Source organism: Mixophyes fleayi, chromosome 5, assembly GCF_038048845.1.
Source record: "Mixophyes fleayi isolate aMixFle1 chromosome 5, aMixFle1.hap1, whole genome shotgun sequence".
Lineage (NCBI taxonomy): Eukaryota > Metazoa > Chordata > Amphibia > Anura > Limnodynastidae > Mixophyes > Mixophyes fleayi.
This window is the reverse complement of record NC_134406.1, coordinates 173,115,745-173,187,833: the sequence shown is the minus strand read 5'-3', so window position 1 is coordinate 173,187,833 and position 72,089 is coordinate 173,115,745. Positions and strand designations below refer to the sequence as shown.

The window sequence follows — 72,089 nt, the reverse complement described above, 5'->3', positions numbered from 1 at the left end:
GAGGTGGTATTGGAAGCCAAATGAGCAAATTAGTACCCCAAGATAAGAGATGTACAATATTAAAGTACAACTTATAGAAATTGAGAGTGGAAGGGAGAATGTGCCAGAGGAGGGTACACTACAGGAGCGGTTTGAGTAATCTGTGGCGCTATATAAATAAATGAGGATGATGATGATGATGATGATAGGAAGTGACCCAGGAGAGAACTGTGTCTAGATAGACAATGGAGTAAAGGATGTGTAGGAGAAGAGGGTGTTCAACAGTGTCCAAAGCAGCAGAGAGTTCCAGGAGAATGAGTATTGCAAAATTAAAATATTAATATTTATAAACACATTTTCAATGATCAAGTGAAGCACAAATTAAAAACAAACTAAGTACAAACTCCTTTTTAAAAAAACAAAGACAAAGATCAAATACAAACACATGTATGTTGGTTTTATCCCATGGTTAGAGGTGTTGCAAGGAGGTCATGCTGGAACCCATAATGGCTGTCTTCTTTATCTGTTTAAAATATTAGAGAAAAAGAGATCAACCTTAGACCATTTTGAAATAAAATATTACTTGACTGTGTGTACTTTGTACACACCTGTACTTTCAAGCTGTAAAATCTACAATTTCTGTTGCCTTAACTGTACCGCAGGTTCCCCAATAACCTAAAAGGAATAACATTGTTAACTATAGATACTAACATGCTTACAAAGGCAACTCCTTCAAGTCCTGTTCCTCCTCCTCCATGAAATGATCCTTGCCGCACCTCCAGCTGTCAGTTGGGCCATAAGATCTGTTTTAATAAATTACACACGTTTAGCTATTTACTAAAATGGTTTCTCACTTATCCTCAAAATGAAAGAGATTATTTTTCATAAGAACACATTGACAAATAAGTGCGTTAAAATAAATAAACAGACACAACACTTACTTTATTTACCTGGGCAGAAAAGAACAGTCACATAGTGAGTCAGATATATGATTAACACAGACTATGGTTGATTACTGTTTATTTTTCATATTGAGGGAGACATGTCCCAGCAGACATATCCCAGGCCTGGTAGTATATCAATGAAAACCTTTAGTTTGGTCTTTGTTTGGTTAAGCTCTAACAGTCAAGCTTCAAAATTATTTTTATAAGTGCAATGGCTAAAAAACTCACATCTGATACTCTCAGTAGTGCCAGAGGCAGCCCTAATAACCTGATTACAAAATAATTGCATATTTCAAAAGTAAACACTTTTTTCAGTCAAAACTGTCTCGTGCATGCATTTGTAAATGTTGAGAAAAATGAAACATGCCTTTACTTGCATCATCAAACAACAATTGTATTTTTTGGATGTTAGAGAATTTAAAAAGTGTGATATAAACCATATTAGAAAAAGATTTTGTCTTGCAAATCAGTCTGGATCCTGAAGTGGCCTGCCTCCACAGTTTCAGGAGGGTTGGGGATCTTTTGGATAAACATGGAACATGGGGAAGGGCCAAAACACATAATAATCATCTTAATACACCCCCCCCAAAAAAAAAACAAAAGAAAAACACGTTAAAATGCACATTACATATGAAAATCAAGATGCACTGTTATTGTGGAACATAAAATATTCTACAAATACAAATTTTTAAAGTATTAATCAGGTATTAATCAGGTAAAGTATTCAAAGTATTTCAAATTATGCTCATTAACACTTTAGGTTGCCACTTGTGCCTGTGTTGTATGTTTTTTCCATCTGAAGTATGCCTTAGTGGTTAGACAAACCAGCTGCCAGCAGTAGGGTCGTGAGTTCGAATCCAGAGTCATGTCCGTATCTGTGTGGACTTTGTATATCCCCATTTGGGTTTACTCCAATGTGTTGGCTCTGTCTATAGAGTATTATGTTGTTCATGCATATTTATGATTGCAAATTATTAGCCGTTGAATTCGCATCCACATTAATTTACAGTTCATGTCGGAGAACAAGAGAATGTGTGTGTAATTCTTTATTGTTTATCCTTAACCCTTCATGGTGGCAGTAGTGCCTGTGTTGTGCTGTATGTTTTTTAGGAGCACTATTAACTTGGTTTATGGTTTATGTACTCACATTTTATTTTACCTAATAAACTAGGACTTTCAAACATGGTGCTTGTCATTCAAGTCTATATAATGTATGTACTTGTACTGCTCAATCTGCACGTTGCCTTAGTGGTTAGACAATCCACTTTTCATCAGTAGGGTCATGAGTTTGATTCCTGACCTATTTTGTGGAATATGCCTATATTGCATGTTGAAATTTGTGTGGCGCTACAACAGAGACAAGCAGCTGTTCAAAATAAAGTGAATCCAAATAAAGAGAAAATATCCTCAGATAAAAGCAAAAAACACCCAAAAAATGCAGAAGGCAAAAAATGACAAACAATTTAAAGTCCAACTATTATTATATTATACATCAATGAATTTACATTTTTTTATCATGGGTTTTTAAAGCAAACATTGTTTTTACAACAGTTTAGTGCTGTAGCTTATTTGGCAAGGCTGGTGTGAGCAATTGTTAATTTTCCCAGTAACATTTTAGCTTGCCAGTAGCATTTGACTTGCATGCAATGGTGCATTGTTGAGTTTTTCGTTCTAGTCTATATCATGCACATATTGTTTCCATTTGCATGTTGACTTAGTGGTTAGACAATTCACCTTCCAACAGTGGGGTCATGAGTTTGATTCCTCAGTCACGTCAGAGTAAGGGAATTAATAAAGGGTGCTTCCATCATCACTTTTGTCAGATATTTTTGTCTGCATTCTTTTTTCTTATGTGCATAATAATACCACTTTCATACTGCCGCCCCGGCAATATCCCGGGTTTTTGAAGGCGGGTTTTTGCAGGGGCACGGAGCGTCCCAGCTCAGAAACACCATTCATACTGCACCTCGGACCCGGGAATTTCCCGGGTTGACCCCATTCATACTGCACAAGTCTGTGCCCTGGCAATTTGTGGGAGTCATCACCAGAGCACTTTTCATTGGCTGAAAGCTGGAAGATGAAAAAAATCTCTCTCTCTCGCCAAAACCCGGGTTGCACCATTCATAGTGCAGGCGACCTGGGTCCGACCCGGGAATTACCCCTCGATAAATCCCGGGTTGAAGACCCAGGTTTTTAGACCCGGGATTTTTCACTTGTACCATTCATACCGGTGAAAATATAGTTCATTATTTTTTGTATAATCATCAACATTTATTTGTATAGTACCAGCAGATTCCATAGTGAACAAACAGTAATAAAACAATACTGAGTAATACATACAGAGAAGTAAGAAGGCCCTGCTTGCAGGCTTACAATCTATGCAACGAAAATACTAGCAGCTTTTGCATAAAGCATGCAAATACTGGGCAGCTTTATTTTTACACTGCAATTTAGAATTGATCTATACAGTATATATATAGTTAGAACTATAATCTGTCCACACATTTTACATTTGCCCCCTGCAGTGCAACATTATTGCCAGGGTGTAAATTTGCTCCATTTTAGGGTGTCAGGTCCATAGTGGGAAACGCCAACAAACAACAATCTTTTTGCATGTTTTTTGTTTGTATTTCAGGTACCAAAACTTCACCCGTCTCCGAGAAAGAAAGTGCCAATACCTCAAATGGTCTCTAAGTGACTTTAATCTGTGAGACCACACCCCCTAGCTTTAAATCTTTACTGCTGGATATATAGATCAAAGAAGTACAATATAGTTTAGTGTAATATTTTTATCTATTACATGTGTTACTTGAGATTTAAAAGATTGAATGATGCTAAATAATGGTCTCATCTAATTTAAAAGGATTATTATTGGGTATGATGGAAAATTTGGTCAGAAGATGACAACTAGCAGACTTTATGTGCTTTCATCTTCTGTGGTCAGCGTTGTGGCCTGTTAGTGCACATCAGAAGTTGACTGCATTTACAGGCCACAATGAATCCAAAATGGATACATCCAATCGACCTGAGAGACAAATGGACAGATATTGTACAGTTTGGTCTCATGTGTGGTCAAATGATGATCCCAATTTCAATAATGTACATCAATTTTGTTTCATATGATAAAAAAAATATCATAATTTTCTCTCAGTATTTTTTCTTCTAATCTGACTGAATCTTTATTTCAGGCATCAGGCAGCACATGAAGGAATAATTAAGGGAGCAGTTTTTTCTTTCCCTAATTAAGTGAAAATGATCTTAGTCCATTATGAAGAATACAGACATCTGTGGGGATTTTTAATGCCGGTGGCATATATTTTCTTAAATGCAATGTTCCATGCTGTTATAAACTTAAATATTGAAAAACACACATTACTACAATGTAAATATAACTGGAGTGTGGACATTTTTTTGTCTAATAGCAAGTTGTAAATAAAAATAATTAATTTTCTTATAAGCTTGTGACTAACCACCATATCTAGTTTACTGAAGGGCTCCAATTATTTTGAAATAACAAATACTCCAAACTAACATTTAACACATAAATGGGCCGGCTGTGCACATTGCCGGCCAATATGGTAGGGGACCTCTGCTCATTTTCTCCTAGTATGTAAATGGTATATGAGGAAAAATGAGATTTGAGAGAAAACATTGAGGTGATGGGCCTGAGTCATTAAGGACAGCAAAGCAAAGAAGATGAGTAATTTTGCACCTTGGCAAAACTATGTTGCATTGGAGGGGGAGGTAAATTTAAAATGTGGAGACAGATTTATAGTTGGGGTAGGGCATGTTCTAGATCAACTTTATATTTCAGTGTAAATATAAAGGTATCAAGTATTTGTGTGGTACATAAAAAAGCAGCCAATATTTTTCTTACATGTAAAAATAATAAACAAATTTGCACCCCTTGCATTGTAACATGGTTTGCCTAGGATCAAATTTACTCCTTTTTGTTCCTTTCTCTCCTGAATGATTTAGGCCCCATGTGTCTCGGGGGACTTTCCTGAGACACATAGCGGCACCTTACACCGAATTGCATCTGCCCCAAAGAATCTTTTTCAGACTAATTTTAAAATGTCAGACCAATGGTTTGTAAGCTGTTACATCCGTAACTATCGTCAACAATAAAGATTCTCTGATGCGATCACTGTGGTTCCAAAGAACAAAGGTTTGATTAGCAAACAATTGCAAGGCAAAATTTGGCATACAAACACGTGCGCTCACTGGCACCAACTCAAGCTTCATTCAAAATGCTCTGGTTTCCAAAGTCATAGGTGAACAATTTATACACAGTACAGTTGTAAAAAGCTGTGACATCACAAAAACACTCAGTTATAGTATTAAGGTCTTCATTCATAGGTTGACGGGTCTTGTTCCTTGAGATTGCCAGTTGTCCTTCTCCAATTTCCTGCCTCTTGACCAATATAAACTATTTTTTATGAACCCTGTGAGCTGACTATTTAGTGTATGAAAAAGTGATATTATTTATAACTAGCGTTCGCAAGGTTCAAATGCTACATAAATTACACCGAAAACGTTTTCATTCAATTGCGAACAAAATGATACCAAACTCAATGTAATTCAGATGTTGTAAACATTAATTAGCTTTTTCACCACTCACCACATTTTTTTATATTAAAATAATAGAAAATACATTAAACATACTGAAATGTTATGATAAAAATTATGTTATGTATGAATCGCATCGCAACTGTTTGTAATGTACAGAAATTATTAAGTTACCACCTTTGTCCAATTATTTAACTTGAGCAGTTCAATAAAAAAAAACTACAGTACCTGACTTAGGAACATCATGTTGTGGTCAGTAGGAGACCATGGTTTATATTCTGTATGGTGGATGTAATCATCCACTAACCTAATGAATTGCTCTGCTTACTCCAACAGGTAATTTCTCTGTACTCATTCTCCTGGACCTCTCTGCTGCTTTTGATACTGTTGATCACCATCTTCTCACCCTTCACTCCATTGGCCTTCGTGACACAGTTCTTTCCTGGTTCACTTCCTACCTATCGGACCGATCCTATAGTGTTTCTACCTCTGGCACATCCTCCCCTCCACTCCCACTATTTGTTGGGGTCCCACAAGGCTCTGTTCTTGGCTCTTTACTTTTTTCATTGTACACCTCTTCTCTTGGGGCACTAATTTATTCATTCATCCTCCAATACCACCTCTACACTGATGACACCCAAGTCTATATCTCTTCCTCTGACCTCTCTCCTTCTGTACTATCTTGTGTAACCAACTGTCTTTCTGCTATCTCCACATGAATGTCCCAACGCTACCTAAAGCTCAACATGTCCAAAACAGAGCTTATTATCTTTCCTCCTGCCAGAGTCACCACCTGCCCTCATATCTCCCTCACTGTCAATAACACCACAATTTCCTCAATATCCCAGGCCCGCTGCCTTGGTGTCACACTTTACTCCGCCCTCTGCTTTATTCCTCACATCCAGACTCTTTCCCAATCCTGTCGACTCCCCCTTAAAACATTGCCAGAATACGCCCTTTTCTTACTCAACATGCTACCAAAACTCTTATCCATTCTCTCATCATCTCCTGTATTGACTGTTGCAACCTCCTGCTATCTGGCATTTCTGACACCCATATATCCACACTTTAATCCATCCTAAATGCTGCTGCAAGACTGTTCTTCCTCTCTCACCACTCCAGGGGGTAAATGTATCAAGTTGAGAGTTTTCTGGTGGGTTTGAAAAACCAATCAGATTCTAGCTATTATTTATTTAGTACATTCTACAAAATTATAGCTAGAATCTGATTGGTTGCTATAGGCAACATCTCCACTTTTCAAACCCGCCAGAAAACTCTCAGCTTGATACATATACCCCCAGATCTGCTGCATCACTTTGCAAATCCCTACATTTGCTCCTTGTGTTCTCCAGAATCCAATTCAAATGACGCACTCTTACCTACTAAGCCCTCAACAACAACACCCTTTCATACATCTCAAATCAAAATACTCTCCCGCCCTCTTAGATCGACCTCTGACCTGTGCTTCTTCTCACCTCTGGTAACCACCTCTCGCGCCTACAAGACTTCTCACGTGCTGATCCCCACTTATGGAATTCCCTACCACACCCAATCAGACTTTTCCACAGCCTTCAAATCTTTAGATGTTCTTTAAAAACCCATCTCTGTTTTAAAGCTCCCTGATGATACTACTCACATTGATATATCTTTGTTTCCACTCAGAATGTAAGCTCTCTAATGAGCAGGGTCCTCCATACCCTTTGTTTTCATGTCTGCATTCATTTTGTCTGTCTTTTATGTCCCTTTTTTATTTATGTCCTGTTTTTCCTACTGTACAGTGTTGTGATAATAATATGTAATGGAAAGAAATTATTAGACATGGTAAAATATGTATTATTCTTCTCGATGAAACCTAATCATGATGTGATTAGAATTTGCATCCTATAAAATAGAACTGATTAAATAGTATAAATTAATTTTACTGGAGATTGCAATGTGACCTTTTCCCAGATGTATTTTTCATAATTTTCTTCCTCTACAAATTTAATACTATGATTATCACTACTTCAGTCTTAATTCCATTATCTATTGTAGCTCCTAGTACTATCAATTATCTTTCAAGAGAATCACACTTACATATTTATATTAATAATAATGTCTTTATTTAAATGAATTGGAACCATTTTAAAGAAGAAAACAGCCAAAATATCTCCATGTAGTGCTGGAATGAAAATAATAACTGAAGTGTCCAGTGTGTCAAAATCCAATGCTTTCCTCCTGGCATGACCCCTTCATATGATCGTAGCTCTGTTGTATTCTAAACATGTCAACCTGAGGTGGACTAGTGTTGTTTCCCTGGAACCCAAGGAACACTGGTCTTAAAGCCCATAGGCTTGTTTGTTGTGGAGAATTTAAAAACTTCTTATCTGCTATTATAATTCTATAGACGTTTGTTACCTTAATCATCCAGCAATAAAACATTTATAATGGTTTGCTTTGATGGTTCTCTGCAGATGTCCATCTGTGGGACTGCTATGATCTGCTTGCTGGTACACAAGATGCATAAGATAGTGTGGCAATGTTTATTTCTTGGTATTCTGGGTGTGTCAGAGCTGGACCAGGAAGCAGCCTGATACAACTTGCTGATATTCCATTTGCTGGTGATGATAGCCAATGCAGAGATGATGTTACTCATTGAGTTAAGCACTGACATAAGAGTCATGGAAACTACCAGGCTTATCTTGCAGAGTAGATAGATGCTGACCTCTATTTGCTGAGTCTCAGAGTGAAGAAGAGTTCCTTCAGCCATCAGTAAGAAAAAATGTAGCTGTTTAGTTTCATGATAGGGTCAGGGCTGTATCAACAAGGGGCTGCCAGATCTCCAGCTCGAGGCCACCTCTCACAAATAGGCCCATGAGGCAGGTGCGCACTCAGATGGTGTTTCCAGATGCCTGCACTGTCCCCACAACCCAAAACTATGTTCTTCATTTTAGCCATTTAAGATACTGTACTGCAGCCCCAGTACTGTCCCTACATTAGAGAAGCTGTGTAGCTTCAGTACAAACCAAAATGGCCGAAACAAAGCTCCTGTACATGCCCACCCGCTGCAGCTCCTCCTTTGAGGAGCTCAAGATGGTAGACTCATTGTGCAGACCCCAGAGTCACACTTTTTGAGATTGAAACAAGATTTACAATTTTTACCTTGTCACATGTCTTACACCTGTATACCTTAACCTAGTTGCACTGCAATACATTTGTGTACAATACACCCTGTCTGCAGCCTTTAGCTGCAGACTGTCGGTTGAATAGCTAATTTGACTTTATGATAAAAGTGTCACATTCATTTTTACAGCAATGATCAAGTATTACTACAAGTGACTATAAGTAGCACTAATTCAGATGTCCTAGCAGCAGGACCATTGTAATATAGGAAATTTAATTTTTAAGTTTGTAACATTTTTTTCAATATATTTTATTTATATACTAGCAGGGTCACCCAACTTTGCGCAGTCCAATTTGTAATATGTAGCAGTTTCTATATATTAGCAAATAATTTGGTAAATAGACCACTTACCATTTGTGGTCATTTAACACAAATGTGGTACTATCTCTTATTCTGTAATGTACTAGATATATGTGGGATCCCTATAACAGGGACATACTGGGAGAGGCAATCTGACCACTTTCAGTTTTTGATGACTGTGATATGATGTCACTGTGAATTTCCCCAACAGTGGAAGCATGAGTCCAATTGCTTTAGCACAAAATGCTATTGAGCAATTTTCTGGAGTTATCTCTATCTGCCAACTATATAAAACAGTTCCCACTAATTGATTTTTAGAGCTATACCTGTGTGTAAGTCCCATACGGCAAGCACACACATCTATTCTACAAAAGCTTTCTTGTAAACGTCACCTCATATTCATAAAAATATATTTAAAATACCTAATATCGTTGCAGCACATTTAAAGGGCATCTATATTTCTGAACTACTGATTTATGTGTGTTGACTAGCCTGTACTTACCTGAAAAACTGATATAAACAATGTGTTGAAAACCACAGTAGTTGCATTCATTACTTTGTACACTTTCTTTAGATCATACATTTGCAAGAGTTCACAGAAATATTTGTTTGATCTCATCCTGTTTTGTTTTTGTATAGCCTTCCATTTGAAAATTCTGCCTGAAGGGGATGGGACTGGGGGGGGGAGCAGCGTTATACACATGAATGTTTTCTTGTGGTGAGATTACAATGCTCTGCCCTAGTGCATGACTAAAAAGGTTTGCATTGGCAAACACTATTGTTTTCAAATGTATCATTGCAACAGAAAAACAGTAATATATATGTACACGAGTATACATATCTGCTCCCTCTTCAACCTGTGTATCTATTTACTCCTAAAGGACTCTAATTTGGCTTTGGGTGTCTGGTTAGTTTTTATAAGCTCTCTCTCTCTCTCTCTCTGTCTCTCTATATATATATCTACTATATAAATGCCTAGTGGCGTGTGTGAAAAAAAAACACCAAGCTGCAGCGCCACCTGCTGGGCAGAGTTATACACTGACCTATATATTTCTTGAAGGAGAAGTGACAGTTGGGAGTGGTTGGTAGTTGCCGGGGGTGACAGTGGGGAGTTTTTAACACCTTAAGTAGCTTGATGAAGGATGTGGCGATGAAGATGAAGGATGAGGTGATGGAGAAAAATGATGAGGTGGTGACATGTGGACAAAACCACGTTAAAAAAGGGTGCTTGCGTCGGGAAGTAACGCTCTTCCCCTGAGGAGGCCTGAGCTAGGCCCAAATGCATGACAAGAACCTTTTAAACACCTTAAGTAGCTTGATTTGACTAGAATGCATGAGTATCATGCACGGGTTAACTTGTATATATATATATATATATATATATATGTATATATACACAAAAAATGTAAGCAGACACCCAGAGCCATATTAGAGATTAGAGTCCTTTAGGAATAAATATACACACAGGTTGAGGTATATACAGCATATATATATATATATATATATATATATATATATATATATATATATATATACATATATATATATATATATATATATATATATATATATATATATATATATATAAATAAGCAGTTTGCTTATTATGCAATATTCCTATCTACTGCACACTACGTACATATGCCAGTGGGGTCTGTATAGTGTAGATGGCCGTCTGGTATGTGAGGAGTGGTATGTGCAATATGGCTGGCGATAGGACAGGCTGAATTGCTCTGAGCCACTGATCTAGTATTCACTGCTCCATGATTTATGTTTGATTTCAAACCAGCCCTGATGTTATCCAATCACTATTTATCATTTGGAGTATATTAAAAACTGAGTAGACATGTCCATTAAATCCCCAAATACTACCTCTCCATATCTGGACTCCACGGCACACTTCTTCTGCTGCATCTTTGCGCTCCCTACATGTGTTTGCTGACTACTTTATAAGCAATGTGGAATTTATTTAAGAACAGTTACTTATTCCTATTCATACTTATAAGAATGTGTGACATACTGAGACAAGGTCTGAACCTGGGGCTAGAGTTCATGTGGCAATATAAAACACAGAGAAACACTTCTTTAAAGTAATTGACTGATGCCAGACCTCTGGGCTTTTCAAACCCTACATCTAATCATAAGTCATTAACTTTGATACCTCTTCATCAATATCAATCTCATTTACATTTCATCACTCTGTGTCACCCAACTCATCTAACATTTTATATGCAGTGTCTTTGCGCTTAAGCTTTAATTGTAAACTTACCATACGAAAGAATCTTGGGGAGGGGGGGGATTTAATTAGCTCTAAATTTGTTGGCGGTTTTAAAACCGTTGCACTTCGCCACACATCATCAGCGATTTTAGGAAACTCAAACTGCTGGTAATATGTGACTATTTTGAAACTACCAAACCGCATGTCAAAACAGCATAAAGTTTAGGCAAAACCACTAGAAAAAAAGGTTTGAGCTATCTGTCCATTCAGAACATAAAGAAGCACAATAAACTTTTTAAATATGAGGGCAATCATTATCTATTAATTAAGGGGGAAAAAAATTATTAACTATCTTATGAGGGCAAAATTATTATAAGATTATATTAATATTGGTCAATATTGTTTAATAATTAAATACTATTTGATTGCTGACAGGGCAATAATAATTTATTTATGACAGGGGCAATGTTTATTATTCATTTAAATTATTATTGTCCATTTTGGCAATCATATAGTATTGCCTACATAAAAGAATTATAAACTAACTAGCAGGGTCACCCGGGATTGCACAGGTCCAATTTGTAATGTGTAATGCAGTTTTTATATATTAGTAAATTATTTGGTAAACGAACCAAAAATGTCATTTAGAAAATAAGATTTGTTGGTTTGTCGCTATGTCATGCTGTGGCGAGGTTTCCTTCCAGCAGTCAAACAATTGCTGACAACCAAAAAATAATGTTTTCAATATTTGCCACTCTGCCGCTTTGTCGCAGTGGCGCTATCTGGTCTAATAGGTTACATTTTCGATACTAAATAACTATCTGGTATCTTTACCTCAAGAGCTATGGAACAAACAAACTTTATTTATATATATATATATATATATATATATATATATATATATAGTCATGGCCAAAAGTCCAAAAGTTCTGAGAATGTGAGAATGACGCAAATATTATCCCTTTTTATGATGGCGATTTGCATATAATCCAGAATGTCATAAAGAGCGGTCAGATGAATTGCAGTTAATTTCAAAGTCCCTCTTTACCATGACGATTAACTTTATCTCAAAAACAACATTTCCACTGCATTTCAGCCTTGCAATAAAAGGTCCAGCTGACATCAGGTCAGTGATTCTCTCCTTAACACAGGTGAGAGTGTTGACGAGGACAAGGCTGGAGATCACTCTGTCATGCTGATTGAGTTAGAATAACAGAGAGGAAGCTTTAAAAGGAGGGTGGTGCTTTGAAATCATTGTTCTTCCTCTGTTAACCATGGTTACCTGCAAGGAAACATGAGCAGTCATCATTGCTGTGCACAAAAATGGCTTCACAGGCAAGGATATTGCTGCTAGTAAGATTACACCTAAATCAACCATTTACCGAATCATCAAGAACTTCAAGGAGAGAGGTTCAATAGTTGTGAAGCAGTCTTCAGGGCGCCCAAGAACATCTAGCTGTGGGATCGGTGCAGCACCAGTGCAGAGCTTGCTTTGGAATGGCAGCAGGCACAGTGAGGCAAAGACTTTGGGAGGATGGCCTGGTGCAAAGAAGCTACTTCTCTCCAGGACAAACATCAGGGACAGATTGATATTCTGCAAAACATACAGGGATTGGATGGCTGAGGACTAGGGTAAAGTAATTTCCTCTGATGAATCCCCTTTCAGATTGTTTGGGGCATCTGAAAAAATGCTTGCCATGAATAAAGAATGGTACCAAAACATCCTCCAAGAGCAACTTCTCCCAACTATCCAAGAACAGTTTGGTGATGAACAATGCCTTATCCAGCATGATGAATCACCTTTCCATAAACCAAAAGTGATAACTAAGTGGCTTGGGGATCAAAACATCGAAATTTTAGGTCCATGGCCAGGAAACTCCCCGGACCTTAATCCGATTGACAATTTGTAGTCAATCCTCAAGAGGCAGGTGGACAAACAAAACACTTATGAAATGCTTGTAATTTTACTTCAGTATACCATAGCAACATCTGACAATAAGGTCTAAAAACACCAAAGCAGCAAACTTTGTGAAAACCAATACCTGTGTCATTCAACATTCAAACATATATATATATATATATATATATATATACATATATATATATATATATATATACACAGTCATGCCGCCTTATTATTTAGTTAAAATTTAGTAAGTCAGAAGTGGGACGGAAAGTGCCTGTATTTCATCTTGGCACATACATATATATGAAGTGGCTGTATGACAAAAAAAAATATTTTTACCCCACATCTGGAAGACTGATTGACATGAAAAGTCCAAAACAACTTTATAGATCCTTGGATCGAGCCTATGAAGCATTTCTTTTGTAAACAGAAAAAGGTTTTTGTAAATTAGCATTTTGCGGATTTATAGTATATAAATAGAGCTGTGATGAATGCTGTCATTTCATATTGCAAGAATGATAGATGGAGAGGCCAACATACTGCAGAGATACATGTGACGTACCATGCTCAAATATGGAGTCAATAGAATATTCTGCAGAACATTTTGAATATTTCACTCATCTCTAAAATGAGTATAAAGAGAACAGCTTTGAAAATAAAGGGTTAACCCCTCTTAAGCCATTTTAAATCTCACTCTGTACAATTTAATAAGGCTATAATTGAAGTTTAACACAAACTATTTAAGCTCACTTTAGAATCATGGCTGCCCATAATGAAATATGCCACTCTCAGAATTATTTCTCTTTTCTGTTTGGTAAGATTCATCCCTGACATTTCATTAAATATGATCATTTAACTGTACAAGTACAAATGCATTTTTAATTTAGTATTTTGCAGATATTACAGATCTCAGGAAATGAATTCCTTTTGCTCTAGGACAAATATATCGTTCACATATGCACTGCCACAAAAGAAAAATTATTAAAAATCACTGAAACTTCACTGCCCATTTATATTTAACTTTTATACATCAAAAAGACATTGCTAGCTGCAACGAATATGTGACTGTTCAGTTTGTTTCAGTGAGGACTATTCAAACCATGCCTTCCAATTTTCTCAATTTTGACTGAACAGTTCCAAATCTCGAAAGGGTCGGGACTACAAAAATATGTGGGATTCATTCCAAAGTGGGTGTGACAGGATGGACCTCCTATGCCATCCTGTCCATATTGCTGGGGAGCGGCCGGGCTTGCCTTGTCACGGTCTCCTTTCTTTATCCCAATTGCACCCCTTTAAGCGCAGTAGAAGGGGCCTGCTGCCACCACTAAGCTCCTTTGTCGGCACCTAGAACCGCTTCCTTCTGGGTAACGTTCACTACTAGTGTACCCCCTTTGCTGGTACATCTGGGCTGGTACACCTGACCTCTTGCTTTCAGATCAGGTTGCTGTGGATGGGTCCCCCTGGCCTATCACCCTGGTCAAAGCTGCCAGGTAGAGGGCAGAGAGTTGTTATTAGATGCTGAGTCCCAACCTCAGAACAGCTGGATAACGGATTATAATATTCTAATCTGTAGGTCACAGGAATTACAGAAGATACATTGGCGTCAAAGCAGGTTACTTAAGCAGTGATGTTTTATTAGCTCAAGAAGTCCTTACTAGGACAGTCACACACTAATTTGAGGTACTAGTGATCTTCCAGAAGTACAGATGGAATAATACATTTCAGGGTAAAACAGGGCTCTTTTTATACAGTTTTCCAGCTCTAAACTGGAAGGAGGTAATCCTAGCCTCCTGCCCCTTTAACCAATCCAGACTGATTCATGCAGCCTGAAGTGAATTATCCTGGAGGAGTTAACACTTTTTTACATATTAACTAGTGGCAATGGAAAGTGTACTTTCCCCCTGTCCACAAGCTGCCAGGGAGAGGGGGACTCAGACTCCTCTTTCCCCTGGTTCCAGTGAGTCTACGGTGGGAGATTTAGCTGGCTGCCTGGGGGGTTAAGGCTACAGGCCCCTGCTGGACCACCAGGGAGCAGGTAAGTACTTTTCTTTATTATATACATACATTACATAAACTTTAAATACTCTTAGTTACACTTAAAACATTTTTACAGTTTCTTACACTCTGGGGTTTAACAATTTCACTGCTGCAACATTGGTTATTACACCACCGGCGCTGCAGCGCACATGTCAAAATACACTTTTATACTTTATTAATACATTTAAAATCATTTCACACACTGCCCAGCGCTTAGCGCCGGGGGTTAACCCCTTAACTGGGTATTACTGTCCCAGTGTCGCTGCGCACGCACACAAATGTGTTTCATTTAATAAATACATTTTAACAATATCACTTTGTACAAGCTGCGCCTTATGGCGGTGTTTTATATCCCCCAGAACCGAAAATAAACCCTCCTGACTCCAGAGACCATTCAAAGATGTCCGCCGCGCATGTGGATGGCAGGGACGCGTCTACAGTGGGCTTTTGGGAGGCGGATCAGGAATGTGACATATTTGGATATTGTAGGTATGTATAATCTCTTTAATAGTGGATGGACATTAATTTGCTTGCCTTTCAAAGGTATCCCTCTCAGCAAAAGACTAATGTACTGAAGGCACTATTGCCAATACTGTTGAATAATTGCCCATCCCACAGCATACAGCTATATTGCTTGGTGGCAAACTTCCTACAAATAAAATCATTGGTGATATACATATTACAGAAAAAGGTTATGTTCTCAAAAGTAGTTTACAGGATTATTTATTAATTATAAATACTACTAATGTAATGTTGGGGCAGGTTGGGGAGAGCTTGATCTATTTATTTAAATGTAAATACTATTCATTTAAGGTCAGCCAGTTTGGCTAGAAACAGGTTGTTTAGTAAATGTAAATACTATTAATTTAATGTTGGGCTGGATTTGGAGAAAAAGGTATATTTACTAAATGTGAATGCTAAAAAGTTATACTGTGGCAGCCTTCCTTATATACACTGCTTGCCTAATCCTATCAATAATGTTAAAAAGAAGTGCCTAATAGTGAAGTACAGTTATTTATAACACCGTTATAGTGTACACACTCAAACAAGTGGCCTTGTACCAAATAAAAATGCAAATATAAAAAATTTACTCATACAAGTTAAAAATAGATTAAGCTTACCTAAACCAGATTCTTTATTCCTTGTATATAATAAGGGGGGAATTCAATTAGCCACAAAGTGTCTCTGGTACATCTGTGAGATACTTTCCAGCGGAGATTTTACAGAAATTTATGCAAATTTTTCCTTGCACTACATAGAGGTTTCAAATGTAACTGCCTGCAATGTGCGCCACACAATTTCTGCGCGCCACATTGCAGGCAATCGAATTGCCCCCTATGACGCCACAGTACCCAATGTGTTTTTCCCCTAGGGACTTTTTCAATGGGTTTTGGTCCTCTGCAGCATGTCCATAAGGACCAAAAGCCCTTGAAAAATCTCTAGAGAAGAAAGGTGTCGGGTTCCTACTGGCACTAGTATTTTGACTGAACCACTGACTGCACTTTACCATACGTTTTGCCCTTGGGTGACGAATAAGGGACAACAGGATTGCATCATATTGATGCAATCCTAATTATTAAATGTAGGCGCTATTGATTTAGCGTCAGGGCTGATTGGGGTGTGTGGCTAGAGTGTTCACTCATTGCTTGGCTTTTCATATTTCATTTACCTATCCTTTTTTCCAAACAGGGGACCAACATTCCAGGATCCAGACAAGTAGCTACTGAGCTTTAGACATGAGCAGCAACAGACAGTGAACGCTGCAAAAACAGGTAGGAGAGAGGACTTTGTTCCAAATTAGAGGGCCGGTCCCAGACTGTCCACTCTTTATATACATTGCATACTTTATATGTTACACTATGGCACTATCCAGATCAACGGTGGGCTGATCACACCCTCTCTAGTGTCTGGTCATGCCTTTCTGGTGGCTGGCCACACCACTTTTGTAGGGCCTCTACCACTGTATTCCCCCATTGAACCCTTCTTGCCTCAGTCCTATATTGGGCTTTCATCATCATCATCATCATCATCATCAACATTTTTTTATATAGCGCCAGCAAATTCCGTAGCGCTTTACAATTGGGAACAAACATTAATAATACAATACTGGGTAATATATACAGACAGAGAGGTAAGAGAACCCTGCTCAAAAGCTTACAATCTATAGGACAATGGGAGTTAGAAACACAAGGGCATGTGCTACATCATATTGCACAATGGACCAGCCAGACTGCAAAGGTAAAAGTACTGAGTGGGCTGTGTGTGTTGCAATGTTGGTCAGAAGGTTGTTGTCTTGCGTTAGCAGTGTAGAGGATGGCAATAGGGTAATCTAGGGAAATTAAGATGATGGTTGAGGAATATCATAACCTTGTCTGAAGAGGTGGGTTTTCAGTGAACGCTTGAAGGTTTGAAGACTAGAGGAAAGTCTTACTGTGCGAGGGAGGGAATTCCACAAAGTAGGTGCAGCCCAGAAAAAATCCTGTAACCGAGAATGGGAGGATGTGATGAGAGTGGAGGAGAGACGTAGATCTTGTGCAGAACGGAGGTGTCGAGTAGGGAGATAGTGAGGAGATGTATGTCGGTGCAATTTTGTTGATGGCCTTGTATGTTAGTAGAAGAATTTTATATTGGATTCGTTGAAATACAGGCAGCTACTGTAGAGACTGACAGAGTGGCTCAGCAGAGGAATAACGGTTTGTAAGGAAAATCAGTCTAGCCGGGCTTTGGTGAAATAATAATTTAGTTCTGTTCAATTCTTCCAAGTCCTTTTAAATTATCCATTGTAACACTATTGCTATATGTTGATATGTCACTTTGTAAATATTTTACTTAATAAGTTTATTGCAACTTTATCCAGTCAAGTGGTGTAAAATAGATCCTTTCCAACTTATTTTGCAGACTCTGGAACTCTCTGGGAACTGCCATGTCCTTACAAGAGATCGGCTGTCCAGAAAATCTTTATCCTACACTTCCTTTTCTGAGTTAGACTATGGCATTTTTTGAGTATGTTTCCATTAATTCTTCCTTTTGAGGTACATTTGGTGCACATAATGTTTTAACACTGGCATTTCTTTACTTTAAAGTGGCTGCTAATATATTTCTACACATTGATTGATGTAAAACACTATGCTGAATGGTCTCTTGCATTGAGAGTATCTCAGTTGGTACTCCTATATATATTTAAATTTATGAGCATAATTTATTAAGGACTACTTGATCTGTATATCATTTCCATAAAATTATTTGTACTTGTTTTGTTTTTTAAATGATAAATATTAGATCTATAGCTGTTTATTACCTGCATACCATATTAGCCTACTCTCCTGCATCCCGCTTCACTACCTGCCTACTTTCTTGAAGCAATCTGTGTCATCAGGCTCCAACAATGATTGGTGTGTGCATGTACATGATTCGTAATTCGTATCATCACACAGGGGCAGGCAGGACCTGTTAATGCAAATCATGACATTATGACCTCGCTCATGATGATGCAAATTTGCATCATCACTACCCCCGAACTTGCTCATTTGACCTCTCGTATTTTCATTGTTTTGTGTTCATTGTTCTTTGCTGTCACATTGGATCCAGTTGTATCCTGAGAGCAATTGTGCCATCTCCCAAACAGCTCTTCCTAGTAAAATAAAGATCTGGTAGAAAAGCACAGACGAAAAACAACAAAGAAAAAACTTAGATATTTTGCAACTGTTGGAGAATGGCATGTATAGCGCAGTATACTAATTATCTGAAGGTGGACAACCCTTAAAACCTTTACCTGTTCATGCACCAGAGCATCACTCTTGTGCACTAGGTCTACTGTCACTGACAGCTGTTGCTTCCTGTTTTTCTAATGACCAGTATAATAATGACATCAGTTCCACAAATGTAAACAAAATAAGTTAAAGATAGTATATAAACATTTTAAACCTTAAATAATTAAAAAAAAACATTAATGCATTAAAAATGGTTTATTATACAAATATGCTCTTGTTATGTTATTGCCATCCTCAGTTAGCCTTAACAGAACAGCTATCATGCTATAAAATGCCACCACAAAAATTGTTAAATAGACTTCCCCATCGAAACGCAGGTGACAGGAAAGTTAGGGGCGATGATAATGATGTTATAGGAACCTCTTTGATGTATAGAGTGATGTGATAACAAAAACTCCCTAACAGCACTGTTTATTATAGTGAAATAAACCTGCATTTCTACAGTACCAATATAAGTGTGAACCTGCAATATTGCTGCTGTATTAGTCCTTTGGATTCGGAATGTGTTAAAAAGTCACAAAAGTCATCTTGAACTTTCTGGAAGCGCTGCAAAAAATAAGAATGCTAATGACCGACTTACACACATAACTATGACAAGGAACAAAAATATTAATAACTTTCAGTAGATTTCATTTTTTATTTGCAGGTAGAGTAAAGAGTGTTGAGAGTACAAAGAAAAAATTCACATTAAAAACAACTTTGCTCAGTATTTCGCCTCTGGGGTCTTTGCATTGAGTGAACAGGTAAGTTAAAGTGACATGTTCATTTTTATAACTGGGAACTTGTTTGCGCATTAGCTTCTGCGGTGTACTTGCCTTGTCATTTTTCTGAAAAGCTGTGATCACCCGCACCCACTCCTTGCTTAGTGGCACTGGCACGTTGATGGCAGAATGCATTTCTTTCAACCACTAAAGTGGGAGCTGGTATGATAATCCAATTAAGTAGTGGTGACTGTTTGCAAGGGAAGTATTCGGCAGGTTTTGAATTAATTGAATTAGTGAGTGCTTACTATTAGGACATGGAGGAATGCAAGCAGACAAGTTTCTAAGGCTGTGGGCAAGTCGAATAATTCTACTGGTGACAAGAGTTCACACCCCCCCGTGTGTGTGTGTGCTTCAGTCTAAAGATGACAAACGCTGTATAGTCAGAACGCAAAATCCATAGGTTAAGACCAGTGCACTAGTTATTCTCATATTTATTTAGAAGGAATAAACACTCAGTGAAGTCAAGGCGAACCACTTAACAGTTACTAAAAAGATAAGGATTTCACACTTTATAAATGTCTGTAAATCATTGAATAAAGATATTTAAAATGTTTGAACTATGTGCTCCTAAATCAATCCTTCCATCTGTCCCACTATCACTATGGTTGGAACGTTGTGAGATATGACCCACACACTGCTGATGCCGCACCTGTCAGCGCTGTGTTTGCTGCAACATGTTAGCTTCTATAGGGGAAGAAGAGGGCTAGGGGTGGCCTAATGATTCAGAAGTGCTAGACAATCAAACCTGCTTAAATTACTGGCATGTTTATTTGTTTTATTCAGATGGTCCATGGGTGGTCTATGGGATGTAATAGAATGGGGCCATGGGGCCATGCAGCAATGAAAAGTGTATATGTGTGTGATGGGGGGAGGTTGCAAGAAACATGACCTAGGAAAATAAAATACATTTCCAGATGTCTATATTGTCAGTTCATCCAGAGACCCTCCACACACTGGCTATGCTTTCTCCGCATCCTAGTCTCACCCCCTCTTCCGGAGAACCGCCTCTTTCAGGCGCGGGCTGGCAGATTTCGGCCCCGGGGGCGCACAGGCTGCCACATCACATGACATGCGATGCGTGTGTCACGTGATGCGGCAGCCTGTGCATTAGACTGAGCGGCCCGGGTGCCCGCTGCCCCCCTGCCCCCCGGTCCAGCCCGCCCCTGGCCTCTTTACTGCTGGAGAGAGGCAGTAATCCCAAGTGTAACTGTGTTATTGTTTTGGGACCTGCATATCTGACAATCAGAAGACCCCAAAAAGATTCTTGGATACCATAGCGGGATGGTGGGGACCCACAGGTTGTACATCTCTGCTGTAGGGTACACTGCACATGTTATTGTAATAACACCCATCAACAAAGGGCCCCTGCATATTGTACTGAAACATGGTCTATTATTAGTATGCTGCACTGTTGTAGGAAACATCCAGCAATCCAGCTGTTGCTGAGCTACACATGTAATTATCCTCAGATAGCATTTCCCTAATTATTTTATTAAACAGCAGATATATTGTCCTTCAATGAAGATTTAGAATTATTTGGAGCAATAAATAACATTGCAGCAGGTAGATTTCACTTTTTACCTATGTACTCAATTAAGTTGCCTTTGTCACACTTTGTTTCTTGATGTGAATGGCCATTACACTAGCCATATAAATTCTGTATATTATGATGCGGGAGGTATGTTTATTCCTGAGTGGGTAACATTTCTTCCCAGCAGCTATAGCCTGAGAATCTTTCAGTTCATCTGTCTGATGCTGTGCTCATGCAGTGACCCTGGTGCTCCCTGTAGTGTTGCAGTGACAGTGATAGATTTCAGGTGCTCCCACAAGCACTGCCATTCCTGAGTAGATGTCTAATTGCATGGCACATACACAGAGAGGCCATATTGAAACACTCTGTGGGCAGTGCATCATCCATAGGGGTGAGAATACATTCAAGGCCATCCATTTAACAAAACATGTAGGGAAGATATTTCCTTAAACTGCTTTATCTGTCATCTAGCACATATGCCTATCCACTAGAACGAGTTATTTGGAAGTATAAATCTTCTCACAGTGGGAGAAAAACTGTCCTCTTCTGCTTCTGCCTGCATGTCATATATAAACTAATGTTGGAAAATAGATAGATACATATGAAATAAATTCCTTTATTTATATCTAATATTGACAAACATCTATATATGTATCTGTATGAGTCTGTTCCTGTAAATATGTTTCAAGTGTGTTTGCTTACTTGCATGTGTATTCATCATCATCATCATCATCACCATTTATTTATATAGCGCCACTAATTCCACAGCGCTGTACAGAGAACTTACTCACATCAGTCCCTGCCCCTTTGGGGCTTACAGTCTAAATTTCCTAACACATACACACACAGAGACACAGACTAGGGTTAATTTCTTAGCAGCCAATTAACCTACCAGTATGTTTTTGGAATGTGGGAGGAAACTGGAGCACCCGGAGGAAACCCACGCAAACACGGGGAAAACATACAAACTCATCACAGATAAGGCCATGGGCGTGAATTGAACTCATGACCCCAGTGCTGTATATTAAACTGTATATAACTTTTTTATCTAGTATGGGATGAAGGCTGATCTTGGGCATGTCTGAGCACAATAGCCATCTATAGCAAGGAACCCTTATGAAAATATACCTACTCCAACCCTTTATCTCATTACAATAATCATGCTTCACAAAATGAAATCACACCTACCCTGCTAGGAATGCCTCCACTCTGCCTAACTCTGTCCAACTCCTCTGCCTGGGCAAATGTGGGTAGGTGTTAATGAAATCTACGTGCCATGCGGAAAATCTAAGTGCACTTACGGTAATCGTGGTGCATGGTGGTGAGTTGCGCTTTGTAAATGACCTTCAGTGGTGATCTATGGTTTCTTCACGTGCCTAATTTTGAATAACTACACATGGTTTTAACAGAAAGCACATAGATTTGTGGACCAAGGTGGTGGCAACTGTGGTGGTACACCAACCTATAGGAATAGTTAGGCAGATTGGTTCTTTAGGAGTACAGATTAGGTACATGAGACCACCTTCTTTAACAATAATATGATTTATTTTGCAGGATACAATTATCAAAATGATGGCAGCATGGTGGCCCAGTGGTTAGCACTTCTGTCTCACAGCGTTGAGGTGATGAGTTTTATTCTCGACTAGGACCTTATTTGTGTGGAGTTTGTATGTTCTCCCCGTGTTTGTGTGGGTTTCCTCCCACACTCCACAAATGTGTGTGTGTGTGTGTGTGTGTGTGTACGGAACTTAGACTGTATGCTCCAATTGGACAGGGATTGATGTGAATGACAAATATTCTCTCTGTACTCTTACTTTGTAATTGTTCATGCTTTATAAATAAATGGTGATAATGGTGATGATTTAAATGAAATAAAGGGGTGGAGAGGGCACATATACAGAACCATTCCCTAATTCACAGGCGGGCGCACAGCCTTTTTCTTATCGCATCCCAATATTTGCATTATGTACCTTTCAATTGCACATGTGCAGAAAACCGCATTTCTACATGCACTTTGACCAATATAATAATAACCATTAAACACACAAAAGTGATAGATATAATAAAGACAGACCTGTTGCCCTCTCACTATCTTGATTAATTTAAGACATAAATGAGGCTAAACCGAACAACATTATAGGAGAAAAATGTAAATCTTTGAATTATTAACGATTTTCCAGGGACAGTTCCATGGGCTGTGTGTACCCATTTTGAAGCATTTCTGGCCTGCATTTTTTTTGTGGTTTGTAAATGATCCTTAATGTGTTTTATATAACTTCCATATTAATTACCTATATGTATATAAGTAGCAAGAGGACCCGGTACTGCTCTCTCATCAGTTCTATTCTAGTCATCCTATAAAATGTGTACCACTGTGCATTACTAGGAAGCCTACCCACACCATTAGTAATGCACAGCAGTGAGCCTTTCATTTCTACATGAGTACACTATATAACTATGCACCTTAATGGCAATGTTCTTTACCATGCAACATGAAATGCTATGTTAGAAATAAAAAGAAGTGATAAAACATATTTTCCAATAGCATTAAAATATTGTTTTACTATGGTTTGTTTTTTAAAAAATATGAATGACTAAACATACAAACAAACAAAAAACAGCTACTTAGGAGAGAAGAAAATAGAGAATTAAAATAAATAAAGACTCTACAGCTAGTAAAATGAGCCCTTTAAATCCCTATTTACCCAAAACAGCAATTAACAATCCACTAACTGTGCTATTTGAGGGGTATAAACAGGAAAACTTTTACTGAGGCTGGAGCTCTCCTGTAACAATTGAAGATTTGGAAACATATATCTGCATTCACTCTTGTTTCACTGTATAAGCAGATGACTAAAGTATGCCAAAAAGCCCTTTGCCAACATGATTAAACAACTTACAGTAGCTTAGTAAATCTGCCTATTAATAAAGCTAAAATATACCCATATATTTGGTGGGTGGAGGGAGTCGAACTGTGACAATAAAGTAGAATTAGAACATAGAAATTGGAAACTAAAATTGCTCATTAACTGGGTAGTGTATTTCTGTTTCTACAGCACCAACCAAACCACAATTCAGAATGTCTTACCATAGTTATATGACTAAAATCATATGCTCTGCATAATGCAGAAAACAGAAGCATGAAATTAAAAATCAAATTTGAATTAAAGATGTATGAGATTTATGAACATTGGGGGATAGTAATTCTCTGGATAGATTGAATTCTGAAGGAGAGAGTTTTATTTACTGAATGTTACATATTTATGCGAATTGAACTGTGATATGTTCTTTAACATTGAGGTTTGCAATTATCATAGTTGTGTGTAAGGCCAAAAACTCCAGCAGGGTGTTAGGTTAAGCAGCACATACAGGGTATTATAACAATTACACAATAGCAGTAAGGATCCTATTTTAAAAGCTTGCAAAGCATGTATGTAACACCCCCTTGTGTATTAAGCGTTGTGAGGGTATATATATATATTGAACCACGCAGATGCTTCTCACCTTGGTACTTGGTTTTCAGTGCCTCCACCCGAATCTCTGCTTTCTCTTCTGGGGGGTGTTCAAAAGATACACCAGGGGGAGATTCGGGAAACCCCCTGCCCAGTATTAACACTCTGTGACAAAATGTGTGCTGCAAAAGCCAGCCAGGCACATTTATTTAAATGGAAATCCTAAATGCAGCTTTGTAATTTTATAGAAAAATATACTTTGGTATAATTTGAAATAATAGTGCAAACAATACAATACAGTAATATATAACAATATAACCATTAACTGTCACAGCTTTATACACATGAAAAAATATATCAGATATCTTACTTGCTCCTGATACTGTGAATATCTTGCAGGGTGAATTTATATATTTTCCCTTATAGCCCTACAATGTACTGCCAAACACACACAGCAGTATTCAAACACACCACACAAATAGAGCAGTGCACTGCAAGTTGGGGCCCTTCTGTATGTATGCAGCATGGCATGGAAACATCATGTGTCCAGTTTGCAGATTTTGGAGATCTTTAAATCACTTGCAGTGAGGTACAGCAGTCACAGTATGCAGACCCTCCTCTAGCAACAACTGTAAAATCCTTTCTAATTTGTATCCTGGGACTTGTAGTTCCACAAGTGCTGATTAGACACACACTTGGTGCATATTTACCTGCCCACCCATCTATCCCTAACTCTTCAGCCCTTGTGGCCAGATATAGTCCAAACCCCACTTGAACAACAACAGATAGATAAAAATAACCAGTAACTTATCTGCACCAGTGTGTCACAGGTCTGAACTTGATTATCTCCAAAATGGCTGACTTGTAAAATGTCCTTCTTCAGAGATGCATGCAAACCTCCTCCTACAGCTTCAAACTGTGGCTTCCAGCAGGTTCTGTTCAGAACTGCACCGAGCTTTGATATCTCTGCAGACTGCTCTCTCTGCTCAGATCACTCATCCAGTGCCCTTCTGCCTAGGGTCACCTATCTGAACTGGTCACACAGCTCAGTCTCTCCCAGGATGCTCCTCTCTCCCTCTCTCTCTCCGCCCTCTGGTTTCTCAGTCTTCTTAGGCTCCGCCCCCTCTTCATAACAGCTTTCTGGGAGATGTAGTTCCTTCTCCTTGACTGGTAAATAGCTATATGCATCTCTTTTCTTACTGATGCAATTGTGATTACTAGCCCCTGGGTGCTCAAGTCCAACTGCAGCATCCCCAGGGGTTACACACTCCCCCTGTGGGGCAAGTCCACAATGAACAAATGATGAGGCTTGTCCCACATCCTGCAAATTTAAAGGGGTTAAGACATCCTGTCTAAATACACTTTCACATCCATACACAACAGGCCCTGGCATAACAGATATGGGAGTCAGATATGGCCACTGATAGACCCAGCTAGGATGAATCACCTTAGGAATCTCAGTCATATGACCTAGACTATCATAAGTCAACATCATTGGGGCTCTAGGGGTCCTTTTAGGCCGACCCTGGACTGGTGGGTTCCCTTCCTCTCCCCCCAACACCCTGTTGGGGCGTTCAGTGCATCCTCCATCTGGATCAATGACGTCTCCATCCATGTCAACTTCCTGGTTAGAGCCTTCCTCTACTGAACACTGAGAATCCAACCGTCCAGCTACTCTTGGGTTGACACTTTCATCTGAAATGGCAGGCATAGTTCTCCTTTCTTCTACTTGTGGAGGTCTTACAGCGGCCCCCTCGGTAGACCTAGTGAGCCTTCTGATATCTTGTCTCCAATCTATTTCTCCCAATTTACCTGGAGCATCATACCCCCAATCATCTCCATCATCTTCTTCTGTGGTCGGTTCTCTGATTCGCTGTGATATTCTGGGTGTGGACACTTTTGGCTCATCTGTTTCAGGCTCCTCCCAAAACCGGACACCATCTCTGATGGGAAGCAAATGTTGTCGATGGTATGTCTTTATAGGGCCTGTTAGCCCCTCGGGCCTAATTCGATAGGCTGGGATGTCTGGCAATTTTGCAACCACAACATGAGGATCCTTTCGCCAACGATTGGCTAACTTGTGTTTCCCCGGGAGGCCCAAGTGTCTAAGTAAAACCCTGTCACCTGGCTCCAGAATATGCTCCTTGACCTGTAGATCATAACGACCCTTGTTTCGTTGTCCAGCTTTTGATGCAGCTGCTTCCGCTAGTCTGTAGGCCTCCTTTAGTTCTTGTTTCAGCTGCTCCACATATTTCAAATGGGCTTTTCTTGGGGATCAGCAGTGTCCATTCCAAAACAGATATCGATTGGTAATCTAGCCTCCCTCCCAAACATTAAGAGATATGGGGAGTACCCCGTGGACTCGTTTTTCGTGCAATTGTAGGCGTGGACCAAATGGCTGATGTGCCTACTCCAATGTGCCTTTTTTTTAGTGTCCAAAGTGCCCATCATGCTGAGAAGGGTCCGATTAAATCTCTCCGGCTGCGGATCTCCTTGGGGATGGAAAGGAGTAGTCCTGGACTTCTTTATCCCGCAGACCTCGCACAGTTCTTTTATTAGCTTGCTCTCAAAATCCCGACCCTGATCTGAATGAATGCGGGCAGGCAGCCCATAGTGGACAAAGAACTTTTCCCATAGGATTTTTGCCACGGTCACAGCTCTCTGGTCTTTTGTCTGGTAGGCTTGAGCATAACGGGTGTAATGATCTGTCACCACTAGAATGTTACACTTGTTGCTTTCATCCGGTTCCACTGATAGAAAGTCAATACAGACTAACTCTAAAGGCCCATTGCTGGATATATTCTTTAAGGGGGCAGCCTTTTCTGGGAGGGATTTTCGAAGTATGCATGTCCCACAAGATTTACAATAACTCTCAATGTCTATCTCCATTTTCGGCCAGTAGAATCTATCTGAAATTAAACTCATGGTCTTCTCTATTCCCAGGTGGCCGTGTTTATCATGCAACGCACGGAGAACCATGGGACGGTGCTTCTTTGGCAATACTAGCTGTTTCCTCTCTCTGCCATCTTTGCGGCTGGTTTCTCTATACAGTAGCCCCTGCTTCACCACCAATGACTCTCTCTGTCTGCTTAGCAAAATAGCTTCCTCCGTTTTCAAACTACTCGGGTGGATTCTTTGTCTGTGTTTAACAGACCACCTAACTGCTGCTATAGAGGAGTCATTCTGCTGATCTTCTTTGACTTGGCTTGAACTCAACTTCTGAAGATCACTGAGCTCCATTTGACTCAGCCAGCAATATTGTCTTGGTAGTGCATCTGTCGTTGCCCCTAGAGCTGTTAAGCATTCTTTGACTGGAGGCACGACCACACGTCCCTCGTGACACATCCCCTTCACCTCTGGAGCTGGCAACTCTATCCATTCTTCTTCCTGAGATTCCACAAACCTTCCCGGTAATCTTGACAAAGCATCAGCATCTACATTTCTTCTCCCAGGCCTGTACTTTATTGTGAAATTGTAAATGGCCAGCGCCGCCAACCATCTGTGCCCAGTTGCATCTAGCTTTGCTGTGGTCTGCACATATGTGAGGGGATTGTTGTCTGTATGCACTTCGAATGGTACTCCATACAAGTAGTCGTGAAGTTTGTCAACAACTGCCCACTTAAGGGCCAGGAACTCCAACTTATGCACCGGGTAGTTCCGTTCACTGGGTGAGAGACCTCGACTGATGTAATAGACTGGTCTTAACCTTCCTTCTTGCACTTGGTATAGCACTCCCCCAAGTCCCTCAAAGGAGGCATCTACATGCAGAATGTATGGTAACTCTGGATCGGCATATGCCAGAACAGGCGCTTGAATCAGGCAGGTTTTCAATCCTTCAAAAGCTTGTTCGCAAGCCTCACTCCACCTTTCCCCGAACGCATCATTTACCCGGAACAATGGTTTCTCTTTCCGATGGGAACCTCTTGGAGCAGGATAACCTCGAGTTAGATCTGTAAGAGGCTTGACAAGTTTACTGTAGTTTGGGACAAACCTTCTGTAATAGCCACAGAACCCCAAAAAAGACCTTAATTCCTTCAGTATTGTTGGTCGAGGCCATTCTTTCACCGCTTCTATCTTCGCTGAATCTGTAGAAATTCCTTCCCGATCCACAACATATCCCACATACTTGACCTGGGTTTTACAGAAGCTACACTTGTCAAGGGACAACTTCAACCCTTTCTTTATTAAGCGATCCAATACCTTGAGGAGTCTTTCGTTGTGCTCATTCAATGTTTGGCCAAATACTATCAAATCATCCAAGTATACCAGCACTTCCCTGAAATTCATGTCACCCACAACATCATCCATGCATCGTTGGAAAGTGGCTGGAGCCCCTGATAATCCTTGTGGCAATCTTTTGAACTGAAAGAATCCAACCGGGCAGATGAAGGCGGTTTTCTCAGCATCCTTCTGACTCATCAATATCTGATAGTACCCGCTGCGTAGATCTAGCACAGAAAACCACTTGCTTCCCTGAAGACAATCAAGGGCTTCGTCTATCCTAGGGACAGTGTACTGATCAGGAATCGTGCGCTTGTTTAATGTCCGGTAGTCCACGCACATCCGTATTTTTCCCGTCTTCTTTCTAGCCACCACAATAGGAGAAGCATAGGGACTCTCAGATCTCTCAATCACATCATTCTCTAGCATCTCCCTTAAATGTTCCCGAATATCATCCAAATCAGCAGGGGCTAGGCGTCTTGACCGTTCTCGGAAAGGTCTGTCGTCCGTTAGCCTTATGTGGTGCTCCACTCCTGTCGCTAGACCTAAATCCCAGTCCCCCGAAGAGAAGGCAGCCTCTCTTTGTAGCATTTGCATAACTAGCCAGTGTCGGTCTTCTTGACTAGCATCACTACCATTAAAGCATTGATCAAAACTTCCTATTTGTAATGTGGTTTCTTTCTGAGATTTTTTTTTCTCTTTCTTCTTATAAGCAGCAAGGCACATAGGATGAATCTTAAGTGTTTTACTATAACTTGCTCCTCCCACCTCTTGGCACCAGTTGGCCAGTATCTCGAACAAATGGGAGTTAGTTCCAATAATCACTGAGACATCTCGAGGTTCTCCTTCGGCCTCAGGACAGACAAGTGCAAGCACGTTCACCTCTTCTTCTATTCCAGCTACTTCCCGTGGGAACTTCAAAGGTACAGTGATGTACCCAAGGTAGGGATAATTCTTGTCACTCAGACCCCAGATGGTCAGTCCACACAATGGCTTTATGGGCAAGTCAGATAGATTATCTCGGTACCACTTCTCGAACACAATGGACACCTGTGAACCACTATCTAGCAAGGCCATACAAGGTCTCCCATTCAGACATGCCGGCACGTGAGGAGAGGGTCCCAGCAATCCTTTGGGCAAAAGACCCCATTCCAGGTGAGAGTTCCCCACAGTGTTAATGTCAGCTTTCTTTAGAGGGCCAGTGTGGGGGTTCCTGGTCCTCCCTTTCAGTTTTCCGAAAGCTTCCTATCCCGGTGGGATGGTGAGGGTGACCACCTTCCTCCCTTCCTCTGAGGACATTGTCTAGCGAGATGCCCAACTTCTCCACAAGTGAAACAATTGTTCTGTTTCCGAGTAGTGTTAGCTTCGAGAACTTGCCGGGGGTGGATGTTCGGGTGCAGTTGCTCGGTAGTGTGGTATTTCAGCATCTGTGCTTGAATCTGCTTCTGCATCTCCAACAACTGAGCAATCTGCTCACCTTGTTTCTCCACAATCTTCATTAACTCAGTGCTGGGAAGGTCAGCCTCGGGCTTTGACTGTACGACCTTGACTTTCTTGGTCACCCTCTCTCGGGATTTAACTATAGCTTCCTCTTGTTTAACATCTTGTATCAACTGAAGAAAAGTAGGTGATGGTTGTCCCAGTTGAGCATTTCTTATCTTCATCGCTACTGGGTCATGGGACAGAGCACCCCGTAACAACTGTTGCATACGCCTGTCGTCTACTTCTGCTAGGGGTATTCCTTTCTTTGACACAATAAGGTGGATCAGCTTGTCCAGCCGATAGATATAATTGGACAATGTCTCCCCTGACTCCTGATAGGTGTGGCGTAGCTGATAGAGCAGATCTGTTGCATCCTCTGCCATTCCATATTCCTGATCTAGAGTCGCTAAGTAGTGTCGTGCAGTGGCTTGGGGGTCACTTCTCCGTACAGCTTGGATTAGTTCTCCAGCGGGACCTCGCAGACTTTCAACGATCCGCTGTCTCTTATAGGGTTCGGAGCAATGCCATTCCTCCAGGTATTGGGAAGCCATCTCTTTCCATGCCTCGTAAGTTTCTTCCCCAGTAGGGACTGGTTTTATTCCTGAGAAGAGCCGGAGCCTTCTGTAGCCCCCTTCATGCTGTGACTTTCCTAACTGGTCTACCAGTTTCTGTACAGCAGTGAGGAACAGTTCGCTTTGATCCTCATCAGTTTTCCTAGTACTGGAGGGTGACTGAGAATTCTCTTCCCTGGCCTGAGGGAATACTTGTCGGTTAATATCTCCATCTGGAAGTTCAGCATTAAGAGGTGCTGCGACTAGCTGTTTTGGCTTTAACGGTATCACAATATGCCATTGTTGTTTTTGTGGCCCAGAAACGAGGGAGGGAAGAAAATCTTTATCCAATTCTGCTTGCGTCTCACAGAGGATCAGACTGGTCTTATGCTGATCTCTACCTTTCCATCCAAGGATTTTAGGATGTTCTACCCCATAAATCCTGTGGAGCACATGCAGGACTTCCTCATCTGTCACTCCCTGAGAGTCACCATAGATCCCTAAACATCGAGTTGGGGCCACAGTCTGTTGTTCACACCACAGAAACACTTCTTCTCTTATACTATCCATGACGTCTGTGCTGATGGGTTTCACTGAGTGTGTCTTCAGTATCTCAGCAGTGCCTCCACTGTAACACCCCCTTGTGTATTAAGCGTTGTGAGGGTATATATATATATTGAACCACGCAGATGCTTCTCACCTTGGTACTTGGTTTTCAGTGCCTCCACCCGAATCTCTGCTTTCTCTTCTGGGGGGTGTTCAAAAGATACACCAGGGGGAGATTCGGGAAACCCCCTGCCCAGTATTAACACTCTGTGACAAAATGTGTGCTGCAAAAGCCAGCCAGGCACATTTATTTAAATGGAAATCCTAAATGCAGCTTTGTAATTTTATAGAAAAATATACTTTGGTATAATTTGAAATAATAGTGCAAACAATACAATACAGTAATATATAACAATATAACCATTAACTGTCACAGCTTTATACACATGAAAAAATATATCAGATATCTTACTTGCTCCTGATACTGTGAATATCTTGCAGGGTGAATTTATATATTTTCCCTTATAGCCCTACAATGTACTGCCAAACACACACAGCAGTATTCAAACACACCACACAAATAGAGCAGTGCACTGCAAGTTGGGGCCCTTCTGTATGTATGCAGCATGGCATGGAAACATCATGTGTCCAGTTTGCAGATTTTGGAGATCTTTAAATCACTTGCAGTGAGGTACAGCAGTCACAGTATGCAGACCCTCCTCTAGCAACAACTGTAAAATCCTTTCTAATTTGTATCCTGGGACTTGTAGTTCCACAAGTGCTGATTAGACACACACTTGGTGCATATTTACCTGCCCACCCATCTATCCCTAACTCTTCAGCCCTTGTGGCCAGATATAGTCCAAACCCCACTTGAACAACAACAGATAGATAAAAATAACCAGTAACTTATCTGCACCAGTGTGTCACAGGTCTGAACTTGATTATCTCCAAAATGGCTGACTTGTAAAATGTCCTTCTTCAGAGATGCATGCAAACCTCCTCCTACAGCTTCAAACTGTGGCTTCCAGCAGGTTCTGTTCAGAACTGCACCGAGCTTTGATATCTCTGCAGACTGCTCTCTCTGCTCAGATCACTCATCCAGTGCCCTTCTGCCTAGGGTCACCTATCTGAACTGGTCACACAGCTCAGTCTCTCCCAGGATGCTCCTCTCTCCCTCTCTCTCTCCGCCCTCTGGTTTCTCAGTCTTCTTAGGCTCCGCCCCCTCTTCATAACAGCTTTCTGGGAGATGTAGTTCCTTCTCCTTGACTGGTAAATAGCTATATGCATCTCTTTTCTTACTGATGCAATTGTGATTACTAGCCCCTGGGTGCTCAAGTCCAACTGCAGCATCCCCAGGGGTTACATGTAAAAGGAATGTGAATTGAAATGTAAGAAAAATGCAACTTCACGTTACTAGTGGTGTTATCAAATGATAAGCAGGAATAAAGTACTAGCAATCAGGTTAATGACGCTAAGTTATATGATTGAATAACCACTTGTCGCACATCTGAGCCACCATTTATAAATCTAGGGCCAAATTGGCAGGAGTTGATTATTGTAGTTACTGGAACCAGACTGTCTAGTTCTGGTGCTGTGCCCAACAACTATCTGATTGGGCTCCCAAACACCCACTCATTAAGTGCATAACATTCGTATTGCACACTAGAATTTGTTTCTCCAGGTTGGGAGGTGGGCATATCAGCTCAGAGAGGAGGGGGTCCAGCTGTTCTCTGCATTAAGAAATCACTAATAATGGTGCTCTATTACTAGCTGGCATGTCAGCAAGTGATTTGTTGCTGCAGAATTGCTGGAAATACATGTAAGTCTTCTCTGCACAGTTACTCTCCCCAAAATATATGACTTAAAAAAAAAGTGTTAATAATGATTAAAATAATAAAAAAAAAAAAAAAACTTAAATTATACATTTTTGTTTTTGGGTTATAAAACTGCATTAGATTTTGTACACTGTATACACATTTCAGATCACTATATTCAGGAAAAATAGCTGGTTACATTTCCAGGCAAATTTCTGGAGTTTCAACAATTGCCTGAAATCAGCCCAAAAGTGTACTATTGTCCAAATTCCCATTTTTCCACATATAAACCCCAAAAATAAAAAAATATTTATTCCAAAATGCCAAAATAAAGCCTCACTGAAATTTTTTTTAATTTTGCTTGTATAGATTAAAAAAACAGACAGTATTTATTTGACAGTAAAAGGCAAATATAAAATTATAAACATTAATCTGGTCATGTTGCAGCAAAAATCCTTTGGTTATTAAGTGACAAAATAATAGGGAGCGCAAAAAATAATAGGCATAGGATAAACAGGCGCAAATATTGAGATGCAGCACTCCCTTCTCAATGTAGTGTCACCACCTACACACAGCGTCAGAATCAAAAGTGAAAGAAGAAAAGAAAAATAGACGCTACTCAAATAACATGCATCAGGGAAAAACAGTGGATATATATATAAAAATGGAAAAGTTCTTCTTTAGTCTCAATTCGAATGAAAAACTTGATCGTATTAATAGTCTTTTTTCGTATACATATCAGATGGTACTTATAATACCGTTGATACAATATACAAGTATATAGAGATTCTCTTTCATGAGTCTTTCTCAAGGTGACCTTGAATAAGACTTGTGCAAGAGTTGAAACGTGTCAGTGCGTGGAGGGGAAGATAGACATTCCTGATCAAAGCTGTTGAGAATCCTTGTGCTTTAGGTTCAACAGTGTCTTTCCGGATAAGAGCTGTTCTATTTGTGGATGCCTTATACCTGTTAACATCTGGTACGGATCTCTATATACTCGTGTATGGAATACCTATGTTCCCAATACAATGTTTTAAATGCTGCTTCTTTTGATGTGAGTGCAATAAATACATACTGTTTTTAACTTTTATCTAAGGGACTACACTATGTGTTTGTATTCTCCTCTTTCCCATATAAGTCTGGTGGAGCCTAATTAATTTGACACCTGCAGTGAAATGATTTACGAGGGCAAGCTTCAGCAGGAGAATTAGAAACACCTATATTTGGGGAAAAGTGGAGTTTTGACTACTATAGACCCATCGGTCTAAATTTGTTTTTAGAAGAATCAAACTTATGGACTTGGATTAGGAGGATTGTATCAACGGTATTGTGAGTACATCTGATATGTATATAAGAAAAGACTATTAATACGATCAAGTTTTTCATTCGAATTGAGACTAAAGTAGTACTTTTCCATATATATATATATATATATATATATATATATATATATATATATATATATATATATATAAAAATATATATATATATATGTCCTGTTTGCCCTGATGCATGTTATTTGAGTAGCGCCTATTTTTCTTTTCTCCTTTCACTTTTGGTAAATAATAGGGAGCATTTTTGACACTATGGAGGTCATTTACTTACAGAAAAAGTTTTAAAACCTTTTCGGAAATGCTCTTTCATGAAGTCACGTACCTACTTTTGCACAACTAAAACCAGTTTTAAGGAAAGCACATGGATTGTGGGTCAAGCTGGTGGCTTCCAAAGAACAAGGCACTCATTGGACCTGTATGTTCCAAAAAGCATTACAAAATATTATTAACCATATTAACATTTTAGTATTAAATTGTACCTTTATCAAGATAAATACATGATTAAAACATACCTCTATATATAGTTGTTTGGTTGCACCCCATTTAGATTCAGCTATTTGTAATGGGTATAATACCTAGAAAAAACAAACAGTTTTGAGATAATATATCAACAAGGTTAGCAGTCTTTTTATTGCTACTAGCGCGACAAGTTTTTCTATATATACCTTTATATATATCTGTCAAGCAGGGATGTACATTTGAACATCCTTAATGGTGGCCAGGATTCTAAACTACAAGAAACACACCATGCCAATCACACTTAGGGAACACCCAATTCACTCCTTCCTTTCACAAATGCATCAATGATTATGCCATCACAACTCTTTAGTGCCTATTCCTGCATTTATAGCATCTGTTTACAGCACTTCTTGCCTGAGGATTAGTACTGAGCCTTAGCTGTGATGACTTCTTTGTGAGTTCTCTGTTGCTGAACTTTGGTCTGCTTGACCACCCTTGACATTGGCTAGTCTGTTTGCCTATTCAGGGAAGCAGACTCTACTCCTGGATCATCACAGAACAGAACATAGTTCTCAGGTCCAGGTTTTTAGTCCTTACTTTTTCCTGACAAACGCTACACCTGTTTGTTATGAGCAACATTATAAACCCTTGATGTTTAGCAACAATCCCTTCATGTGCAATTGTAAAGCACTAAGGAATTTGCTGTCACTATATAAAAATAAATGTTGATGATGATGATGATGTGCACCTTAATCCAGTCCTCCACCAGAGACCACCATCTGTACCTGACTTCAGCCTTGCACACTGGGCAAGGAGAGAGCTGCCCAGGCTGTCAGTGAAAGCTGGATGGGACAATCAAACGCCAGATCATTTTCTATAGGAGAGATATGGCCCCTGGGGTATGAAATTATGTGGACAATTCAGCCAGCAGCTGCGTTACCGTCCGTTTCATTTCAACTGATAGAACAGTTGGATGAGTTATGTGTTCCGCCAGCAGTGACAGCTCTCCACCTTGGTGACTGTAAACTGGTAATGGATCAGGCCTAGTGGGTGTGGGAGTGAGACAAATGTTTACAACCTCGTTAAAAAAAATTAGTAAAAATAAACATCAAAAGAAGAAAATGGCAATTATGGTACGTTCTGTTGTAAACTTCATTTTTATATTGTCTATCCTGAAATACACCAATGATTTGTTGCTGGTGTAATGTAAAATAATGAAAGACATTAATAGTGCAGCTGTCAGGCGCCGTCCTGCTGCCTCCTCGGGCGGCCGCCTGCATCATCATCCCGCGCATCTGGTTGCTTAGCAACCAGACGCGGAAGTCTCCGCCCCCCGGCGCTGCCATCTGAGCATGCGCTTCCTGTTGCTAGGCAACAGGACGCTATTGGATAGCACAGCAGGGTCAATTAAGCTGCCGCCCAATACTGCTGACACGGGACACCATTGGATAGCGCATTAGCGCTAATTAGTTGCCGCCCATTATTTCCATTGGTCCCCTGGGCTTTATAAGCACTTCCTGCCCTGACCCCTGTGCCAGAGTATCAGGTCTTCCTGCCTCCAGCGCATTGTGTGTGTACCAGTATCCTACTTTGTTCCTGACTATCCCTGTGCTGCCTGTGACCTTTTGACCCGGACCGTTTGACCTCCCCTATTGGATTCTCCCTTTGTACTGCGCTACCTGAACGTTTTCGACCCAGCTTGCCTCACCATTCTTCTGGATATCCTTATGTACCGTGTACTACCAGAATGTTACTGACCTGGCCTGTCTGACACCTCCTTGTATCTCGATGTTGACTCGTGGAAGCAGGGCCTGATTAAAGGTTCTGGCCGCCCTAGGCTAATACGGCCGCAGCGCCCCCCCCCCCCCTCCTCCGAATATATAGGTGTATAGGAACACTCCTGAATATGAATGTTCAGGTGTATTCTCCAGCATTCAAATTTAGACAGATTGTGCCATTGTCTCTTACCTGTTCTTGCTCTTCTCTCTTGCAACTTTGTTATCCTCACGCTGGCTTCTGGAAAGTTGGCGTCCTGTTTTGAAAATGCAAAAATGTATTATAATGCAAACCCTGAATGATTAGGCCCTTTAGTTAAAACAAAACACTCCATTATGTCCAGGTTAAAAGTACCCCATTGGACAGGCATATATAAGCAATATCTGAATATTTGTTGTCAATCAAATACAAACCTCTACCAGCCCCATTTCACTAATATTTAGTATTCTAGTGATTGCTGAGACCACCCATGTGACCACCACACAATCATGAGATTCTGCCCTCCAAAGCTGCTCTATTTTTTAAATACCCCCTGCAGCCATTTTCCTTAACCACAACCCCCCCCCCCCCACAGCCATTATCCTTAACCCCTGCTGCAGCCATTTTCTTTACCTCCCACCCTGCATCCATCCCCCTTGCAGCTATTTTCCTTACCTCCACTCTGCTAGCTAGCTATCCCCCCCCCGTCACATCAAGACTCCCCCAGTCACATATATCAGCCCCCCTCCTCTGCCCTCCTTCATACATATCAACCTCCCTCCCTATAGATTTTTATGGCAGCCCCCCCCCCCTCCCACCCTATAGATTTGTATGACAGTCCCCCTCTCCCTCCCTATACATATGCATAACAGTCCCTCCTCTCCCTCCCTATAGATATGCAGGGTAGTCCCCCCCCTCCCTATAGATATGCAGGGTAGTTCCCCCCCTCTCTATAGATATGCAGTGTAGTTCCCCCCCTCCCTATAGATATGCAGGGTAGTTCCCCCCCTCCCTATAGATATGCAGGGTAGTTCCCCCCCTCCCTTCCTATAGATATGCAGGGCAGTTCCCCCTCCCTATAGATATGCAGGGCAGTTCTCCCCCTCCCTATAGATATGCAGGGCAGTTCCCCCCCCCTCCCTATAGATATGCAGGGCAGTTCTCCCCCTCCCTATAGATATGCAGGGCAGTTCCCCTCCTCCTTATAGATATGCAGAGCAGTTCCCCCCTCCCTATAGATATGCAGGGCAGTTCCCCCCCCTCCCTATAGATATGCAGGGCAGTCCCCCCCCTCCCTATAGATATGCAGGGCAGTTCCCCCCCCCCTCCCTATAGATATGCAGGGCAGTTCCCCCCTTCACTTACCTGTAGTTGTGCCAGCGTCGCTCCTCTCCTCAGATCACCAGATAGGAAGTGAAGATGTCCTGCTTCCTGTCTGCTGCACAGCAACAGGCAGCCTGGCGATTGGCTGTGTGTTGCTAACCACTGACCACCAATGCTTTTGATCGTTGAGCCCTCCACCCCCCCTCGGCGACCCCCCCCCTCCCCCACCCCGAAAAAAAAAATGAATGAAGAAAAAAAAAAAAATTGTTAAAAAAAAAAAAATTGTTAAAAAAAAAATACCCACAGGGCCGTGCCCCCCGGGACCCAGCGCCCCAGGCTGCAGCCTGGTCAGCCTAGTGGTTGATCAGGCCCTGCGTGGAAGGACCGAGACATGCGTGTCCCTGCAGCGAAGTCCATACTTCCTTGCAGGGGTTCCTGGTGAATACCAGGGGCACGTTAGACTCCGCCCCTTCTTCTGAGTTGCGCCAACAATAGCAGGTACGAATATAGTTGTGACAGCAGCCACAACACAATCCTTCTGTCTGTTTTGTTGTGACTTTGGAAGGCATGAAAAACTATAATTTGCCTTTTTATATTCACAACCTTGTCTATATCATTTTTGCTTTAAACTTGCTGAAATCATTTGAAGTAATACCAATTGGTGTGATGAAGCTGGGTATTCGTGGTCTGAACATTTTCAAGAAGGGAGTAGTGACAAAAGTACAGTATGTGGGGTGGGCTTGTCATGACGTTGTGCAATATGTACCAATATATTGTGCTCTTAATAATTATAATAGTTAACTTGAGGTCTAGAAACATAGTCATATAAACATATTGGGTTATTTAACATCCGTTAGGGATAGATAGACTGTCAGATACAGAAGGCAGCAAGGGTTTTATGAAGTGTAGTCACATTAAACATCAGCACACATTCCACTAAGCATCTCCTTTTCCTGTGTTGAGAATGTTAAAACCATGCATTAATAGATTTGATTAATAGTTTTTATACAGCGGTCATTTTTTTCTTACCGTGACAAAAAGTGTAGTGAAGATATTAAACCAATCAGTCAATTCGGAGAAAATGGAGAGATGTATTAATCAATGAATGCTTCCAGCACACAGCAGCCTTACGCTAGCCAACTGTGTCCTTTGGAGCTCAATTATAGCAAAAACGTATATACATTGCCTTTTCCATTTTAGGCACAAATGTAAAAAAAACATAGTGATGCATATTTTATTAGCACTTTTTGGCATATATTTGAGTTACACAATTAAGGTTTTATAAGTTAGTGTGTATTTACTGTATATTTTTCTTCTTACTGTACATTTATTTACGACACTAAACATGCCTATTTCTACAAACATCAGTGTTTTCTGCGTCAGAATAACAAACACATCAAAGTGCAAAGGCAAAAGAGAAAAATAAGCCTCCAAAAATTGTAGCACGTAAGAAAATGTGAAGCAAAATAATTGCTAGGGAGCCCGTTTGCTTGGCAATGTTTTAAGTTGGCATTGCACATTGCAGCACTAAAGGCACAGCCAACTCTAATAATACACTTACTGGGAAGGCAGGTCTAGGTCAATTCCACAGTCAGGCTGGACAAATCTGATTGGCTGTGACAGGCTATGCTGAGTAATTGCTCTAATCATTGTGCCAGGCACTGTACCTTAACACAGCAAAAGAATGATGCAATAAGTGGCTTCAGACTCCTGACTCCCCCTCAACCTGACATTTCTGACAGTGATGCATTATGTGTAATAAGAGGGTTATGTAGAGTTTCTGCCATTCAACAGGAGAGAGAGAGCTTTGTAGGAGCCCAGTGAGATTGTCTTAAGTTGGCTAGAGATAAGGGTCTCATTAAAGTGCTTCACAGTACTTATTTGCAGGTTGACTTGCTACGATGATCAGTTGGTGGAAAAAGCTGGCAGTGAGAAGAGCAAAACCATGTCAAGCAGAATCGGTGCAGGTTTGTGCTTTTGTAGAGTAGCAAACAATTACATTGGTGTATGATCAAAAACTTTCACATCAACAAAGCAACACATCTAGTTTAAATGAGACAAGGTCACATCTACTTAAAGAAATGCTTTCTTCCAGCCTACGTACTGCTTCCTTCATGACAAGTACACTTAAACAAGCAAATACATAACTTTGCTTCTTTTGTTATTATGGGTTAGTTGTTTGCTGAGTTTGTAATATGATGTTACAAGTTATGTATCAAAATGTGAAGCTTCTTAATCACATATTTACTACCAGGTAACATTATTATTATTATTATTATTATTATTATTATTATTATTATTATAAGAAAATAGGCCACTTGGAAAAATATTACCATATACATACACATTTAGAAATATCTTATACATATAAATTTAATACTTTCTCATGAACACAGGAAATCACATGCTAACATTGTATTAAATTATAGTATTTAAGAATCTATTAATCAAGACTTGAAGATTCTCTTTTGCTGCCTATCACCCAATGTATTAAAATAATGTCACCGGAGAGAAGTCTTACTGCTCACCAGGCAGGGCAGGGTCCAATTTAGAAGTGGCAGTATGAAAATTCAACAGTGGTGGTATGGAAAATGTAAGTCAATGGAATTTGATAGTTTAACAATGAAGGCAGTAGAAGAAGTGGCAGTATGGCATCCTAACATATACCAGTCCACTTTGACCACTGTGTATAATATGTGTGTGCATATATATATATATATATATATATATATATATATATAATTCTTGTACTTTCCCACCACGAGGTGCTATTGCTAATTAATTGTTGGTAGCACATAACAGTCGATTAATGTTGTTACGGGACTTTCAAAGTAAATAGTAAATGCCAATACTTAATCTCGTTAAGTTTCTATGGCATAAAAATGGAAGCTTGCAATTCTATGTTTCGGGTTAGTGTCTCAGAGATGAAGAAGAATACTATTAAGCTTGAAGTTTGAAAGTATCCATGAAGTTTAATTTCAGGAATTAGTTATAGAACTGTAGCACACTGGTCTTTAATGCAATGAAAAAACAAGTTGATGTATCTAGCCTTGTGTTGTTGCCAAAACACTGGTAAATAAAATTAACTTTTAGTTGCATAAAAGACCAGTGTGTTATGATGTTTTATATTGCAGATCAATTTTAGTATAAAAGCAGTGTGTTTAATCAATAAGTGAATGTCTTTTGCATATCCAAAGCCCATCATCCTTGCATTAACCTGAACATCAAATTATTTTTTCTACTTATCTGTATAAAACAGGATCACATGCGCTACCAAATAGATGAAGGACAATATATATGTGCAGAGCTAAACATATATATGAAGTTCATACGAATGATATGAACATACTAAAGTATGCAGCTCCTCTAGCCAAGTCAAACCACATCTGGGGGTAAATGTATGAAAGTCCATTTTTTTCAACTCGCCGGAAATCGGCGAGTTGACAGCTAAAATTTAAAGCGGCGCTGCCTTGTAAAGTTTCCCTTTACAAGGCAGCGTCACTTTAAATTTAAGCTGTCATCTCGCCGATTTCCGGCAACTTGTACAACCCGCACTATGATACATTTACCCCCTGGTCTCAAAACAATACAGTAATACACTGCTAATACACTGCTACATATGGTGAAGGAATCACAGCAATCAGAACGGAGGGCATTGAACAGGGAAGACAAAAACTTCCAATAGATCATTAGTGGATTTATAACAATTTGCATGTATGTAAATTTGCTCTTAAAATAAATGAATTGCCAATCGCATGTTGAACATTTATAGGACTGTTCTACACTACAGCAGTGACAAATCCCGCTTAAGCAGAAACAAACAAGACTTATGTACATGTTTAGATGCGATATCCTCTTTCACAGGCTTTAGAATCCCTGTTTAGCATTCTCCATTCTGATTGCTATATGTGTATTAAAAACAAATTACAATGGTAGGAGTCAGCTTTTATTTCAACCTACCAGAGTGCTGCTGAATCTGTATCATCCCTCTGCTGATATAGGCAAGAAATGCAATCAAGGGAGGCAAAAATATACCGTATTTTTCGCTCCATAAGACGCACCTGACTATAAGACGCACCTAGTTTTAGAGAAGGAAAACATACACTGGCCCCTTCACTCACACAAAATACACTGGCCCCTTCACTCACACTCACCAACACACACACACACACTATATTAACACACTGATCCCCACTCTTAGACACACATGCTATGTTAGCACACTGGCACACACACACTATAGCCCCCAGCACACACACACTATAGCCTCCAGCGCACACACACAGTATAGCCCATACTTACCTACTTTCTTCAGCTCCCTTCCGGGAGCCAGCCAGTGGAGGGGGGCGTGAAGGGGCGGGGTGGCCGAAATCGCGTCATTTCGGCCCCGCCCCCTGTGACGTCATGACGCAAATTGCGTCATTTGACAGCGGGGGCGGGGCCAAACGCCGCGATTCACCGGGAATCGCGGCGTTTGGGATCTAATTCTGCCCACTTCACTAGGAAGTGGGGCACTTCCTAGTGAAGTGGGCAGAATTCGGGAGATTGCCACACTCGCCCGGGAGTCCGGGAGACTCTCACAAAATGCGGGAGTCTCCCGGACATTCCGGGAGAGTTGGCAAGTATGGTATAGCCTCCAGCACACACACAAACAGTATAGTCTCCAGCACACACACAGTATAGCCTCCAGAACACACACAAACAGTATAGTCTCCAGCACACACACAGTATAGTCTCCAGCACACACACAGTATAGTCTCCAGCACACACACAGTATAGTCTCCAGCACACACACAGTATAGTCTCCAGCACACACACAGTATAGTCTCCAGCACACACACAGTATAGCCTCCAGCACACACACACAAACACTATAGCCTTATCTTATTCCCTCAGGTGTCTTCAGCGCTGCGGATCCTCCTGAAGGAAGGAAGAAAATAAAACTTACATGTCCAGCGTGGAGAAGCGGGTCCCGGCCAGGCTGCAGATCCTCCTGAGCGTCCGTCCCCCTGCCTATCTGTGAGGACCTAGCTATCACATGGGACGTCCCATGTGATAGCTAGGTCCTCACAGATAGGCAGGGGGACGGACGCTCAGGAGGATCTGCAGCCTGGCCGGGACCCGCTTCTCCACGCTGGACATGTAAGTTTTATTTTCTTCCTTCCTTTCTGGCATGCAGTATTCGCTCCATAAGACGCACACACTTTTTCCCCCATTTTTTGGGGGGGAAAAAGTGCGTCTTATGGAGCGAAAAATACGGTATATTACAAAAGAAGTTACTAAAAACAAAGGTCCTGATTCATTAAGGATCTTAAATTAAGAAATATCTTATTTAAGTTTCCTGGACAAAACCATGTTACAATGCAAGGGGTGCAAATTAGTTTTCTGTTTTGCACATAAGTTAAATACTGACTGTTTTTTCATGTAGCACACAAATACTTGATAGCTTATTTGTACACTGAAATTTAAAGTTATATTTGTGTGCTACATGAAAAAACTGTCAGTATTTAACTTATGTGCAAAACAAAATACTAATTTGCACCCCTTGCATTGTAACATGGTTTTGTCCAGGAGACTTAAATAAGAAATTTCTTAATTTAAGATCCTTAATGAATCAGGCCCAAAGTGTGTATTTTTGGCTGAATAGAGGCAAATAGAAGAAGTTTTTTTGTACAGTATATGCTGCTGAATATAAAATTTTTACGGTAATCTATGGTGACAGATACACTATAAGAAGAGTTAACCCCTTGACAACTTTTTGTAGTGCCCCTCCGTGAACTGCCAGAGGGGTATGGGAGGAGGGGGCAGGGCTTGATGAATCACAACATTTTGGCCCCACCCCAGTGATGTAATGAAGCATCAGGACGGGGGGTCGGAAGGATGCTCTACTCTCCCGGGAGTCCAGGAGACCTATCCGCGATTCGAGAGTCTCCCAGACATTCTAGGAGAGTTGGCAAGAATGCCCTTCAGCATGTGTTTTGTCCACCAAGTTGTTTTCAACAGAACAAACTTTCTATTTCTGAAACATTTATTACATTTACGCAAATATTTTCAACCTTTATATGGACCTAATTTATACTTTAATAGCGATTATGCTAACTAATAAGTATTATAGTAGATGTGACATATAAGGTGTGTATTAATCTTGGGAAAACTTTTTAAAAATTTTTCTTTACTTTTATTATATATAAATCAAGTCTTAAGGTTAGATGTCAGTGAGGCTATATAAAGAGAGCTGTGCACAGGCAGCCTAACAGCCACGATGCACTTGTTAACTTGTTATGGTTTCCTACAGTTACATAGGAACCACTGGCTGTTAGTACTAATGGAATAGTTGCTGGAAAAACGGTAGTGTTATAATATGGGTCTAGGTGCGCTCTGCTCTGACAGATTATACAGTACACTGCAGAATACGTCCAACACATGTGTAGTGTCAACCCCAAAAGAACACAGAAGAAAAGTAACTATTTTATTAATGTCACCTATTAATAATAAAGTCAATAATGACAAAACATTAAAAAGAAAAACGTATTTTTTTCATTTATTTTTTTCTTATCATAAACTACATTTCTTAGTATTTTAGGAACACTGACTCCCCTTCCCCTACAGAATCTTCTTCAAACTCCTCATCCTCAAATCCAAGGCCCTCTCCAACTTCACTGTTCCCTACAAGCCTGACTTATCGAGATACACATACCGGGCCTGAGTCATTAAAGAGAGCAAAGCAAAAAACAGGATTAAGTTTGCTTCTGGACAAACCATGTTACAATGCAAGGGGTGCAAATTAGTTTATTATTTTGCACATAAGAAAAATATTGGTTGCTTTTTTATATAGCACATAAATATTTTTGATAGCTTCATTATTACACTGAAATTTAATGTTGATCTAGGACATGCCCTATCTCAACTATAAATCTGTCCCCACATTTTAAATTTATCTCCCCCTCCTATGCAACATGGTTTTGCCCAGGTGCAAATTTACTCCTTTTTTATTCTTTGCTCTCCTTAATGACTCAGGCCCACTGACTGCAGTATGCATTTATTCCAGAACCCACATAATTCAGGTCTGTTTTTTTCCCCCATGAAATATATTTATTAAGATGTTATCAATGTCTACTGTACATAAATACATTTTTACAGTTGCTACTGATTGCATACACCTGTTATAGCATTCATACATAGCCGTCATCATTAGTAAGCGGCACTTAGACTAGCCCTGTAGCAGGAGCAAGAGGTATGGTTGAAAAACAAGTACTTTTGCGATGCCCAGAGCATGCATCTGATGCTGCTGCGTGCACTCATGATTGACATACAACCAAGAGCCCCTTCCCCGCCCCATTCCCTTCTTGAAATCATAGGCTGTAGTAAGTGTCCTTTGTGCTTGAACATTAATTGAACGTGGCTGCGTTCTGTGGTGTATGAGCCGGTTCTGTGCATGCCCTACATTCCAACCTCTTCTCCATACATACTCCTTCCTGCCCTCTCCAGTCGGCCATAGTTGCCTTTCCTCCCTTCTGGTAACCATATCTCACTCCTGAATCCAAGTTTTCTCCTGTGCTGCCCCCTCCACTTGAATGATCCCCTTCGTTCTATCAGACTTTCCCTTAGTCTCTATAACTTCAAACAGTAATTGAAAACCCACCTGTTCATAAAAGCATACCAGTACTACGCTTAACCATACAGTAAACCTCACCCTCTTTCATCTTCCATCTCTCCCACTCTTGCTTCTTGCCCTTGGATTCCTTTACATTTGCTCACCATCATGTGTCAACCATTTGTCTGCACCTTCTCCTTCTGCTCTCTGCCCCTTGACTCCATTCCTCATTGTCTTTGCACCTCTTTCAGTGGCTCTAAACTTGTTAGTTTTGCCCACACTAATGGGGAAAGGTTTCAGCTTGAATATACCCATTGTATTCCATTACCAATCTAGACTTTCAGTAACTGTGTTGAGAGTTGCAGTGTAATTTCTTTATACCATATACCATGTACTGTCTTGTTGTACATAAAATGCATATTTACAGTTGTTTTTTTATTGCAAACACATATTTTTGCATGCATACACAGCCGTCATCAGTCGCAATTGGCACTTACACCTGACCTGTAGCTTGTGCAAGTGATACAACAGAAAAACACGTACCTTTGAGATGCCCAAAGCCTAAATTGGACATTGCTGTATGCGCTCGAGCTTGTCACGCCCTTACTGTACACTGACTACATGCCTACGCCCCTTCCCTTCCCTGGTCTGCCCCTGAAATCGTAGGTTGTAGTCAGGGCTGCCAGGAGAAATTTGAGGCCCTGTTACATCAACTTTTGGCCCCCCTCCATAGGCGAGCAGGGAGAATATTGTATGCTGCTGCACAGTGGCAGTGCAGCCGAAGGGGCATGGCCACATAATGTTGGTGGCGTGGTCAACATGGGGCATGACATGACATATTGGGGGTGATTCAATTGCCAGTAATTCTGGGTGGAGCAGAGGCCTGGATAGATGGCTCCACATGAGCGAGGGTCAGAAGAGGAGAGGCCACCAAATGAACTTTATGCTGTAGGAGACAGACTATTGTGTTTTTCTGCCTCCCTTGCTGCCTACACACGTGGGACGATGCGCTCATGTCATTAAAATGTGCTGTCCCAAGTGTGACTTTCTGAGAAGGGTAGAGGCCGTCACAAACTGAGGATAGAGAGGGGGACCAGGTTGTCACACGCTCAGGGGTAGTATGGGAGCACATATTGAGGGTATGGTTGCTACTAGCTGTAGGGAGGGAGTGGGGAGGGCTGTCACAGGTTATGGGGTGGGGGGAGATCTATCACAGGCTGTTTCTGTCACAGGCTGAGGGGACAGAGGAATGGATGTCACAGATTGTGAAGTGTGAGAGAGGGCTCTCACAGGTTGTGTGTCTATCACAGTTTGTGGGGTGGGAGAAAGGGCTGTCACAGGCTGCCGGGATGCAGAGAGAGCCGTCGTAGACTGAGGAGACAGAGAGGGCTGTCACAGGCTGCGGGAGGCAGAGAGAGCTGTCATAGACTAGGGAAACAGAGAAAGAATTGTCACAGGCTGTGGGGATGGAGGGAAGGCTGTCATAGGCTCTGGGGATGAAGGAAGGGCTTTCACACACTGATTGGAGGAAGGGGGAGGCTGTCACGCACTGCTTGGTGGATGGTAGAAGCTGTCAAGGGGGAGGGAGTGGGAGAGATAGAAGCAGTCACAAGGGGATGGAGGGTTTAAACTAAGAGGCTGCCACACACGCAGGGAACAGAGCAAGGGAGGGCTGTCATATGAGTAGGGAGTGCGGAGACTGAGGAGAGCAACGACGCCGCATAGTCACTTCCACCAGGAAATACAGTAGTGTCTGGGCATCCCCGGGATTGTGTACACAGATGCAGTCGAAGAAGCCATGTTCTACTAGGCCAGTCGTGCCGCTCCCTCCCAGCCTTGCACGTTGTGCAGTGGCACCAGTTGCACCTTCCACATTACAGTCCTGGTGTAACAACTTGACAGTTAAACAAATTTTGCTTTATTTTTTCATTACCTTTTCCCCTACATACTTTCCCTCAGTAAAAGAATATTGAATGCCCCAAGACCCACATTGTTCAAAAGATACTCAACTCCACCAATTACATAATTTTGTCATTCATTCTTTGAATTTATTTTCTACTTAAATTTGTGATCAAGTAATATACTATTTTTGTTCTCTTGTATGTTAACATGCTGTGTATGCACTTAATTAAAAACCTTATCTGTAACTTGTTGTATAGTTTTTTTTGTTTTTAGAAATATATCAGCAAAAGTGTTTTAATTGCAAGAGGACGAGTTGCGAGATTTGATTATAGCTTAGGTTTACAAGCATAACATGTTGTAGAAAAATCAATTCTGTTCATGTAATGAAGAAAAACAAGTTCTTTTGAAAAGGAAATAAGATTACGCATTCACAGCTCACAACAGTGAAGCAAAAGACGCAGTAATATATAGTGCACCCCCCTCTCAGGGAATATCCAGTATCCAGACACAAAGTAACAAGATTGCATTCTTCCTTAACCAATTCACTTCTGTGGCATGAGTCCCATGGTTTAGTAAACATGAATAAACCCTTCCGGTAAAGTAATGCATAGGGCAGCAGTCTGATCATATATCGTAACTTAAGGATAAGCTGCTCATGGCTTTTCAATGAATGTTCCGTCACTTTCATACACTGCACGTTCTTATCTTATATATATATTTAGTGTATGTATATATATTTAACAATTTCCTTTACTTCAGTTTCTGTTACTTTATGTGAGGTGACCAAATCATACAAGGGTATTCAATTGTTAGCGTTAACGAAAAAAAACGAGCGCTCAAAAATCTTAGCGTTAATACGGTAGTTTACTCGCAGAATTTCAGCTCGCCACTCCCTGAGCGGCGAGCTGAAATTCCGCGAGTAAACTACCGTATTAACGCTTTTCGCGCGCAATATTACCGTATAAACGGTAATGTTTTTTGAGCGCTCGTTTTTTTTTCGTTAACGCTAACAATTGAATACCCCCCTTAGGCTGGGTACACACTCACTAGAGGTTTTTCACCCAAATATTGGGCCAAATCCACGATAATCAACTGTTAGGTCCGATATTACATTAGTGTGTACTCTCCAATGATCATGTATTATCGGTCCAAAGCACATCATTTTGTTTGATTTGATTTTATAAACAGACTAAAAATCTCAATAACAAATGGAACAACGTTGTGCCAATTCTGCAGTATGTACCTTCTTACGACCATCTGTCCGACAATATGCCGATAGTTCCTTTCTGGGCATGTATATTTAAATTTATAATGTTGTCTCTTACGTCTCCCATGTTGTGCTTTGTCTAAAGAAGGGTTCAACGTTTGCAGCATGGCAAGAAGAAAAAGGCACAGGTTTTTCATTCATTTGAAGTTACAATAAATTGTAACAGGTGTACAGTTGCGAACAGAGTTGCCAAAAATACACTACACACAAAGCAGGACAAGGCAATGAATGGCAATGATGATATTTCCTGTTTGTGGATGTATGTATGTGGGTGTGCGCTGAAGTTCAGTCCCTATTTAAATTAATTTAGCATATTGTGGCAGGCAAGTCAAATATTTGCAGAGTATGTACAGAGTCACAATACTTTGAGCCGATACTTATTACAGACGACAGTCACAGATCTAACGGAAAATCGTGTAAAATGTCTGTAGTGTGTACGCATGAATCGGCATGCTGATTGGTACTTTCAGTCGTTGATAAAATCGTTAATGATATTGCATCAGGAGAAATTTTCTGTAGCGTGTACCCAGCTGTACTCTTACTAAAAAATACGGTGATGTAAACATAAATGATCCCTAATAAGGGGGTTTATACCTCATATACTATCTGAGTTCTCCTGGCACCTGCAGCACTGCTACCACCTCCAAACACAGGCTGTTTAAAAGGCAAATCCACATGCACTTCCACTAGAATTACATCAAGGACTGTAAGAGCAAAGGTCTTGGAGATGAAGTATGCTGTGAGCCAAGGGGGATAGCCAGGATCTTTTATCTTCATGGAATTGCATTGCAAATTATTTTAAACTGCTACGGAAAATATCTTTAACATTCAGCTACATGTAAAACTAATTGATGGTTTACTGCAGTGAGTGTCATCACTTGTTGGCTCATACATGTGCAGTGCAACTGAAAGCCCCAGATAAAAAACAAAATAAAAGGTTTTAAAACTTTGAAATATTTTTAAAAAACTTTAGAAACCTCAGACATTAAAAAAAATGCTTTAGTCAAAAAAAGAAAAAATGTATTATCTCCATCAGAAAATGTATTGCGTGGTACAACTACTGCTGTGATTTGTTACACAGGAATCTCCATGCAAAATCATATTGCAGACGGGGGTTAATGCTGGCAATAGAGGAGACCTCTAACACCAGTTGGTCTTTTCATTAATTTTATTCAGAGTGTAGTAATGTGATGATGCTTTTTTTTACATTACAGTCATCCACTGAATGACTACCAGCATGAGCAGAGACAGTGTCTTTTGTTTTTTGTTTTTCCAATTTTCTGGTATATCTTTGAAGACCTAGGGGTAAATGTATCAAGCTGAGAGTTTGCCGGCGGGTTTGAAAAGTGGAGATGTTGCCTATAGCAACCAATCACATTCTAGCTGTCATTTTGTAGAATGCACTAAATAAATGATAACTAGAATCTGATTGGTTTTTCAAACCCGCCGGAAAACTCTCAGCTTGATACATTTACCACTAATCTTGTTCCCTTTATTTTATTTAAATACAGACTCAAAATTTCCATTTCACAAGTAATCTCCCATGCCCACAACTATCAGTACCACATTGTTCTTATGCTTAGTAAATGTCTTACAGCATCTACTAAGACTGCATGCTAGTGGAATTATTGTATTGAAATACTGTTTTGCATATTTTGCAATTGTTTTCCATTTATTGAGATAAATATTGAAGAACATTTATGGTTGACAACAGCTGACTATTGTAGGATTCCTATGGAGACTGGTTTGTGTCTCTGCCTTCCACTGTCTCTCCTCATTGCACCATGATGCACCACTGGTAGCTGCACAGAAATGCCAGTCACCAGTTACTGTTTAATTATTGGTAGCTGATAATGCTACTGTCTTTCAATAGCCAATAATACTTAACCCACCCGCAGCTACAATTCTAATTCTGCTATCTTAGGTATCAAGTTAGATTGTAAGCTCATTTGGGCAGGACTACCTTTATGTCATGTCTAATTGTTGTAGTGTTTTTTTTATAGCTGTCAGCGTTTAAAAAAACAGGTCGAGCAATGAAAGTATTGACATCCTTTCTGTTTCAAACATAGAAATAAATACATTAAATTCGGAGGGATTAGACTGAAGAATATTTAATATACATGCATGTCCGATCCCTTCATGATGCTTGCTGACTTATTGCCACCTAAAGGCAAGATAACCACACTTGTGCATTTCACTTTGTGCCCACACGCAAAGACAAGAGTTTATTTTGCGGGGAGGGATGTTCAGAGTCCATTCATGGGGATATTCACTGGTTAGTGGATAACTGCACAGTTCTCCCCTTCCGATCCCACTAAAGCACTTATTTTATCAGATCCTCAGAGGTGGTGGCATTGAGACCTCAGCTTATACTTCCACCGCGACACCTTTTGTGCCTAATAGGAACACTTTGGTATCAATGTGACTAAAAATGCACTTTTTTTTATAGTATGTTAAAAATAAAACACATTGAAATGTACAGCGGAGACACATGTAATAACATCAATTAAGCCTCAATCTCATGCTTAAATTAAGACATAAATATCCACATATGTGATGTTCACTTTGTTATATGTGACAATTAGTTGTTTTACGCAAACAAATACAGAGGTATTGCAAGCCTACATATATTGTGGTTTGCAAACAACCTGTAACATCTTAAAAGGGAATACACATTTGCTTTTATATAATGATCATTTTCAGATGGTTTGGAATCTGGAATTTTGGAATGCTATTTGGACATGTTTGCAGATAAAGTATATTTCCAGTCCTCCATATGGGACATGTATTGTGGAAAATAAGTATGTAACCTCAGAAGTGTGTGCGTATCACTGTTATAGCAGAAAATAGTTACCTGTCAGGGTGGTAAATGTAAAAAAGTGCTATTCTGGTAATTCGCCAATATTCGGCGGTATTGCCGGCCAGCTATATAACAGCAATTTGATTTAAGGCAAAACCTGCCTTTAATTAAATTGCCATTTTAAATCTAGCCAGCAATATCGCCGAATATTGGCATGTTACCAGAATCACACTTTCATACATTTACCCCAGAAGGTTAAGAATGAAACAACCTTTATACGTACATGGTTAAAGTAACAAACTATAATGAGCCTGTTTTCTGCAATATATACAGTGCTAAATATCGAGTACTGGAATAAGCTTTACCTTTGTTTCATTGCAACCTGTGTATAATATAAAATAAGATGTGTAACACTTTCTGCAATGGCTTTACACTTGCTTAGAAAATGCAGGCAGCACAGCTACAGATGATTTTAGTACATCACATTCCAAATAATATAATCTAAATGATCAGGCATGTACAGTATCACACTACACTTACCTCCAGCACTGTATATAAAAAGCGCTCTTTAAAGCTTATACTTTAAAAGGCACATTGTACAATACCACAGTGACCCCTGGTGGAAAGTGCTTATATATGCATTACAGAACTGTTTAATTTTACTAGTGTATTGATATCAATTGCTGAATTTAAAATCAGTATTAAAAAGGATCAACTACCTTTATTGTACGCATGCTATTTATAGCAGATTTGTTAGCTGTTCTTTTGTTTTAAAATAAATTAAAATAAATTGCCTCCCAAAACAACAGCTAACACATGCTGATTTCCTGTGCACTTGGTGACAAGTACCGTCTCAATAGTACAGGATAAATAAGTATTAGTTAGCCTGCCAGGACTGGCTTCATGAAATTTGACTCATGTTCACTGTTACCACATATCCAACAATATTCATAATATTATTCAGAAACTCTAATTCATAGACAAAGTGATTATGGAAGGTTTTCTGCATAGATACACATGTCAAACTCTGAAACCTAATAATAGAGCTAACTGCTCTTAAGAAGTGTCGCATAAAACTTCTATAATAGCTGCTAAACCCTCTGGATGGACTTAATCCCTCTGGGTACTGGCCAGCTGAATACAGTGGAGAGCTTCTCCAGTTCCATTTTATGTCCTTTGCTGAGATTATGTGTCCCAGGAAGCTCACACTGCAATGGTTGAAGGAATACTTCCACACTTTCGTAAATAATTAATTGTCCAGTAGCCTTTGCCGTATCTCTCTCACACGTTTGTGATATTAATTGTGAGTGCTAAAGAAGATAAATATATCATCCAAGAAGATGAGGGCTGATGTTTCCAGTATGTCCCTAAAGAGGGAATTCACATAGGCTTTGAATATAATGGGCACTATACACTATAGGCATGTCCTGGTATTCATAGTGCCCATCCTTAGTGTCCCACCTTTGAATCTGTTTTGTCCTCCAATTAATCAATGGGTTGTGAATGCAGAACTAAGGATAACCCAAGATGATTGAACTCTTGGGGGTGTGGATGGCGCTGAATAAGATTAGGGGCTAGATTTACTAAGCTGCGGGTTTGAAAAAGTGGGGATGTTGCCTATAGCAACCAATCAGATTCTAGCTTTCATTTATTTAGTACCTTCTACAAAATGATAGCTAGAATCTGATTGGTTGCTATAGGCAACATCTCCACTTTTTCAAACCCGCAGCTTAGTAAATCTAGCCCCAGGTCTTAGTAACCATAACCGTCACATATTAGCATCCATATGGCCTTGTGGGTTTCCAAAGCTGAGGCTATAGGTCGTCCATCCAAGCTTCTACAGTCATTGGCCTGATTTTAGTAACCAGCGTTAGATCCATCTTTCAGGTGAAGTTCAAGGGCTAGATTTACTAAGCTGCGGGTTTGAAAAAGTGGGGATGTTGCCTATAGCAACCAATCAGATTTTAGCTTTCATTTATTTAGTACCTTCTACAAAATGACAGCTAGAATCTGATTGTTTGCTATAGGCAACATCCCCACTTTTTCAAACCCGCAGCTTAGTAAATCTAGCCCCAAGTCTATAAAATTCTCCATCGCTCCAGAATCCAAGAAGGCCTCAGTGGTAAGGGAGCAGGACCCCTCTGGAAATTGTTTCCAATCTGCTAATCTAATGTCTTGAATGTAATTATTTTTAGTATCGAGTAAATTTCTAATGTCAATGCACTGGAGTGGCAATGAGAAATGCTAGTATTTCCTATTGCACCAATCATCTCTATTGTTCAACAAGAGATATGTCAATGATCTCTGTTTGATTGGGGCCAGAACTGAACAAGAGTTGAGTGATTGGCATACCTCATTAAATGACCTTGGATCTCCAGAAAATCTGACTTTAGCAACCTGTTTTCCTGCTGTAAAGGTTTTCGATATTAATATTTTCAAATAAATATCCTCGTGCATGGCATGAGTTTCCATCCCTATGCTCTGAATTGGGCCATCTCTCAAGCTGCATATTTTAGTGTTACACATAATAAATCTGATAATGATATTGGGAATAAGTCAATAGAAGACATTAAACCTTATTAAAAATGAGAGTACAGTAATAGATTATTACAACAGTTACTTTCAATTGATTTGATACCTTAGATCACTCAGGACAGGCCCTCTTCTTATGTGTCCATGCCAACCAATTACATTGTGCTACTACATTTATTTTTTTTGATCAGTAAAACATTTTTTTCAATCTGCATATGTACTGGCCTGTGAATGCCGTCTGAGAGACCTGCCGGAACACACTGATTAATTTTCTAAATTTCACATACCACAGACCACTTCAATCAAACACGGCTGTGTGAACTGTGTAACATGTAAAAGGCTATTTACTTGGTGTAAATCACTTGCATAAAACACAGTAAATTTATCATGAAATATCACTTGTCGTTTCATTATATATGTCCTCATTTGTGCTTGGGGACTTTATTACATTGACAAAACAGTGGATGCCTTTAATATTAGAACAGTTAGCCACTGAAACCACTATTATGGTGGCACTGGAGGAAAGATGGATAAACCGGTACCAAGCCATTTCTTGACTAACTGATATTGCTTTCCTTTTCATAGTACCATCTGTCCGGATCCTGTCTGTATTATACATTTTACATGCTTGGTTGCATGTTTGATTTGGAGAGATTCTAAGTTTCTGGACATTCACAGTTATAATCTCTGTGAAGAATATCTCCACAATCTCTGGGCATGCTCAGTTGTTTTTATGTGCTGATATTGACATGCTCATTATGTATCCCATTGGGCTCCACATACAGTTGTTGCTAATTATTAAAATCACTGGCCAATATAACCCCCTGATTTGCTAGTTTTGCTTTGCTAGTTCATTGACATATGTGTCTATGTTGCAGCTTTACATGTGTTTATCTCTATTCTTGGTTTTCTGTGTATTGACTCTACTGCTCTCTGCTTCCTGATCTTGGGTTCTGTTCGCTACTTCATTTGTCTGCTTCACACCATGTCCTCTGACATCCTCTCTGACCATTCCGTCTGTCCCCTGACCATCATCTGCTCTGTCCTGTGGACTTCTAACTTTGGCATCCCATTTATCTGCTTCCATATGTCTGACTCTTCCTGCTCTGTCAAGTTCCAGGGCTGGCAGTACAAGGGGGCCCCACCTTGAATGGATGCTGGTTCGATGCATGTCATGACATCATCATAATTAACTATGTACCCTCATTACCTCAAGTGTGATAGGTCAAGAAGACTTGATCATTTGGAAGCCCATTGGATTTATCAGTTGAGGGCTCTTTCACTGGGTAACTTGAATGAAAAAAACATATCCTTGTTGTGTCTTCTACGATGCATATCTACATATTGTATGTATGTGGCATTTTAAAAGGGTGCTGTAAAAATTAGCATTGTGAGGAATCATCCACGCTCAGCTTTATGGCGTTGCCATCATATATTAGTTATCTTTTCTTCACTTATATACTGTATATATATATATATTTCACTTTCACCTAACCATGGATTTGTGGGTAAATTACACTTTTTATTTGTTACTTTTCATGTTATTTGTGATTTGTGTACCTGATGTATTTTTCATATTCCATAGGACAGCACGGTGACACAGTGCCTTGCTGTTTCACAGCGCTAGGGTAATGGGTTTGATTCCTACCATGACCCTAATTGTATGGAGTTTGTATGTTCTTCCCAGTGTTTGCTTGGGTTTCTTTCAGGGACTCTGGTTTCCTCCTATGCCAGTCCAAAAACATACTGGTAAGTTAATTGGCTTCTGACAAAAATGGACCAAAGTGTGTGTGCTAGGGAATTTAAACTTAAAGCTCCAACGGGACAGGGGCTGATGTGAATGATTCCATAAAGTAGCAGCTGAGCGCTCACTAGATTGCTTCATCACCGTTTTCATAAATGTAAAGTGCTTTGAGTCTTATTGGAGAAAGGTGCTATGTAAATAAAGAATTATTATTATATTTTGTATGTCTGTGCATGTGCTTCCTTATACCTTTGAAACACATACACTATGGAGCTGAAATTAAAATTGGTATGAAAATAAGACATTGCAGGCTGAAGGTTCCAGCATGTGACTTCATGGAGGAGTATTGTGTGACCGAGTCTCCAGCTCACATTCAAGTGTTTGCATAGCTTACCGTATTAAATACAATTAGCTGTTTAATGCATGGTGGTGGTAAAACTCATTTAAGTTAGGTGATAAAAAAAATTTGAATTTATTTATTTTGTTGAACCATCTTCTTTTTATTTAAAGGCTAGCGCTCTGAGGGCAGCACATGCTGCTCAGAAAACTGTAGTATGGAAACACACCATTGCCAAAATAGGAATGGCACAATATCCATGTTTTTTACATATATATATATATATATATATATATATATATATATATATATATTTATATTTACATTTTATGTCTCTAACACCCATGAAGATCAAATGGAAAGCTCCATAATCCCAAAACAAGCATTAACAAGATGGAGAAATCCAAAAAAGCTTCCTATAAAACCCCTCACCTCTAACTTAGTAGAATGTAGGGACCACTCCCCCAAATTACTGCACTCACCAAATACTGACCTCCAGCTAGCCAAATCTTCCTCTAGAATGGAGTTGCAGTATTATACCTGGTAAGTTACCCAGGCTGATGTTTGTAATAAAATAAGTCTAGAGAAGTTGCATGAAGTAGATGTATAAGTATTTTAATTGCAGTGACCCACCCCCCTCAAACACACACACACACACACACACACACACACAAACACATTCATTTTATTTTTATATAAAGATTCATTAAAGAATCCAGATTTCATAAATTGGTCACCTCCCCCATACTATTTAGGTAAACAAGCTGGAAGAGCTCAGTTAAAAAAAATACAGTTTTAAAGTGTTAAAACGGGAGCACCTGACAGTTTGGATCATTGTATAGTATGCCCCAATTACTACAATCATTTCATACAGTGCCGCAGTGCTGTCATTCTAATCTAGAAAGTGCGCCCACTCAGCTTTCAAATCCATGACACATCATAAAGGTAATCATCAACATGGCGTTGCTCCAAATCCACACCACAAACTCTCCAAAATAGGTACAATATTTATACAACAGTAACTACATTCCAAGCATGCTTCTACTTTATATATCAAATAGGTATAAATATAAATATTGAAATTGAATTTGACCAAATCAGTTCTATTGAATTGCAAACTGTGTTTATGTGGCTACTAGGGGAGATCTTACATATTGTTGTGAATTATGTATACAAAAATACTGCACACTTTTACATCATTTTATTTACTTTATCTTAATTTACCTTACAGTATTTTTCTTACTTCTCTTTGTTAGCAAAATACATTTCAAATGAGGTCCAAAGGGTTTTCCAGGAAGCTGTGTGCTGTCAGTAGAAAAGAAAAAATCGCTGCATCAAAAAAAGTCCTCCCAAGACATGTCTGTTCTCTAATGTATAGATTGTGGCATGAGTTCATATACACCATTACTGTTATGACCTGATTGTGTTCTTCATAGCAGTGTAGGCACTTTGTAGGTTAGTTGTGACCTATAGCAAAACTTTTAAAGAATTTGTCATACCCATCCCAGTAAAATATTGGTCCATCCCTGAATATTACCCAATATTGCTATAAAGTAATGACATGCTTTCTGAGCAGACACAGGTGTCTGAACTATATGTACATTCCTATTTTCCTCAGTATCTGCTTGTAACTTCCCTTCATATACATATTATGCCAAGAGATTGCAAACCTAAAATTCTGTAATAAATTAAATCTCAATTATTTCAATGTTGGAATGGGGTTTCAAAGTAAATTTTAGTAATAATGTCAGTGTCTAATTTATGTTGGTTCCATAGACTTTAATGTTTACAGTTATTTTAGGAAGTTTTGTAAGTTTAATTTTTTTTTGGGGGGGGGAGTTTAACTTCTTTTTACCGACAAGTTAAGCAAAGAGTAATGAACATAAATACTGTGTTGCACAACAAAATAAAAAACAAGCATTTTGCTTTTCACCATGCCAATCAGCCATCACTGTGCTCCAGGTGCAGAAACAGAGTGGGTCTGATTCAAGTCGGAAGGCAAATTGGGTCTATTTTTAATGTTTAAATAGAGTATGCAACTTTTGCGTAGTTGTGCCTGTATTCAAATCAAAGCGTTTCTTAAGATTTGAATAGGGGTGGAAATACGCACTGTATAAACATACTGTCATAAGTGTAGACACACATACAGGTTGAAGTACTATATACATATTTACAAGTATGCATATCAAAATACACACAACCTTCATATAATTATAAATTAAAATAACAACTGCTAACAATATAATAATGATTTAAAAAAAACTATACAAGTAATTATATATGTCAATATAATCCATGTATTTGATTTTTTTTTTTTTATTTCATAAATTATTTTAAAATAGCTAACTAAATACAAACTCTTCAATGCAATGCCATTTTCTGCCATATTAATCCATATATTGAGCTTTATTGAAACTATTGTAGTGGGTGCACATTGCTGGAAAACAGAGGCACATGGCTGCTTTCACTGCTTTATTATCAATGATAAGCAACATTGTTGCTTGTTCATATAGTAATTATGCTGAAAAATGCCACAATTTTAAGCTCATTCTGTTACTAACTATTGTTGCGATACATGTACTGGATATTACTTCCATTAAATGTACTGTGAGGCCAAAAGGGTGACCCCTATTGCAGAATATGTTGACACTATATGAATACATCATTGAAGGATACATGCATGTTAACTGTCAATAATAATTCCCTACTTAATCTAACTCAGTTCTTACTTAGAATTCTGTCCCTGGAATTATTCAGTAATAGCTCCTTCATTTGGTAATACTTTCTCTGCTTACAAAGCATTGACTGTATTCAATTTGGGCAGTTTGAGTATAGGTTGCATCTGCAGCCTGAAAGTTTAACAGCACCAGCACCATCACTAGCAATGGTGCTGGGATCTACAATACTGCTTGTCAGGAACTAGTTACATGAGATCACGTAAAACATGGAGGAGAAAATTTTGTAATCTTTGCCATTAAAATGTGGTTTATTTTCCACTCACACTTCTGGGTCAGACACGAGGATTAATGCTTTGAAGGGAAAACCCTCCCCTCAACATACTGTGTACTCCTGAATGCATCTTCCCAGTGATCCAAAACATATGTATCAGAGTTTCTGGGAAGTAGACGTTGAATGGGTGGCCCAACTACACCAAGAAGAGTAAGTCTTACCAGTAAATAGGAATTAAATGTTCAGGTTTTTCCAGTAGATTTGCTTGGACGATTGGGAGTTATTTTTAAGAACAAATCAAGAAAACAAACATCAATATATTAATCTTAAATGAATGTATCCATTTAAACATGTATTAATTTGTGTCACACTAATGTTTTTAGGGTCTATGTTTAGTGTTCTAGAAGACTAAGGCTAATAACTAAGTTATTCACACAATGTTTTGTCTCTCTTGTACCGCAAATTATAAACATATCTCACAGAGTATATGAACTTTCCATAGGGGTTTATGAGAATTTTTAAGTTTCCCTCGGGTAATAGAGGGAAATAAAAGATCATCATAAAACTTCAGAGTAACATGTAAGCCAACCGATGGTTGTACCAGTGACAGTCAACATGAGGAAATAAATATTTCTAATTCTGTGTAGTGATCAGACCTATATTCAGACCATGTAAAGATACTCTAGTTTACACAGAATAGTTCTTTTGTTTTTCCTTAAAACAATATTTTTGGAGAAATTAAACATTTTAATGATAACTCTGAGGCAATTAAGGAATATCTATAACATGCATTCATTAGAGGCAGCTAAATCTACAAGGCCATCTTACCAGCATTATAAGCCCCGGGGCAAAAAAGTGCACTGGGACCCTACCTATATTCACCCACTTATGTATAGTTAGTACGTGTATGTTGTTTTCGTCAAGGTCAAGATATGTATTTGCAACAGTATGATCGCATGTACAGATTACAGCTAATACTGAGGCGATTAGTCCACCTACACATTTTAATAAAGAGGGTTTGAAGGTTCTGTATAAATCTTCTGGAATAATATACGGAAAAGTTGGCAAGCCTATGGGGCCTCTATGTTTGTGGGGCCCCTTAGCAACTGACCAGCATGCCCATGCGTTAAGACGGCTCTGTAGATAATGGATTAACAAATGTTCATCAGAATGCAGCCTAGTTAATTAATAGGCTACATTTTTTTAAATATTGGTTTAATCTGCATTCTGTCCCAATCTCCACTATGAGCCACAGTCGCTCCTCGTGTCCCAGAGGTTCATTTTGTCCACTATTGTTATTTTGTCTACCACATATGTCACTGTTTTATGCATGTTCTTTGTAACCCCCACTGCTAGGTGCTCTTCATTTTACTACAAAAATCTATATTTAAATATCAAATTATCTGCAAGATTTTACAAACCATAATTTGCTGTATTTTTATACTACAATTCAAACTTCTCAAATATTATTTAGGTGATTTCAGACAAAAATTGGAGGACACCTAAAAAAAATTGATAGAAAACTAACGCTTTCAGTATGTTTATTAGTGGCAAAATTACCCTTTGCCATATCAGTGATCAGATATTGCACCAGATATAATGTGCCTCTTCTCTGTTTCAACTTGGATGAACTACTTGGATTAACAAGTCTGTGAGTTACATGCATTCTATTCATTGTCTGACTGATTTTGGTGTACAGGAGGTATCACACTATACTTTTTGTTGTATGACATTTAGTTGCAAGCTCTAGGTCAGTGTTGGCTAACCTGTGACACTCCAGGTGTTGTGAAACTACAAGTCCCAGCATACCCTTCCAGCAATAAGCTGCTATATATTGGCAAAGCATGCTGGGACTTGTAGTTTCCCAACATCTGCAGTGTCACAGGTTAGCCAACACTGCTCTAGGTTCTAACATGCTATGAATGTTAATGGAAATTAAAATTGTTAAAGCCAAACTCCAGTCCAATAGTGTACAAAATAATGATCGATGCATATTATATGATAGTATCAGATTGTTCCCAGCTCCCCTACAACAGCAAACCACAACATCTAGAAAAATATTTATAATTAAGAATTTATTATCCCACATAAAAGGTAACAACAGTTTGGCCTAATTGGACCTTTATCGAGTCAAAATGGCATCATGGTCTACGTTTCTGGATCCTACTGTATGCTACACTTGCAAAATGAAATTTGTAAACATTTTACTACAAAAGTCTCTACACGCGACCTGTTCATTTAACTGTAGTCTTGTATAAAATTTTTACATACCTGAGATTCTTTTAAAACCAAATGTAAGTACTACAAACTTAAAGTTTTTCTCTAGCCCTTTCTTCAAAGTAATCTGTGATAAATGTTATTCTCTACTGTGAGTCTACACAACCACTAACATCTTGTGTTGTTGTCCCAATTTCGGAAATGATACATCTCAAAAATACACATTGACAGTTTCAATGCGTATCACATCATTTCAAATAAAGACACTGATGTGGAGTTGGAGGTGCTGAGATGTATGGTTTCCAAACCTAAAAGCAACATTCTGACAAATTTCAATAACACTAGGGACAAATTATTTTAAGTATTAAGGGTTTCCTGACAAAAGTAAGGCTACCGCCAACCAATATCTGACACTGTCTAATTTTACTGACAAGCACATCTCATGCCAAAAGATCTGAATGTGACATGCTTTAGCCTGTCAGGCTTTTCCGAGGGACATTTATCTCCTTTACGATTCGTGTGCCAAGATGATTATATTTGACATACAACATATATCCCTGGGTAGTTTGTGTTTGAACATTGACTTTGATAGCAACAGATATATGCCGTTTTGCTTTACTATATTAATTTTTCAAGAGCAAAATAAGACACAAAACATTTTTAAACAAACAAACAAACCGTAAAACAGTAAATTGCGTCAAGAAGTGTGTGTTAAGTAAGGTGCGCTAACAGCTTCCAGTGATTTTTTTATTTTTTATTACATTGATCCTGTCAAAATGGAATTTCACTTACAATATGTATCTTATAACTTTACAGTACATTGTTTGAAGTAAATTTGAATCTTTCACTGCCTCACTTTGCACTCCTGGGTTGTTTCAGTGAAGGGGCAAAAATAGTATTTACTTTGGGAAAATCAGATTTCCTAGAAATTGAAACAAGAAGCCCTAAAAGAGATTCCATATAAAATACTAAAACCAACAAGGAAAAAGATCCTTAGGCGCTAAATTAATTTTAAAAAATAGATCCCAAAATATATGAACTGAAAGAGAGATTCCGCTCCTTAGGGAGAGGGGTGCTACCTCCCTCATACAATATCACAAGAAAAGAACAAACTTCTATTTAATAAAAATATAGATGTACAATGAACACTTTAAAAAATCAAAAATAAAAACAGAATTACATCTGTTATGTGCGTTTGTCGCTAACCAATAACGATTGTCGAACCTCGAGTAGTGTTTCCAAAGCACAAAGATTTATTCGCAAATAGTAGAATAAATATGCTCAAGCGAAGTAATAGTAAATACAGCCGTTACTTATCGCAGGCGCTCTGGATCCAGTGCAGTCATTTAATCCTGAAGTCTGGGGACAAGATGTCTGCACTCTGGATCACAAGCTGCTGCTTATATACACAAAACACAGTAATACAATGAAGATGGTATAGCTTGCATCTATTGGTCTAGGTCACAGGAATGTCCAAGGGGTTGTCAATCATTAGCTGGTTCATCCTAAGGAATCCAAAGGAGGGGGTCATCTCTGCAGGGGGTATGCTCTGCTCTTCCCGCCAAGATTTCTTAGTCTTAAGTAGTTCATAATTCCCTATCATTCATAACTTGTGTATGCACTCTGCGATTCCCTCGCAGAGTGAACCAAACAGTAGGATATGTAACAAGGTTCATTATGATACCACTCATGATGTGATTCCTTCAACCCGTTCCGTGTATTTCACTAATATGCATGTAACTCTGATATAACATATAAATACTACTATATTTCGACATAACTGATTATGTGTTGCAACTACCATTAATGTGTACTATTTTATAAGTATGCGTGTTTGTGCGAATGTATGGTAAAAGACCAATTACTGTTGCTGCCACGTGTAGTGGATGCGTACGCCCTTTCACGCCGTAGCGTGCCCTTGTACGTAGATGCGTACCATACGCATCTTTTCAGACAAAGACAACCAAGTTTGCTAGACTTTAATTGAAATGACTTTATCCAATTTGCTGACTTCGACAGCTCCATCCTTTGATAGTGTACTAAACTATCACCCAATCACCGTTTCAAGTTCAGGATTATACAATACTTCTTCACAGACCATGATCTCGGTATCTGGTACCACCCTTTCAGTTTCTTTCTCAGTGTTACTCCTATGAGACCGTTTTCCACACTTCAACACAGTAGGAACACATTTGACAACTAAACCAATTGCTAAGATGACACCCAGTATATGTACCCACTCCCCCAGACCGGAGAACCATTTCACAGGGTTCAACCACGAGAACCAACCCGCCACCTTTTCCCCGACCTCATATAACGAAGAATTATGGCTCTTTCGAAATTCCCATTTCAGCTGTAAAATTTCATCTATCTTCCGGTCTATAACCTCTTTAGGGTCATCCGTATTATTAGTAATGTATGTGCAACATTTGACACCGAACTGGGTGGCCAGTGTCACACAGTACCCACCAGTAAATAGAGGTGAGATAATTTAGTACCAGTCTATGTTGCACCAACTCCTTCTTGTACGCTTGTAGCTCCCTTCCAGTATACCTGAAAGTGTCATCATACATCTCGGTGATATTATCTATTAATTTGGCTAGGTCTTGGATATATTTAAAGTTTAATGTTCCCCGAGCGGTCCTGGTGAGTTCTAGAGCAACCATAACTTGGAAACCAGCAGTTTCACTAATCAATTTTGTAGCTATGGGTTCCTCATCAGGAATCATATTTCTCTTGCCACGGTGTTCATACTGTGTGTGTATGTATGGTGGTGATGTAGTCTTGTGAATACCAACCATTTCTTCATGAGTAATAGTCATGATTTCAGGAACCAGTTTAGCTAAGAAACACAAGCCCTTGGAACTCGGAGTCACCCAGGAATAAGCTTTCCTCCCACAAACAAAATACACATCATCAGGGAGAACATAAGGAGCAGTATGCCCATGAATTATATCACACAGAGTTTTGATAAAACTACCCATGCCCAGTGTCTCCATTTGTTCTAGACACGTGTTGGCATTAATGACATTTTTACATTTATCTGTAGAGACTTTTCCAATGGATACCTTCTTATGTTTGGATATACGCCCTAATCTGTGACTTCCATCAACATTTCTGCCTAGTAGTGACCTTGTGAGTCTCCCTCTAAAATGAGTGTGGCGAGCCATTGTCTGATCTGATAGGTCAGCCTCCCAATTCTCCAGGCGCTGTGCATGAGATATATTTAGGCACAGCAAAGATCTGCCTATGGAGTATTGTCGAAGCGTCAGACTAGGGGACCTAGTGTTATTGTACCTCCCGTCTATGGGCCTCCCACCCCTCAATTCGAGTACTTCAGATATGTTTAGAGGGAATGGCACTAGTCCTATATTATGCTGCCCTTGAGGCACGTGAGAGCACACCCAACACTCGGTTTGGTTTAGCACCTTACCCACCAGGGAGTGATAATCCTCCAAAGGATGCCCGCCTATATTAAGAGTACTGGGGGACTGGCATCGTTAGATGCATCTCTCTTCAACTAGGGAGTCGCAGAACTTGCAGATACAATACTCATCAGACAATAGCCCCTCACACTGCCTCCGAGTTCCTGAGCTAGCAGACCTTTTCATAACCCCTGGACCAAGTTTGATAATGGGCTGCTCTGAGTATCCTATTAACTTTTCTTCGGCCTCCATTTTATCTGTATCACTCCCAGAACTCTCCTCTGTCCTCCATCCTCCTTCACAAAAATAGAATGTCCTAGAAAGAGTAAAAACAAGGAAAATCCTGGAACAAAAGAAAAACAAAAACTGCCACTCCATCGCTGGAAAGATAGTTCTGAGGCAACGTTTCTGGTTCAGGTGTCTTGACTGCAGGCTTTAGGTCTCCCGGAACAGGCTCACAAGTGACAGCTCTGTGTCGTCGGTCTTAGTTTTATCTTGCACTTTCTCCGGATTATGGACTCTCCTGCAGTGGGTGGAATGGACCCAAGTGTCTCTCTCTGCAACCTTCAGTGATGTAGTACTGGTCAGCAGCACTTGGTACGGGCCTTCCCAACGGTCTGTTAAACAACCTGAACATAAGAAATTGTGGATCATAACATAGTCTCCAGGTTCAACATCATGACAGTTCGTTTCTGGCATACCAGGTGACAGCATTTTTAGTTTTTGTTGTTGTTGTTTTAGCTGTCTGCTCATTCTTATAAGATATTGTACAGTCAGTTCATTATTACACTTCAAGTCGTCTTGTGGACTCACGATCAAATGAGGTTGTTGTCCGAACAGTATCTCAAAGGGGGACAGATTAAGAGGAGGTCTAGGAGTGGTTCGAATGCTATGGAGGACCAATGGCAAAGCCTCAGGCCATGCCAACCCAGTTTCAGCCATTATCTTACCCAGCTTGTTCTTTATAGTACCGTTTACTCTCTCCACCTTACCACTGGCTTGTGGTCGGTAAGGGGTGTGAAGTCTGCTACTGATTCCCATGAGTTTACACATGTTTTGGAAGATATCACCAGTAAAATGGGTACCCCTATCACTTTCAATGATTCTAGGGATACCGAACCTACACACAAAGTCTTGTACAATTTTCTTTGCAGTGAACACAGCAGTAAGAGTGGCTGCCGGATATGCTTCTACCCAACCGGAAAACACATCAATACACACTAACACATACTTTAAATTCCTGCACGGTGCTAATTGGATATAGTCAATTTGTATTACCTGAAAAAGTCCGTCTGTAGGAGGGATGTGGGATGGCTCAGTTGGAATAGTTTTCCCAACATTTTTCCTCAAACAAGTAAGACATAACATTGCCTTCTTACCAGCCTGAGAGGAAAATCCGGGAGCACACCAGTATGCTCTCACCAGTTTGCACATACCTTCTTTACCCAGGTGAGTCAGACCGTGTGCTGCTTCAGCCAGGCTTGGATAGTATGTTCGGGGAGCTACAGGCTTACCTTGTCCATCCCTCCAGAGTCCTGAGGACTCTTGGCCACATCCCTTCGCCTTCCAGACCGCCTTTTCCTGCAGGGAACACAAATCTTGCATTTCAATTAATTTCTGCATGTCTAATGTCTGAAAAACCATCATAGTCTCGGTCGATACAGTCATAGGTTGCCCTGCTGCCCATTTAGCAGCTTCGTCTGCCCTGTTGTTGCCCAACGACACTGGGTCTTCTTCAAAGGTATGGGCTTTGCACTTTATGATGGCTACTGTTCTGGGTAACTGTATCGCTGTCAGAAGTCCTTTTATGTGTTGTGAGTGTGCCACTGGTGTACCTGCTACTGTCGTAAAGTTTCTAAGACGCCAAAGGGCCCCAAAATCGTGCACTACCCCGAAGGCGTACCTAGAGTCAGTATATATATTGGCTGATTTACCCTCTGCCAATTCACACGCTTTCCTTAGTGCTACTAGTTCCGCCACCTGGGCTGAGTGAGGTGGACCAAGGGGTTCAGCTTTTACCACATCCTGATCGTCTACAACAGCGTAACCAGTACATAGCTCTCCTGTCTCTGTCTGTCTATGGCAACTTCCATCTGTATAAAACGTAAAATCTACATTTTCTAAGGGGGTGTCACTTATGTCGGGCCTTGCAGTAAAGGTCTGATTCAGGTGTTCCATACAATCATGCGTGTCAGTATTCTTGCCTAACTCATCATCAACCAGGGTCTCCTCACCTCCCACCCTTTGTGTCTCTAGAGACACATACGGAAGGTATGTAGCTGGATTTAAGGTGCTACACCGTTTGATGGTGATGTTTGAGGGTGCCATCAGGGCTAGTTCCCACTTTGTGAATCTAGCTGAAGAAACATGTCTGGTTTGGGCTGAATTTAACAGAGCTGATACAGCATGGGGTGTATAGATAGTTGAATTATGTCCTAATACTACGTCCTCGCTCTTACTCACCAGAAGAGCCGTTGCTGCTACACTTCTGAGACATGTTGGGAGTGATCTTGCCACATTGTCCAATTGTGCACTGTAGTATGCTACCGGTCTGCTAGCGTCACCATGTTTCTGTGCGAGGACACCTGCTGCACAACCATCAGCTTCTGTACAAAATAGCTCAAAAGGCTTTTCATAATCAGGTATTCCCAATGCAGGTGCTCTCGTCAGACTATCTTTAAGATTAAAGAACGCTTGCTCTGACTCTTCGGTGTGTACAACACGTTCTGGTTTTGAGGAAGAGACTAGCTCCTGCAATGGTAATGCCAGAATAGAAAAACCTGGGATCCAGGATCTACAGTATCCACACATCCCTAAGAAAGTACGAATCTGCTTCTGGCTCTGCGGCAGTCATGTGTTGTATGGCCTCAATTCTGTCGGTTGTCAGGTGTCTTAGCCCCTTAGTGAGGCAGTGTCCTAAGTATTTGACCTTAGTCTGACATGGTTGTAATTTATCCTTTGCCACCTTGTGCCCTGTTTGTGAAAGATGAAGCAACAACAATTTAGTATCATGTAAACATGACATAAAAGAATCAGAGCACAACAACAAATCATCCACATATTGAATAAGAACAGACCCATTGTGGGGTTGAAAGGATTGCAAACAGTCATGTAAGGCTTGGGAGAAAATACTGGGGCTGTCAATGAACCACTGGGGTAGTCTGGTCCATGTGTATTGCACTCCCCTGTAGGAGAATGCAAAAAGGTATTGGCAGTCAGGGTGAAGAGGGACTGAAAAGAAAGCAGAACATAGATCAATGACAGTAAAATGACTGGCAGATGGTGGAATCTGCATGAGGATGACAGCTGGATTCGGCACTACGGGGAATTGGCTCTCAACAACTTTATTAATTCCCCTTAAGTCCTGGACTAATCTATAGCCCCTCCCCCCATTCTTCTTCACAGGGAAAATGGGACTATTTGCTGTACTGGCTGTACGAATTAAAATCCCTTGTTGTAACAGCCTCTCAATAACAGGATATACCCCTAGTTCCACCTCCGGTTTTAATGGATACTGTGGGATTTTTGGAGCTATCCTACCAGTTTTTAGATTGACCATGACAGGGGCTACATTTGCCATCAGTCCAGTGTCCTGTCCATCTCTGGTCCATAGGGAACCTGGTATATCCAGCAACATCCCCTTTACTTGAGATGGACTTTGTTCTATAACAGGAGAGTGTAACATTAACCTTTGAGGGGTGTCCAATATATCCTGTACCTCATGTGCGACCTTCTCCGGTATATCTAAGAACACACCATCAGAAGTACAGTATATGACACATCCCATTTTACATAACAAGTCTCTCCCTAGCAAGTTAGTAGGAGCCGCTGCAGCCAAGAGAAACGAATGCTTAGTATGCAGAGGCCCGATAGTAACTTCAGCGGGTTTAGTTAGAGGATAATGTAACACTTTTCCCATTACCCCCATAGCTGGAATGGTTTTACTGGTCACCTGTAGATTGAAAGGAGAGGTTATCACAGATCGGGCCGCCCCTGTATCTACAAGAAAAGTTTGTTTCCTACCAGCTATGTCAACTATCATTTTTGGTTCTTCACTCTGACTCTGTTAACCTCACTGGCTGTAGACTACAGGTATGACCTGACCCCTAGCGCTGACTATTGATTTCCTGCACAGCATTTGCTGTTGTAATATGCGCGGGTAGATGTGAGTCTTCTAGTCTATGTGAATCCCTCCTTGGAGGATATCTATGTGACCCACCCTTCTGTGTATTGAGTCTTTCCTTTTTACAATCTCTCATGTAATGTCCTTCCTCGTTACAGTTGAAACACCTGATCACTTTAGGTTTCTTGTTATATGGGTTGTATGCTGGTGGTCGTGTATGCACCCCTTCTAGAGCCTGTATACTTACCATCATTAACCTATCACTTTTCTTTTCCCTTTTTCTAAAAAGGTTTTTGTCATGCTCCACAGCAGACTCCCTAAGAGAGTCTACCGTGACGCCTCTCCAATTAGGTAATGTGGTTTGTACTCTCGTCTTTAAATTTTCTCTAAGGCATCCATCAGTACTCCTACAGCTACCTCTCTGTGATGTGGGTCCTCACTTATGTTGGATATCCCAGTAAACCATGTTATCGCTGCTATAGCTCTAGTGAAGTATTCTGCTGCCGTTTCACTATCCTTTTGTTTAATGGTGAAAATCTTACTCCAATTTACTACTACTGGAAAATAGATGGCTAAGTGTTTGACAATTTGTTCTATATTCTTTTGGTTAATCTCATCAGTCAAGGTGTCATCTTCCTCCAACAAACAATCTTCAATGAATTTTTGTATGTTAGTATTGGGAGGAAGACACGCCCTCAACACTACACGCCAATGCTTATTGGTTGGTTCGTGGGCATTTCCTAAGTCTTTAACAAATTTCTGACATTTAGCTAACTCCTTTCTAGGATCTAGGAATTCAGTCATAATGGAACGTAATTCTGATCTAGTCCAGGGACAATGCATTGTAACATTTCTTAAAGGAACTACACCATCCTTATCCGGCTTCCCATTGGGAACTGATATTGTGCGGACTGGGAACGCACCCTCTGGTACACTGACTTCAGGGGACACTACAGGATTTGCTGGTTCTAGATTTAGAACGCTTTCACTCCTAGTGATCACGCTACACTCACCTATTTCAGCCATTTTCTCATACTTGTGCTGAGCCTCTAGTACACTAACAGCATGGGCAATGGCCGAAATCACAGTGGGTTCATCTTCATTTTCAGATACACTTGATTTAAACTGGCTTAAAACAGGATACAACTTAGCAATTTTTCTATTTTCAGTTTTAACAACGGCTGTACTTACCCCTCCCGCCACATAAGGTGGCGGGGGCGCGCTTGCGCTGAGTTCGCCACGCTTCTCAACGGTTACATCCGCCTTGCGCGCGCTTTTCGCCACGCCTACTTCCGGTTTGCATTCGCTTCTCTGCCACGTGTTGCCTTCCATTTGCCACAATTTTAAACAATCATTATGTCTATTTCTCTTTTTCGTTGACTTGATCCACCATACTTTATCTTTTACAGTATTTAGTACCTCTGCATTAAAACTTCCTATTGTTGGGAAAGGCCTATCACAGTCTTTGGTCATCTTGACCCACGTGTCACAATACACAGTTGCGTATGCACCATATTTCTTACACATGAGAAACCTAGCTGAACCAATAGGGCCTTCTTTAGGCAGTACACTGACCATCTCTAACGTATGCTTAGCACCCATGTTGAACAATATACCTTCTACCCGGAACACAGACACACCGCAATGCTCTGTTCCTTCCGGCTAACAATTCCAACTCTGTTGCTACAATCACAGCTAGAGATCTCTAATGCTCGGTGAACGTATTTCCTATAGCCGCGTTCACTCGCTTTTCTCGCAGCAGGCGAGGATCCCTAATACAGAAATATAACTGTGGGCCCCAAGGGCTATCAGCTCCTCAATACCCTGGCTCAACCACAAAAATCTGTTGAGTTTATTATAACTGGGAGAACAAAGTCGATACAATCAACCAGCCTTTCCAATATAATTCCTCCTAGCTGCTTCACCAATTCGCACTAAAGATGCGGTTAGATCGCACTGCCTACCAATACTAATTATTAGCAAACCTTGCGATCTATTGGTAGCGCTTTGCGAAAACCCGGTTTTCGCATTCGGTATACCTGCCCTGTATACCGTCCTTCAGTAGGGCAATCCGCCTCGTCAGACAGCTACTGAGCACAATGAATAATGAACAGTGTATCTACGTTACAACATCACACACTATACACCTTTTCTGTGCAGAAAATCAAAAGTTCCCAACAACAGTAATAATATCTCAGAGGCTTTCACAAGTAATTATACTATGCATGTATAATAACTATCAAAACGATTGTTTAACCACGTGGCAAATCTACCGGAAGTTCACGTACGCACAGCAGGAAATACACATACGCTTAGCAATGCAATACAGTTAAAACGCACAATGACAGAAAAAAGAAACAGTTTTCTCTTTTGTCCCTAGGTTCTAGTTAGCGTGCCCTAGATAATGCAAAACGGACATTCGGTTTCACAACACAGAGTAAAATTCAGGTTTTGAACACAATGCGTTCTTACCCGTATATGACGCGTCTCCACCCTTTGTTGCGGAACCGAAATCCGTTGGTCTTGCGTATCATCGGCAACGAAACCTCCAAAGCTCACGAGCCCCCAAATTGTTATGTGCGTATTGTCGCTAACCAATAACGATTGTCGAACCTCGAGTAGTGTTTCCAAAGCACAAAGATTTATTCGCAAATAGTAGAATAAATATGCTGAAGCGAAGTAATAGTAAATACAGCCGTTACTTATCGCAGGCGCTCTGGATCCAGTGCAGTCATTCAATCCTGAAGTCTGGGGACAAGATGTCTGCACTCTGGATCACAAGCTGCTGCTTATATACACAATCAAATACAGTAATACAATGAAGATGGTATAGCTTGCATCTATTGGTCCAGGTCTCAGGAATGTCCAAGGGGTTGTCAATCATTGGCTGGTTCATCCTAAGGAATCCAAAGGAGGGGGTCATCTCTGCAGGGGGTATGCTCTGCTCTTCCCGCCAAGATTCCTTAGTCTTAAGTAGTTCATAATTCCCTATCATTCATAACTTGTGTATGCACTCTGCGATTCCCTCGCAGAGTGAACCAAACAGTAGGATATGTAACAAGGTTCATTATGATACCA

General features: G+C 40.0%; 1 long non-coding RNA gene across 4 annotated transcripts; it reads left to right on the top strand.

The window, feature by feature from the left end:
• Window positions 1–14,967: 14,967 nt before the first annotated feature.
• On the top strand, window positions 14,968–57,934 carry LOC142157773 (uncharacterized). 4 transcript variants are annotated; one of them, XR_012692623.1, is made up of 5 exons: window positions 14,968–15,114; window positions 15,443–15,605; window positions 16,806–16,888; window positions 18,015–19,629; window positions 57,554–57,934. It is a non-coding gene; the product is annotated as an uncharacterized LOC142157773 (long non-coding RNA). The 4 variants fall into 4 exon arrangements; XR_012692622.1 differs by lacking the exon at window positions 57,554–57,934 and adding an exon at window positions 22,736–22,887; XR_012692624.1 differs by lacking the exon at window positions 57,554–57,934 and having other exon boundaries at window positions 18,015–18,119; window positions 19,533–20,210.
• The last annotated feature ends 14,155 nt before the right edge of the window (window positions 57,935–72,089 follow it).